This window comes from Ylistrum balloti, unplaced genomic scaffold (genome assembly GCF_031769215.1).
Source record: "Ylistrum balloti isolate Yb309-2 unplaced genomic scaffold, AGI_CSIRO_Ybal_v1 Utg370418, whole genome shotgun sequence".
Taxonomy (NCBI): Eukaryota; Metazoa; Mollusca; class Bivalvia; order Pectinida; family Pectinidae; genus Ylistrum; species Ylistrum balloti.
Genome location: NW_026782283.1, coordinates 556,656 through 628,744, shown reverse-complemented (window position 1 = coordinate 628,744; position 72,089 = coordinate 556,656). Strand labels below are relative to the sequence as shown.

Sequence of the window (72,089 nt, the reverse complement as noted above, 5' to 3'; positions counted from 1 at the left end):
GTGGTATTTGAATATTCAGTTGTCGCGTTCAGTAATCTACAGCGGGTCGAGGAGGCGTCAAACAGGAAGCTGTCACTCTCTCCGTGTCTGTAACACTTTAATCCACATTCTGTTTGGTTTGGTGCATCCATGTCCATGAGCACAGTAAAAATGTCGCCGCTTGATCCCAACTTTCTTTCCCATTGGAGGCATGTGCCTGTAATGTTAGGTCGGTCAATTAGATACATAGAAATAATTTTAAAAAACAAATGATGCGTTTTAATTTTAGACGTAGTACTTCTCATAGTAAGAAATGAAGAAACTGGAACTGTTTTCACGTCCATTTGGAAGTCACAATTTGAATAAATATGTTTTAAAATAAATGATAAGCTGCATGATCTATAAAACAATTTTTGGATTTTAGAGTTTGAATCGGTAATGAACGAATACGAGTGTTTGGTTTCCATACAACGCAGTTACATGCTTTAAGAGATACTAATGAAACAGAATTCAATAATCTTTTGTCATTTTACAATCAGCAGCAAAAACGGCATCTTAATATAGAACAATGGATTATTAAAGATACTGACATTCAGAAACTTCTATATACATAGCAAATCTTTTTTTTTTCAAAGTCCTATTGATCTTGTTTTTCAATCTTCTCTTTCAATGAGACATAACATGTGATGAATTTCAGGAGCCTTCATTTGACTTCATATTTCTACTCAGTACTTATTTAAGGCGTCCAAGCTATATGCTATTAGTCCCAAAATTGCATATACCTCCTGTTTTATGTAGCATGGTTCGTTTATCAGGACTACTTTTCATGAATGGAATCTTCAATCCATTAACGCATGTTCTACTCCCAATCAGTCTCAACAGACTTTAATATAACCACCTATCACTCAAGTTATTTAATTACTGCCCAATGGTTTTTCTGCATGTAGCCATCGGAGGATATCCGCATTCCAGCACTGTACATGTTCATTTGGAAATTGAGTGAAGTGAAATAGTCCTTCCAATAATAAATTAAATTATTTAATTGATACATCTGTTGATGTTTTTTATTAATCCTCATTATTACCTCATGTCCAAAGCGACCCAACAGGGAAAATAGAGTAAATTCTCCTTCTGTAGGAGCCATCATTTTGTAAAGAGGAATCAGCTTTCTAAACAGCAGATCTCTGTTTTGCTAAGCATGAAGTGCGGGCCCAATAGTGAAAATGGTTCTTTAAAACCCTGAAGCTACGCGCATCACTGTGTTAATAATTCGGGTTTCCTTTCAACCAGAATATAACCTAAGCGATTCAAAGATTAAATAATTCGGTTGTCGTGCGTAGTGTTGAAAAACACGCGTTTGAATAGCACCTCTTTTAATACAAATTTAGAACAAGATAAAAGAAAAAAACCAGCCAAATAATGAGGAAACCTACATCCTATAGCTGTTTCGTCCTTCATGGACGCGTCAGTGATACTTTATCCTATAGCTGTTTCGTCTTTCGTGGACGCGTCAATGATACTTTATCCTATAGCTGTTTCGTTCTTCATGAATGTGTCAGTGATACTTTATCCTAAAACTATTTTATCCTTCATGAATGTGTCATTGATACTTTATCCTATAGCTGTTTCGTCCTTCATGGACGCGTCAGGGATACTTCATCCTATAGCTGTTTCGTCCTTCATGGACGCGTCAGTGTTACTTGATCCTACAACTGTTTTGTCCTTCATGAATGTGTCAGTGATACTTTATCCTATAGCTGTTTCGTCCTTCATGGCCGCTCAGGGATACTTCATCCTATAGCTGTTTCGTCCTTCATGGCCGCGTCAGGAATACTTCATCCTATAGCTGTTTCGTCCTTCATGAATGCGTCAGTGATACTTCATCCTATAGCTGTTTCGTCCTTCATGGACGCGTCAGGGATACTTCATCCTATAGCTGTTTCGTCCTTCATAAATGCGTCATTGATACTTTATCCTATAGCTGTTTCGTCCTTCATGGACGCGTCAGGGATACTTCATCCTATAGCTGTTTCGTCCTTCATGGACGCGTCAGTGATACTTTATCCTACAACTGTTTTGTCCTTCATGAATGTGTCAGTGATACTTTATCCTATAGCTGTTTCATCCTTCATGGCCGCGTCAGGGATACTTCATCCTATAGCTGTTTTGTCCTTCATGGCCGCGTCAGGGATACTTCATCCTATAGCTGTTTCGTCCTTTATGAATGCGTCAGTGATACTTCATCCTATAGCTGTTTCGTCCTTCATGAATGCGTCAGTGATACTTCATCCTATAGCTGTTTCGTCCTTCATGGACGCGTCAGGGATACTTCATCCTATAGCTGTTTCGTCCTTCATGAATGCGTCAGTGATACGTCATCCTATAGCTGTTTCGTGCTTCATGGACGCGTCAGTAATACTTCATCCTACAGCTGTTTCGTCCTTCATGGACGCGTCAGTGATACTTCATCCTACAGCTGTTTCGTCTTTCATGGACGCGTCAGTGATACTTTATCCTATAGTTGTTTTGTCCTTCTTGGACTTGTAAATGATGCTGAGGAATCGTAAAATATCAGAATCCAGTTTGGCTGGCCTAATATTTCGAGAAATTTCGTTATTTTCCTGTCAGCATCTGATAACTTCGAAAGCCCTTCAAGTACACGTGTATATCTAAGGTGAATTCTATCGTTAAGGAACGAATTTAGTCATTGTTTTATTGTAGTATGGTCCGGTTGTCGTTAGTCGTGGATTCAGAATGTTTCATAACATTCATTTTTGTCGAAAAAACATTCCAGAATTTTATAATAAAAATCACGTTGTTATATGTTAAAACAATAAAGAATATTTACATAGGGGCCTACACTTGCGTGGAAATACATACAGCATACTATATCTAATTGGAACACAAATCATTTAGCAAATAGCGTGAACAAAGGATCAGAAAACATATTTGAAACAATACCTGTTTGACTTGGACATCCTAGTACTTCCAGCATCATTGAGTTTCGCATATGCCCAGAAACGGAAATCACCCGGATGTACTTGGCAACAACGTTTCATTTCATTGAATTCGTTACGACTGTGTCTTGGTCGACATTTGCAGGAAAAACTTTTATAGATGTTAACAGAATTATAGTCATATATTATGATATGAGATTGATATTTTGATGAACTCCTCCGCTAGTTTTATAGTCTTGGCTGTGACTCTCTCTGGATATGTTCTTGAAGCACTTTAAAGAAACATTCGTTTGTAATAAAAATCTGTATAATATGTTAAGAAACAAACTCCTAGAAATGCAGTATCGAAGCTCATTTCAAAACGGGTGTGTTTATAGCTCCTGTCGAATTCTATATTTTCATTTAACTTCGATTCTTCATTATTAAAAACGATCTTACATGGATATCACATTTAGCGGCTCTATGTTGTCCGTATGATTTATAGTGATTTAAGATTTTATGATATAGGAAAAAAAACTTTCATGTGACTGATTTCATGAAACAGCGAAATCTGGCGGTGGTCAAGACACATTTCAAGCGCTCTTGGTGCCTTGATTTGTGGACGTCAGAAAGAAAGATATCAACAACAACTAACGCCGAAAGTGCGGACATAAACTGGTAACAGAACATTATTGGCCAGTTATCGGTATGCTTTTCACATTGATGTTTTTTAAATATATGTAGAACCATGATGCCATAGTAGTTCAAGTAGATTTGTATCTAACATTTAAGGAACGTTTCACTACTATATAACATGACATGAAATAGATGTCTTTTTTTGATGTGCCGGATGATAAATATGTTCGACTCTTAATGGTAATGCGCTGCTGATGGTAGTTTGCCGTACAGTTGTATAACAGCTATTAAATATTCGATCTGTAGTGATATAATTTGTATAGATATAATTTTGCACTTATTTATGACTGCAATATCTGCACTTACCAAAGTAGCCTATTTTGTTTGCCGTAGTCCGAACTATTGTCTACAAGAATTAGGGTAACAGGAGGGTTACATTTCTTCTCTAGGTATCCCCCCAACCCTGTCCTCATTTAAATATATACCAGTATGCATGTCTTCCAATACATTTCTGCTCTGATATAACAGTATATGTAAAATTCCATACAACTCTATAACCCTAAAGGGAAGAAAATTTGAAGGACAACCACCGAGAGCATTATTAATTATATCGTGCAATTATATAGCAAGAACATGCCTTTCAGAGCAAATTGTGAAACTATCATTAAGAACAAACCAATCGGCAACTGCTTGAACACTATGAAATACAAACCAATTTATAAAATGATCTATTACTGTTTCTTTGCAGAAAATAAAAAAATATTACCACAACTTGAACTTCTGTACACTATTCAATATGAAAACATTTGATAAGTTTCAGTCACTTATACCGTTATATCTAAGTGGAAAAGTTCGTAGTACATAATTTAAAGCACTGTGTGTATTGTTAAGCACGTTAAGAACATGGTTGAGGTGGTTTAATTAGAGTTACCTTTACTTGACCAGTGGTGGAGTCTAGTATGGAATTCCAGGTGATTCCGTCCATACTGATATTGACCTTGTATGAAGTCATCCATTGACTGTAGTCTCCACGTCCACGAGTCTGTATTGCCTTCACAGCTGAAAGAGCCTTAAAGTGCACCTGTGTGGTAAAACAAAGAGCTACAATTCATATAGTATAATAGTTATGTATGTTTTAATAAGTGAAAATAATCTTTAAGTACTATATCTCAATGTCATTGAAAAACCATAGACAATCTGGTCTCCAGTTGATCTATTTACACAAATGATGTTCGCGTTATCGAATCATCCTCTTCAGCGATATAGCATGTACTTATAGTAAATGGTGGCATTGATTATCATTATTAATTTACAATTTTTTCTTCTTATCCTATGTGTCGTGTCTTGACCCAAACATTACAGTAGTGGACGGGCGCTGACTATCCACACATCACACATCATGGCGGTACCAACAACAACCCTTTATAACTCCGCTGGACGGGACTAGTTTCAGGAGCCGGAGAGGGAAATTCCGGATTTACATTACATAGTAAAATACATCACACTTTGCGCTAAAGGCTACTGTTGAATTATTAAAATTTAATCGCGTCATATTATACTGAACAACAACAAACATGTTGTTAACTTCCAAGATACCGAACGTAAAATAAGGCGTAGTAGACTCCGTCAAGGAAGAGTTTTTATTCGACCTTCATCAGGTGAGTACTCCGGTGGGAAAAAAAATGGTGAATATAATAGTCTTTTTGTCTAACGTTTCTTTTGATATACAGTTGACTGTAAGAGTAACATTTTTGTTCATTTGCCCATAACATTTCATCACATCGACGGAATATAAACATCTGATTTAATTTGTTTTAGTGATACCTGAACATAGTGACCGTTTCCAAGAATTTCAGGACACCACCCTCCGGCACTGCTGAATCTTACTTTTATTATTGGGCAATCAGGATGACTAGATGACGCCGTGATGGCATCATCATCAACACCGTAAGATCCAGTCACCAAGTTAAAATCACAGGAACCATACACTGTGGAATAGAGCAAAAATGTTAACTAAGATTATATTTGTTATAGAAATCAAACTACTTTGATTAATTATGTGTATATAGCGATAGTGCATTTATCGAGAAATAATTAACCACACAATCATGCCACAAATTATCTGTGACAAATATGTGAACATAATCCTAATCCAGACTCAAAATCGATCAGACTCGAGCAAAATCACAGGAAATATTTACACAGAGAAACCTGAAAAGTACATGAATAAAACCAGGTGTTCCAGAAGAGTAAGCATTTTCCGCTTTATCGACAAAGCCCGCCATGTTAATCTTTCTAAATCCAAATAAGTAATGTCCAATTCTCATATGAGAACAAGATATGCATCAACGAAACCAACAGGCAGATTAACGAGCACCAAACATGAATACCTTTAAATTGCACAAAGAAAAGGAATATTTCTTAATGAGATTACTGTAATGACCTTAAGTCGTCCTTTTTATTTTCACCCACCTGCATCTTTTGAACGTAAGCCATGATATCGCAAACAGACTCTTGTATATTGTATCAGCTGCGACATTTAAACAGGGGATACTGGAAGTTCTTTTCCAGAAATGAAAACATGTCTTTTCTGCAGGCACAATAACATACTTGCCATGTAAATCTTGAAATGTGGATTAAACATCAGGATCGAAGAACACTGGCTTGTGTTTAAGCTACAAATTCGTCAAAGAAAGATAGGCCGAATGGATTTGACTCATCAGAAAGTGAATCCAAAGAAGGATGTTCTCATTCCCTCCATTCTTTGGCATAGTTTTCAGCGGAACCCGCTGTGTTTAGGAGTCGTCATGTAATTTAACATTTTGGATCATGCTTAAATTTTCTGTTACTTAGTGCCAAGATGCCTCATTACGAAGTACTAGATTAATCTTTTGTATTGTTAACAAGTAAAATGTTCATATGTAGATTCAGCCGATTGATATATAGGTTACATAAAGTCTGTTTTCTTTCCTTTAAAATGCAATGTTCGTAACAGGGTTGGTAACATCTTCCAATGGACTATTTTATGCTGAGTTAATTGAAGAAATTTTCAGAACAGGTCACAATGAATTTATCACGTATCTCGGATTCATTTTTAGATGGAAGACACCGACAGCCAACAGAACAAAATGCTGCACATAGTCTCCTTTTCAAGAACACTAATCATTTTGTACTCGATGTTCTATAATTATCAGATAAATGCAAATCATAAAATTTATTGAAATATACAGGAACTGCACTTCCTCATCTAGATTTTGATTTTTCTTTCGGTCATTCTGGATTTTAACTAAGTTGCCTCCTAGGCTTCAAACATATTGCTACTTCAAAATGTCATTTACGAGAAATTGATCGAGGAAATAGATATCTGGACAAGATGGAAATGTTAAAAATAAAGGGAAATGACTAATTTCTAAATTGTGAAATCACAATGCTATTTGGTGAAACGCAGATTGAAGTAATGTATAATTTTTCATAGAAATTGGTGAAAAAACTGAGGTTAGGGTTCTCTATTAGAACTAAAATTAATAAAAAGCAACAAGGGGCAATGACTCTTGCAAATACACTGGAATTAAACTGCTATTTAAGTTTGATTATTATTATCACATTCTGAAAGACACGTCGACACATAAAAGGGCATTAAGACCGTCAACCGCTGAAAGATAGCGATCCAAAAGGAAATAGCATCAAAGAACTAAAAGGTGAAAGACAAATGCTAAAAATCTTAAATGGTTATATTATCACAAAAAAAATAAATGGTTAGTCATATTCTATAATATAGACAATTATCTTTCAGATAACCTAGAATTTTATAAAGCTGTAGTGCTTGTATGGAATGTGTGGAAGTTAGCGATATATTTGTGTCAGTACATTTCGATTGCATGCTTAGCACAGTATTTTTTTCAGAAATATATAACATTAATTCAGGTATACTGAGTTTCTAAATAGGTTAAGAGTTTCATATTGTGGTATTGCAACAAAATGACACAATAAGAGTAAAGAGATTATTACAAAGCACTGCGAAATTCACATAGCAAGGAACCATCACAAAAAAGTATCAATTATAGTCCCGTCTTGTCAATATCATTATATCACACATTTATGTTTACAACATGGGTACTTTCTCATTGTTTATGTTAAGATATATAATCAGTCTTCAGAGTATTAGTTTTTAGGAGTATTGTGTCAACGAATCATTTGGCGTCAGATTGATGTGCCTTCAGAATGCAAGGCCTTCGGTATGTAAGAGTGTCACCACATGGACCTAAAATGTATATATATCAACATAATATCTTATGATGAATTGAGAAACAGAAAAATAGAATGTTTAAAAACAAATCTCAATCTAACAAATGGGTAAGCGATGACGATAACAACTGTTATTCCAGTGTTTAACATTTCTATGTTGGTTTTGTACGAGAAAACAACAAAATAACTGAGATCTACATCTAGCAACGTGCATATCATAATGGGCGTTTAACAAATACAACAGCTGTGTCAGTATTATCTTTCTATCGTGGATATAGTGATGAATATCAAATCATTGAATAAGATTTACACAGATCAAAGTCGCGAGATAATAATTTACCTCCACATACAGACAGCACGTGTAGAATACCCAGAAATAGCACCACACATGCCATCATCCTTTTACGATTTCAGATGGAAACCAAATTTCTGCTCTTCGTACGGAGATAACGACTGGCATCCATCCTACTAATGGAGTTTTGTCCCACAAGACAATGAAAAATGATCAATGTTGACTGGTTTTGTCTTTAAACAAGACAGTATCCGGTCTATTCGCAGGTCAACCATATATGTCTTGCTGACGTCGTTTCATTACTACCTTCTCATTACATGCGTGCCAAAAGGCGACAGAGATAAATATAAGAACATTCGTCAAAATCAATTATTGTTTTGCATTATAATATTTATGTAGCTGTGGATATAGATTACATTGCATGTTATACTTACTCGTTTACTTATTTCAGTGCTTATAGACATAATGAAAAAAAATATACAAAAGTCTCACAAAAGAATAGGACTTTTTAATACAAATCTGGAGTTCGATACAGTATATCTAATTACTGGATAAAATTACATCATACAACTGTTTCGTCATTCTAAAACTTGTCCGTGATGCTTATGACCTAAATTTTGGAACAAATGAGGGGACTAAAATCTAGGCAAGGTGTGCAGTAGCCCTATAATTAGTGAAACTTCGTAATTTTCATATCTCAGATAATTTTAGAGCATCGTCAAGAACGTATATTCCGAACATTGCCACGAATAAGTGACTTGACGTTGGTTGTACTGACGAATCATTTTATATAATATTAACACTAACCACGAAACATATCAAACACATCTACACCTACTATACTTGCCTGATGCTCATATTCAAGCTAGTCGACCGACAGGAAAGGAGTCTGTCCATTTAGAAATAAGTTCCTACAATTTCTTTGTTAATTTGATGGCCCAGAAACGATTGCTGAAACTGAAGTGGAAATTTGGACTCTTGGAGTCTACAGCTGTATGATGGAATTTTGTCAACATTGTTATTACACTGCAAGATCACCTGATTTGCAGAAAATGATCGAAAAAGGAACGTTTTTCAGAATTTCCAGATATTTTTAGCGTCAAAGATGTATCCAATATGAAAGTAATATATCCCAGGGATTCTTAATGATGACGGGACGAATCTTGATTTCTTGCTGTTGCCATGATACGTCGTGTTTCTTGCATTTTTACATAATTATTTACTCTGGACGGCTTCTGTGTATCTGATGCCCAGTTTAATATACAGTCAGATGCACAGGGGCCTGTAAGAACGTTTATGGGGGATGTGGGTTTGTTTAATTTACTATCACAGTGAACTGTAAAAATGTTTCGGGGATGAAGGTTTGTTTGGTATACTATCACAGGGGCTTGTAACAACGTTTATTGAGGGATAAGGGCTTGAATGGTATACTACCACCGGGACCTGTAAAAATGTTACTAGGAGATGATCGCTGGCATGGTATACTATGACATGGGATGTCTGTTATCCATTGAAAACACCGTTAGTATTAGCACGCTTATGTATGTATTGTAGATTCCTAACACTAATATGTAGAATAGTATTATTATCATTTAGAATAGTTTGCAATTTTATGAACATTTGATGCAATATGAGAGCTTTGGAGGACTAATTGTTTTGAAGGCCAGCTCGCAACATAATCAAATTGAATAATCAATGACACGAATTATTATTGAATATTAAGGTAATACAGAAGAATTTGTTATGTTGTGTAAGGCATTAAATTATCATACTAATGTATGGTGGCTTTACTGTGGAAAGTAGTTTTATAATCAGAAAAAGTCCTTTCTGTAAAATATAAACACACACTTGCTTGAACCAATCAGTAATGACAGCAACACATTTGTGAAACCGTGTGCTTGTCTTATTCATTGCCACACATGAAGGATTCCTTTGAGAGTTTTCACTTGAAGATAGAAAATCAAGGACTGGTGCCACATGGTTTATCTGAATCGGTTGTCAATATACATCCCAACAGTGTACTTAAAATGTCACATACGCATAAAGCGAAATTAGCTTCTAATATGTTTTAATAGATTTATTGTTTAGCTGTGCTATATCTCACTCTAAGTTATAAAAACAGTGCTTTTCACTTGTGTGTCATTTGTACAATCTTTTCCACTTGTGTGTCATTTGTACAATCTTTTCCATGCAGGTAATTCATAAAAGCCCAGCGAAATGTTGTGGTATTTAGTCACCAAACAACAGGGACATTCGCATGTAAACACTAATGGAGAGGCGGGAACAATACCACAAAGCAATGACTCAACTCTTTAAATCCTCTTACAAAAGCTATATGAACCTGAAATTGTAGCCATTTAGTGGCAAATAACATTGATTATGTTCCATAATTTATTTCTACTTTAATGTAGAACAAACACACTCCCAATTGATTTTGAAACTTGTACATCAACAGAATACATTGTCCATTATTTGGCTTGTTACCTAGCACATTGTGATGGTGTAGATCTGACCAGTCGTATTTCCACTGACAATGAGGCCATTTGCTACGTTTTAACTTATTTAACATAGAAAAAGCGAATGGATTTTTTTTCAAATTGATTTTTTCAGAAAAAACGATATCATTCGGAACATCGGCGTCCTGGTCGTAACTGAAAATGGGATTAGGATGTATATATTTTCACTTTACGTTCAGCCAACGAAAACGATATTAAGTATTTTATACAAATTTGTTTAACATTTTCCGTATTAATATTTCTTTTCACAGGTAACGCCTTACCATTTTCATGTTTTGTAATAATATACCCATTAAAGATTTTTAGCATTTGTCTTAAGCGTTTCAGTGCGTGCGATGCTATTTCCTTTTGGATCGCAGTGTGTTTCACCTGCTGATGGCCCTTGTGACCTTTTATGTGTTGTCGGCCATTAAGATTGCATTTATAAGAATCGTGTTATTTTATTGCAATATCATAATATAAAGCTCCCAGTTTATCTAGAAACTCAGTAGACCTGAATTAACATTATTTTTTAATCATATTCAATGTCGACGCTAAGCATGCAATCAAAAGGGACTTACACAAATATATCGCTAACTTCAACTCATTCCATACATGCTGTGTTCAGATTTATAAAATTCTAGGTTATTTGAAAGATGTTGGTCTATATAACAGAACACAACTTATCAGTTTAATTTTTTTGGTGATAATATAACCATTTAAGATTTTTAGCATTTGTCTTTAACCTTTTAGTACGCTTGATGTTATATCGTTTTGGATCGCTGTGTCATTCAACGGCTGGTGGCCTTAATGGCCTTTTATGTGTTGACGGGCCGTTCAGACTTTAATAATACAAATATTCACATAATATACTGAGAGCCTGACAATCTCAATATACATATGTAACTTTCAGGATTATTTCAGAGTAGCCATGCTGGCTTATAGTTCAAATATCGAATATTAGACACAATCGATATCATTTCTATCATATCTGTTTCTGTTTTTACAACGTACTCATCTGTCAATAATATCAACGCATAATACGTACTTGAGGGATCGATATCCAAGAGTTGTCTCCCTTCCACCATATAAATTGTTCTTACTGTGAAAGCAACGTAGTGAAAAGATATTCTATTCATATATCAAATCAAAACCAATAAAGCGAAACGATATGAAACATTTACTATCATAAACGTTAGAAAGGTTACACATGCTTGTGATATTTGTGAATATTTCTATTCATTTAATACTGGCTCTTGTGCTTTGCATGGTAAATTACATTAATGACGAAGACATCATTGAAATCTGATTCCTCAATCAAGCAGACGATAATCAGAAACCAAGGCCTGTTCGTAGACAGCAAAAATCACTTACTGAACTTAATATGAACATGCTAGTTAACTAATATGGATAAAAATAACAAAAATATGTCTGCACATATATCATATTGTCCAATCTTTATTTGTTTAAACACTGACATATGAATACTTGTACATTGTATGTTATATTTATGTCGCTTCTTCTTTTTCGTAATTTCGATAAAAACATTTTTATTCTTCGGGAAAAAAATAAAAGAAGCTGAAAGATACACATAAGTGTCTTACTTAAATACCCCCACGTTCATCCCTCGTCTGGGATTGACATTTAAATCATTTGTTTGTTAACTTCGGTAAATATTCCTGTAAGAAATTCTGGAATTTTTGTTGTATCTTATTTTGTGTCCTCATACCAAGCGGTATTTATAGCTTGATCGCATTGAATTATAATTTTTATGTGAATAAAACTGCCAATGATCAATGATGAGATGAAACTTATATTTGTTGTTTATAAAGTTTTTCACTCGTTCATACTAAGGTCACGTGATCACGATTTACCCCATTACCGAGTATACCATAATACATTTGGATATAGGTACGTTTTGTAATTTATAGTTTAGATAAAATAGCAGCCGTAATTGATTTTAAAAAAATAGTAATTGAAAAGTTCAATTCACCATCCTTTAAATAATCATATTTTTAAAAAACAAACAAAACTTTTTGTCATTACATAATTTCCAACTGATTAATCTCTGTCAGGTGAATTCATTTATTTCCACATTTACTGATAAATATGATAAATGGAATAGTTTATCTCCATGTAAAAGTAACTTATATGTCTACATTTATTATGTTAAATGGTTTCAACATGCCCGAGTAAACATTTTCCAATATTTTATTTAAACATGTCTAATCTAACGGTATGGTTTGAACATACTCCAGGTAAACTCTTTTCACATCTTGTTTAAACATGTTTAATCTAACGGTATGGTTTGAAAATACTCCAGGTAAACTCTTTTCACATCTTGTTTAAACATGTTTAGTCTAATGGTATGGTTTGAACATACGTCAGGTAAACTCTTTACACATCCTGTTTAAACATGGCCAATCAGACGGTTTTACTATACCCCAGGTAAACTCTTTACACATCCTGTTTAAACATGGCCAATCGGACGGTTTTACTATACCCCAGGTAAACTCTTTACACATCTTGTTTAAACATGGCCAATCAGATGGTTTTACTATACCCCAGGTAAACTCTTTACACATCTTGTTTAAACATGGCCAATCGGACGGTTTTACTATACCCCAGGTAAACTCTTTACACATCTTGTTTTAACATGGCTAATCAGACGGTTTTACTATACCCCAGGCAAACTCTTTACACATCTTGTTAAAACATGGCCAATCGGACGGTTTTACTATACCCCAGGCAAACTCTTTACACATCTTGTTTAAACATGGCCAATCGGACGGTTTTACTATACCCCAGGTAAACTCTTTACACATCCTGTTTAAACATGGCCAATCGGACGGTTTTACTATACCCCAGGTAAACTCTTTACACATCTTGTTTAAACATGGCTAATCAGACGGTTTTACTATACCCCAGGTAAACTCTTTACACATCTTGTTTAAACATGGCTAATCAGACGGTTTTACTATACCCCAGGTAAACTCTTTACACATCCTGTTTAAACATGGCCAATCGGACGGTTTTACTATACCCCAGGTAAACTCTTTACACATCTTGTTTAAACATGGCTAATCAGACGGTTTTACTATACCCCAGGTAAACTCTTTACACATCTTGTTTAAACATGGCCAATCGGACGGTTTTACTATACCCCAGGTAAACTCTTTACACATCTTGTTTAAACATGGCCAATCGGACGGTTTTACTATACCCCAGGTAAACTCTTTACACATCCTGTTTAAACATGGCCAATCAGATGGTTTTACTATACCCCAGGTAAACTCTTTACACATCCTGTTTAAACATGGCTAATCAGACGGTTTTACTATACCCCAGGTAAACTCTTTACACATCTTGTTTAAACATGGCTGATCAGACGGTTTTACTATACCCCAGGTAAACTCTTTACACATCTTGTTTTAACATGGCCAATCGGACGGTTTTACTATACCCCAGGTAAACTCTTTACACATCTTGTTTAAACATGGCTAATCAGACGGTTTTACTATACCCCAGGTAAACGTTTCCCATATAGTATTGATAATTATAATTTCACCATAACTTGTTTAAACATATTAAATCTAACGGGTTTAACATAATCCTGGTGATAATTTTCCATATTTTTTTTTTTTTTTTTTTTGTTCTTCTTGTTTTGCTTTTTGTTTTCTTTAATTTTGTTCCGCTTTTTTTCAAGGACGAATATAACTTTTTGTAGGTCATACTTTTATATTCGACCATGACATAGATCGATAATCTAGTTCAATGCGTCCTATTTGAAAGGTTTCCCATGAACATAGCGACCGAATAATTTCCTGCCAGGATTGGCATGATTGCCATGGCGACAGGTGACAACAGTTACCTGATAACGCTGATTGCATGGATAATAAAACCTTCAGGGGCTGACAGTCTGAAGGTGTGGTCAATTATTAAGTTTGACGTTTTTAATCACGTGCCCGGACACTGGTCAGTTTGGGCGACATTTTACGATGACACTTGAGTAACGAAGTGACCGTTGGGTTGAGTGGTCATTTCAATACCGTTATAAATTTTCGGTTTATGATTGCCTCTCAGACTAACCACTTATAGATGTTCCTGTACTGTCTAGTGGTCAGTTTAAATTTGAGTATATGAAGCATGTAATATGCTGAATCTGATAACACATTAAATTAGGTGTCAAGATGTCGGAGGTTATGGTTGCGAGCAACTCATTTCCGTCAGGTCAAAATCTTATTTAAACAATTATGGTATCAAAGCATAAAAATTGTCCTGTAAAGGCGAGCAGAGACCATCCAAAGAAGAAATATATTTCTTTTATTTTCCTTTGTATTGGATTTGATAAAATATATACAGTCGACCTTTCTATATCACTATATTAGAACGAAAATGAACGTGCGTAAGAATTTGTACAAGTAAATATACAGTCAAACCTTGTTGTCTCAAACTCAGCGAGACCAATGGAGACTTCGAGTTAACCGTGTATTCGATTTAAGTGAGATCGAATATTTTATGAAAAGTGTGGCAGGGACCGACGGAATACTTCGAATTTAACGAGTCTTCGAGTCATACAAGTTCGAGATGACGAAGTTCGACTTATTTAATTTTTGAAATGGTCATCGTTTCAGTGGATACATAAGATGTTCATGTGATCATGTTTGATGTTTCTAACGCATCTTTTTACTTTTATTCAAACTACATCCTGATTGATAAACGCAGTTCTGTTGACAAATGTATTATGTTATTTTTCCAACACATACAAATGGCGTAATAATTCGTTAAAATCTGTTCGCTTTGTGAGAATAGTTTCTCAAAATCTTAAAAATGTGAATAGCAATTAAAAATTATTGACTTGTAATGAAGAAGGAACAAATTGAAATAGAGTTTATTAATAAGTATGATGTTGTTGTGCTAATGTTTATATCAAATGCACTATGTTGCTATTATTTTATTTTTCTCTTGATGGCATTAACTTTCGATTAATTTGAGGAAAACGATACATAGTATCATCACAGTATGAACCTGAAACACTGCTTTTAGTATCAACATAATTGTAATGTTTTGTAATCTTAGTTTTGTTAAGTTCCACATACTCATTTTCTTGCACATGTATGTAGAATATTGTACAAAATTCACTTTTCAATTGCTTCAGATTTCCCAATTGCATGATCGTAAGTGCTGGCCTAATTCTAGTATCTATTCTATTCACTCCCTCCTTAAGTTGTTTGTCCAAACTTCTCACTTGGCACTGGATCACTTTTGCCGTTCAGATGGTTCGTTCTTACCCCAAGCCGAGACAAACCCGAAAGCCTATAAGAACTGAGCACTTCCTCTTCTCCGTGCAACGTGCATCTTAATGAGTTGGCAATAAGGATGTTTACCCTGTTGTTAGTGTAATGTAATCGGTTGGTAGGTCATGACTCTTTATCCAGCTTATGACAGGCACAAATACTAATTTTGTTCTCGGATACAAATACCCAATCTGATATCAGAGTTAAAATTTTTTTTCAATGAACTGATGGAATTTAAGACATAATTCAAGTAGACATCACCTTCTATGTTTGTTTAAAGAGTTGTATCGAGCAAAGACATTGCTTGAGCATAAAAACGGTTTCATGAGTACGAGCTGAGGCGTTCCGGAATAGCAAATTTAAATATGAGTCTATCCGAGTAAATTAAGTCTCGTTCCAACAAATGTTGTGTTAAATCAAAATCTACAAATGTCACAAATCGGTGGCAAGTTTTGATATAAAACCGGAGTAGGTTGTCGGATTATGACTATGTTATCATGTTGACTTTTTTTCTTGGTTTATTTTTTCTAAGATATGTATAAATGTCATAACTGATCGGAAGTAGGACATAATTCAATCCAAATAAATTGCAATGCAAGATCTTACCTTTTTACGTTTTTATGATATATGGATTTAAATCTTTTTAAATTTGAAAGGGACACAAAATATGTCGTTTTGTAGGACTTCACGCTACGAACTACATTTTTTGACGGAGTAGTTGACGTAGTGATTAGGTTAATAACGTCAACGATTTTCCGTTGCTATGGTACTTCTTTTGGGAATAAACTTAGAAGTCTTCGGCAAATTTGCATTAATTCTGAACACAACTCAGATTTGAAATACGTAAATTCTGCCTGGGTGGATCACTTTCCTAGATTTGTATATTTCAATTTTAAATATTCAGTTGTTTTTTTTACCATCGTCAATGGATCTTTGCAGTTAATACATAGAACACATCGTCTCGCATACCATCGACTTGCATAAGTAGGCCACAATATCAGGACAGTTTTGTAAACCTGTTACCAACGGGACGTTTCCCATGGGAAGGAATTTTGGGTATTGTTTTCCTTAATTCAAATCATTCTTTTCAGATTTCCATCCGTAAGTGAAGATAGCTGGTATCGTCGTTGAAATCAGAATGCATTTTTAATCTTGATTCAGCCAAAGGTTTTGTAATTGAAGAATGTTCTATCCTCCCTTTATAACTCGAAGACCGCATTTAACTCGAAGCATTTCGTCGGCCCCTGCCTATCTTTACACAAAATATTCACTTAAACTGAATATTCGTTTATTTCGAAGTTTTCCCGTCCATGTCAAGCCGAGCTTCCGTTTCAAGGACTTTTATTTCAACAAAGGTGTTTTTTCCAAAACGAACAACCGACCCAAGAACTGACAACTTAAAATTTGTAGAACTAAAGTGTTAAAAGAATGTAAATTTTAATTGTTACACAAAAAATGCTTCTTAAACACAAAGGCATAACATACAATAATAAAGAAAAGACCGCCATGTCAACAGCATCTTTATTCAAAAGAGTTAAAGTTATGAGATTCTATTGTCGGCATCAGCCAGGTAAAATGTCAAAACAAACAAATATGATGAGGTGATAATTGTTTGAACAGATGGGTTGGAAGCGTAACAGTTGCCCTCGTTTCATAACACCATCGTCATGACTTTCGATTAAAACGAATTTCGGCAGCCAATTAGTATCTTAAGGAAAACGGTATCCAAGGGAAATCAAGGCATTTACCAAAATCTAGCTAACGAAATATTTCAGTATTATTTTTAGAAAAATATTCTTTTAGTGTGATGCAGTCTCGATTTGATTGTGTTTACATGAAATATGCACGATACAATTTATTCATGTAAAGAGTGACAAAAATTATTGTTATTATCTACTCAGTGGTAACGTTATATTATATACCATGTGTTATTTATTGTCTTTGCTTCTGACATAATCTGAACCAAATACTACCATATTGTATTACCACATGTGATATTGGATAAGATTGACTGGTTAGGTTAGGTTATATTACACAAATCCGTGATCCATTTTTGTTCAGTATTATATCTAATTTTCAGATCATTCTTATTAATGCTGATATCTTTTTAAAGAAAGGTTCCATGTTTCCGAGATTCAAGGACTCAATCTTGCATATTTCTTAAGTAATCATTTCTAATTAGTGTCTACAAATTGTCCCGGGTTTTACAATTAATTGTGGCCCTTATGTCCCTCCCATGCGAACAAGAAGGCGGGGTACATACTGTATGAGTGTAAACGGCGCCGACTGACCTGACAGGCCCCACAATATACTCTGGGTTTTCAGATAACTTGTTGGAAACGTTAGTGACCAGGCTAGTTTACTGACTTCTAGATCTGAATTAAGTACGGAGAGCCAAAATATAATACTAATTAAGACCTCACGGCAACCTTTGTAATCAAGGGTCATTGTTCTTATGTTATCCCGAAACCGTGGTGTCAAATTAGTATTGTGTTTCTTTCTTAATGGGTGAGAATTATTTTTATCTGTAGGTCAACACAACGCTTAACATTATCACGTGAGTAATGGCGACAATGCCTAACCTAAATGATATCAGTCGTTATCATGCCTATTTTTTCTCCTAGTTTCTTTTAGAGAACATTGTAATGATACCATTTTAAAACATAAGACAACTAAAAAGTAGGAAAGTTGTTGTAATTTCGAAGAAAATGGCGCGTTTTTATGGATCCAATGTCTGAAAGACAGTTTGGGTAGTCAATCCATACCTAAAAGCGTGAATCATTGGGGTTAGAACAAAGGATATCAGATCGAGCGACTGCCTTGCTGTTTCTGACCTGTTACATTCACGCTAAATACACGATGACGTCCTGCATCAATCTCAATACAATAAAGATAGGGTACCAAATCTCTCTCTTTCTGGTAAGATACACGACAGTTTGATACCCTCTATATTTAAGCTGGTTCGTTTCACACCCTTAAGTCTAATAGGTAGCTTTGGGTTTTTCTTATTCGACAAATTTGAATCTTTGAGCTTTATCGAATTATCAAGGATGGTCCGGATATGTCAAAACATTCGCCTTCGATATTGATATTCATTTATCACTAACAAGATTGATAATGAATTCCTGTTTTTGCGTTCCTTTTGCCTGAGCTTATACAAGGTTTAAGTTTCATATTGTGTCAATTTAAGTTTCAACTTTTTCTTCTTTGTCACAGATTTTCGTTTTTTTTTTTTTTTTTTTTTTTTTTTTTGTTTTTTTTTGTTTTTTTACAAGTTCGAAGTGTGACTGCTGTCATCATTTTTATCTTTATTAAACTTGTGCAAAATGAATATCACAAAGCTATTAAGTTATAAGTATGAACATCATGAGTCAATCTGTCTTTTCTTTTATTTATTCTTTTTCCTAAAATTAAATCTGAACATAATGTTGTTTTCCATTATTTTGTTTTTGCTTATTTTTTGTTTTGGTGGTAGATTCATCTGCTTGTTTTAGAGGGTTCTATATATGATGTATTTTTTATTCTGCTTTAGTCTAGGTTTCTTACTTTGATCTTTGTATTTCAAAATTAAATTTGTTTCACAGACAATCAATATCCAAAAGTGGTTAACCACGCATGCCTGTAGCTTTTGAGAATGTGAGAATTTTAACGTTTACACTACCGGGGAACGAGTGAGGTTTTCCTTGTAACCTGACTGACATATTAATTAATTTGGACTAAATACAGGAAGGAAGTGGTCTGGTGAACGAATGTGATCTTCATTTCCGGTAGCATCACTGCAAGATCCGTTTTAAGTGATTGGATGGACAATTAGTTCCAAATTAACTTGCACTGTAACAGAAATGATTGGGACGTACATTTGCAGGTTGAGATAGAATTTTTTTTGTACCTTTTATCACATTTATCTCTGAAACAAGCGAACACATTGGAACAAAGCTTAAATATACGTTATTGTCGTACACTTTAAGGAACTTTGTTCGTATGTGTTTCATGCAGTCAAAAGGTTTGCTTGTACAATTCATTACCTATATGATACCAATGTTATGAACACTTATTGTATGAAAACTGAGACCGAACATTGGTATGCAAGTAGACACTTGTTTCTCAGTCTTATTCGTTTACTACCAATCCAATTAACGTTTCGGTTTTTGTTGTTTTTTTCAGTGCACTCTTAAACAATATCTGTAATTCACTAAATCTCCAACATCTTTGTTCGTAAGTGATGATTTTATTGGAAAATCATGCTGAACGCTTAATAAACCAACGAACCAGACGCTCAAACACGAATATATATATATATATATGTATATACTGCAAAGATGTATTGAATAAAAAAAAATATATGCGTTTTTAACGTAATCCATGGCCCATACTAAGCTTTTCGCTATCAATGTTCTTCATAAGCTATGTCAGTCTTAATCCTTTACTATCAATATTATTTAAAAACTATCTTAATCCTATTCCCCGGCCATGAATGATATTCACGAGTCTCTTAATCTCAATCTTATTACTTCACTATCAATGTTATGTACAAGCTTCAATGTTATTTGTAATCTTATTGTCTCTCGAAAATAAATTACCTCTGAAAAGGCATACTTTTGGGAACATGTAACAAAGGTATTTGTTATCTATAAAATGCCAAAGGTGTCTTGCTAATTTTGTGGTGTGTGAACATTTTCTACGTATGGCAACAGCAATGTTATAACAGTTCAGTATACAAGACTCCCACGTGCACGAAAGATTCTAATTATGTTTCCTTAAATTCCATGGCACCCTGTGCACGTGGACATGTACGTGTGTTTGTTTAGTATAGATTCAATGAAGATAGGCTACGGCTCTTTGCATATCGAAACAAGAGAACTGACATTAATTGGGCATTCAGTAAATTTTCCCATCGAAATACATTTATTTGTCTGAGGTGCAATATCTGAAGAGGAGATATATATTATTTATCCTAAAACCGTGAGCATTGTCTAACGTTTACTTTTAGATAGGAAGCCAGCGATACTTCATAATACGGATGTTGTACACATTATCAAAATATATTGCAATGATGCAATAGAGCATTCCTTTTTTTCCCATATTTGAGTTTCTTTGACGCTAGCTATGTCCGTGAGAAAAATGTTAAAATATTCATCACATTTTTTATTTTTTTGACATCTGGTGTAAGAAGTCGTTTATACAATCAAGAGTTTTAAAAACATTTAGATACATTTATAGGTAAGACAAACTGAAGGACAAAACCCAGGTTATATTTATTGAATTTTGATTAATAAATCCTTACGGACAAGTATAAACACCTATTGTGACGTCATACAAATCTTTCGATCACGTTTGGTTATTCATGGCGAAAGAAAAAATATATTGTGCTTTGAACGACCTAGCTTTAAGGGTTCTAACGAACTCGAATGATATTGGTAATACATTAAACTGATGTGTTCCGCATAGTATGAAACAAAATTTCTTGATGGCCGTAACTTTTGGTCTCTGATAAATGGAATTTACTTCAAATAGCACACTGTTCCTGATAAATAAACTCTAATCCCTTTCAATTCCATATTTTCGTTCCTGTAATTCCCCGGGAAAGATCTAAAGTGAATCATATGTTTAAAGATTAAAGTCATAATTCAAAACATTTAAACGACTTAGATTTGTCACAACAGGAGGGACGCTTGTCAATAGCCTCCAACCCCCATCAATAACTCACTAACTAGCTGTATGAACGGACGGTGTTGTTTTGGTATGAGTAAGGAGTTAGGATCAGAAGTCGGTGTGTCCATACTCCGGACAGCCACAGCTGGAGGTCAATCTAGGTAATGCATGACCCGTAGTTATCAAAATATTTATCAAAATAATTGGACACACTCCGTCTTTGAAGCTATAAGCCTCAGCTATGTAAATAACATTCTTTCAAATACATATATTAAACCGGTTAGACACACATGGCAATTCATAGCCATATGAATGGTCTTCATTCTGACATTGACGTACCCGATTAAGGTGATAGAACAAGTAAATCAACAAAATGAAGTATCTTTTATAAGCTTCCGAAGAAAAATAGATATAATGCTCTTTATAACATTTTCGCTTAAAAGCAATAAATTTGCAGTTACAGGCAAAATTGTCTTCCTCGCTCGTTCCTGAAAAATACATTCATGTATTGACCATTCCGCTAAGATTTGTAAGAAATGATATTCTGAATTTATTTAATAAATTAATAATAAATTAAAATTGATTAATAAATATTTATTTCTTTTTTTACTTGACAAGATCAATACATTGGATTTTAATCTACTATAACAACACGATATCTCTCTTTATATCGCCCAACATCTGCTAAATGAGGATTTATTTTTCATGTGGGAATTAGCATATTTATCGTTGTAAGTGAAATCCATCATTTAGGTGACCCTTAAATTAACTGAAATCTGGATCATCACATATTTTCTCTTCATTAAGAACTTTTTTCTTCTGCATGCTTCAGTGTCGTCACTTGGCAAAACCTTGCCTTGGGTGCTCTCGTTTGTATTGTTGTTGATCTTCCGCCCTCACTAGGAACTACAGGTTGTCTATCGCATTGTCTATCGTTTTGTCAAGATTAATCTACCCCCGAATCTTGTCATGTGAGGCTCTAGCAAACTTCGTAAAGTGAATCTTCAATAAATTTTGTCAAGTGTATTTTACGTAGTTTTACGTGGTTCGCCTGCAGTCTTCGTCAAGTGTATTTCCATCAAACATTTTCAAGTGTATCGCCATCTAATTTTTGTCTCATGTATCCATTAAACGACCCTTGTCTTGTCATTGAATGTTGTCACGTGTATCTCCATCAAACGTGTGTTTAAATCAATTGTTGTTTATTTTACCCCTCTCTACTTTCGTCACGATTTGATTTTAGGCGTGAATTACAATGCAAAAACATGTTCCCAGTGCGTTTGTTTCTTTTCCTTGTTTATTTTCATAATTATCTATTTTTGTGTATCTGAACTGAACATTTTCTGGCATATTTAGATTTTCCTACTAGGTTACAAACTTAGCATCAATAACAGGTTCTAGAAAGACAATACACCTGAATACGTATGGTAGTGTTAGATTCTACTCTATTTACTCTCATCATGTCTTTATATTGAAAGATGCTTTTAACTTGTATGTCATTTTGTACGACCTATGTATAACAATTGAAAAGCAACTTGTGCATTTAATAGCAACTTAATAAAACAACAATTAACATCACACATCACTAATGCTGATGCTATATAATACTCATTCAAAATAAAGTTGTAGTATAATATGGCTCAAAATGTATTCAGAATGAGTTTATACTGCTATTAATTTGAGTATAGTGAAAAAATGTTATCTTTGTTTTCTTTAATAATGTCTGCAAATTGGACTTAATGTATTTTAATTACATTTTCGTTATTCTGATCTTTTTTCATTATTTTGCATCAAATCAAAATCTAAAAGATACTTAGATAAAGAAACATTTACGAAGTAAAACAACCGATAAACAAAATAAACAAACTTGTATGAAATTACCACCCAGTTTTGTTAAGACCACCTGTCGTCTCGAAAATCACCCAGTAATATATAAAGTGGCTTTCACTTGGGAAAATTCTAGTTTTATTTGACGTCTAGCTAGCATCAGTTATTACAAACTGCTTGTTTTCCCATGTATATTTTTTGTAACTCTGCAACAAATATCCATAACCCCTATACCGAATTCTCGAACAAGTCTAGAAAATGTCCGGACGAGTCCTTCACGGCAATAGAAGGTAAGGCAGGTTGTTGAATCCCTGTAATGCAACCCCAGACACATTTCCGATGTAGCTGGCGTAGCAAGGATGAAATAATGCAGATGCTCATCCACATATAATCCCTGATTAGCCGTCCATTCAGTCATATAATGGGGACTTGTGGTTTCAAGAGATCGTATAAAAACCTACTAGCACAATTAAATTTACAAATTTAAGCCAATAAAATACGAATCTGGCAGATGTGTTGTGTGTTCTAAATTTAGATAGTTAAACATACCATTCTTTAAAGCAGATACAGGTCATTGCATTTTATTTAATCGTTTCGTTTTATTTCCGAAAACACGTTTTGTATCTACTCTTTTAAAATGCTCTTTTAACTGCTACTAAGAAAAATAAAAATGGCAGTAACATGTAAACAAAATCCAAAATCCACGTTGTCACTTCTCTTATTTCCCTGTTTAATAATTTACTTTTGCAAGATTCGTTAATTGAAAAAAAAAATATTTTGAAATAATGCCTCGGAGAAAAAAATCCGCAACAACGTTGAGTAATGGAGCAGAATTCCTTTCTAACAAGTGTAGACAATTTTCATTTCTTCAACTAAAATAAATATCGGACATGCTCCATTTAATTAATTTTGATTTCTACTACAACATATCAAAGGAAATTGTTTTTTTATCACATTGGAATCGCTGAACCGTAAAAGCGGCTAATTTATATTACTTATGAAGCATTGGATAAGTAGTTTGTTTGTTTGTTTATTCAGGGGTTTTTTTGTGGGGTGGGGGGGTTCCTCTCTCAGAAAAAAACAGTTCAAAAATAAATTCGTGTTGGTGCACCCTATTTATCAAATGATTTGGCAGAAAGGCTTTGACGATAGAAGGAAGATCACTTTAGCGATGTGAGACATTTTCTTTTTATTTGCATTTTAATTACACAAATACACAAAGAAAAATCAATGGATGAAAAGGATAATTTTATGTGAGGGGGAGATGGTATTTTAAAAAAAAAAAACGTCATTCGCCCCTTCCTTATGAAGTATTCAGAGCATTGATCACAGATTCACTTTGATACATTTTGTTGTGCAAATTCCTGAAAAAAAAAATTTCCAGGTGAAACAAGCGAAGCATTGAAGACAGAAGACAGAAACGTATAGTGGGTAAGAATATAGAAGGTGGTCTATGGTAACGAGTACCTCGGTTCAATGGAAACAGGGTTTACCTTACAAGACTGGTAACACCATCAGCAAACACAGATGGCTGGGGCATACCTTAAACTGCATCTTGAGTTACAGCGCCTCAACCTCTGCATTTACCAAGGTATTGTTAGCTTTAAATGCTGTACAGTGATTTTTTCACAACCGCAGCATGATAAAGTATGAGAATCTTAATTTATTTCCATTTAAAATCTAGTGTTTTACTAATATTCATGAGATCTGTGCTGTGTAATGATATTCTTGAATCAAACTTTGATCAAATATATCAAGTTTATCAAGTTAACATTTGTTTTAGCTTGTGTGTTTTCGATACATCAGTGCATTACATCACTGTTTTAAAATCGCGTTACAAGCGATTATCTGATACGTTAAACTAAAAAATAAATATTGCAACTAAAATTTCCTCTTTTTGACATATACAACGTTCTGAAAAGCTGTAAATGACGACATTACACCATGAAAATTGTATCACGATATTTAATTATTTCATGAAGAGTGTTTTTACACAAATTCGTCGTTATTATCAGTTTCAAAAATATATTTTACTGTTCTTTGAAATATCATTATTCGCACAGAAAGAATGTGTATTAAACGTTATATGCTGCTGCAAAGTTCCAAATTTGCTTATGCAGAGAAATTAATCTGAAATATAGTATTACTTTCATGTATACATGGATAACATTTTTAAAAAGAGACGTTATCGTATATATCTCAATACAATAAAGATTGAACAAATGCATATTATATTCACCAGCCTACAACATTTAATCCTACACTGTTACGAATAACCATGTATCTTCGGAAACCAGCTCTGTAGTTAATACAACTAAGTCTTCAAAAAAATCAAGAAAATACCACCATGGCCACATAATCAGAATTCAAACTCAAATTCTATAAAACTAGGGCAAAATATGAACAAAAAGATAGATTTATTCGGAGAGTCCTGACAAAGTACAATGCAAATAATGTGTTCTGGAAGAGTAAGCGTCTTCTACTTCATTGACGGCATCCGCCATGTAAACCTTGGTCAATCCAATATTTCGTTTTCAATTAATAGATAAGAGTTACACAACATCTCTAAAAAATACTGTTTTATGTAATAGCATTTATATGTGGATAAAACATAAAAATGATATATCGATATGCCAAGGACTGAGTAAGTGATCCGATATGCAGCATTCAAATTTACATTGACAATCTAATTTTGTCCTCTGTTTTCATCTGTTTATATCCTAGAAACATATTGAAGAAACCACAAACATATAGTATCTGAAGAAATTCGTCGAACTCGAGAGCAATTAGGCTATGGGAATCATCGGATACAAATATTTACCTTGGTAATCTTTCAAATAAATAAATACGATCGAATGCTTTGATAAATTGACAATTCTGCTTCATTGCTGATTTGCAGAAACCAAATACATGTCAAATTTCAATAGTTTATTGTTCCCAAGGAGTAATTACAACAAACTACGAAGAAGCATCATCCACATCTGGACATACTGATGGTCTCCATAAATGGTTTCGTGACGGTTTCCGTGTGTTTACCAAAATTGTTCTAAGGACGAATTTGACACTGAGGTCGCGGAAATGACGATTGGTTCCTTGATTTAATTTCTTCAGTCTATTTTCGTAGTTTTATTCCTTACTCAGGTATAGAAAGTAACTATACCAGACAATTTTTAAAAGCACAGAATTTCGAGAGATGCAAGTTGATGAAGATAATGTCGTAATAACGATAACATTACGAAATATTAAATAGTTCATTGTCTTGTGCGATTCAAAGTCGGACGTGTGTGATGCTCATTGGTATGACTAGTTGTTCCGTTGTTGTTTTTCTAGTTCTCATTCGGCAAAGTGGCATAATTACATTTGTATTTGTATCAATATTTTATCGATTATCGTCGATGTGACAAAAGACGCTTGATTTCCGGAACACTTGGTCTTATAATCCTTGAACTTTTTCAGGAGTTTCCTCGCAAAACTTCTTTTGTTCGTATTTACATTTTTCATTTAATTGTGATTTGAATGAAGATATATATTGATGGCGGTATTTTCTCTGTTGATTTATCGTAATTTAAACATTACATGTATAGGTATTATGAGTGACCAGGACATTGACCTTTGTGATATACCACTGTAAGGTATTCTCATAGAAATGTAAATGCGTATGGTGATTGAATAATTAAGTAAAACGGCGGGAAAAAATGGGTGTACAAAATTTTCTTGCAAACGTTTAGTAAATTTATTTCACAATATCACTTATAACGTAAAACATTTAGTGTTGTGAACTATAAATACCTGAGTATGCACATGTGTTTAGGTTGTTTATAGGGCATGAACGAAAATATCTTGGAATAATTTCAGTCTGATCAATTTTAGATTTATTCCAAAAATGAATGAAAATGCGGTATAAAATTTCTATAATATAAAATTCACACAGCAAAAAGGGAGAGCAAGATATACGCGAATTGCATCTTTTTTTTTTTTTTTTTTTTTTTGTAAAAAAATATACATTAAATGCCGAAATCACAAATTAAAGCCCAAGAAAATCGGATGAGAAAGGAGCCGAAAAAGCAGCATCAAAATTGTTTCATTCTTTGTAGTAAACATATTAAGTTAATTGCACACTTAGGGAAGAGTCCCATAAAGTGTTTGTCGAGGGGTCAAACAATATAAAAACAAGTACGTCTCATTATCCCAGTATCCAGTTTCATTGTTAGAAGGAGGATGGACGTTTTCGTGTGCAAAGCAGGTAACTGGTCAATTAGATGTAATCAGATGTTTTGTTACGTTGTGTAGTAAGACTCCCGCTTTGTTTGCATTAGCTTGTATCGACGTTTGTATAGTCAGTATTATCATATTCTGTAGAATCAGCTGGTCTTGAATAAATTTAGGAATGTGTGTAAATATGATGCATTGTGTAATTTTAATATTTCAATAACATGCTCAGCAAAGTTGGAAATATGCGAAATGTGTTTAAAAAGAACTCTAAATATAAAAAGTGTTTATCGTCTGTGTGTCAAGCTTACAATTACTCTCCAAAAAACGAATTCAAAGTTACAAATTGTCCAATTAATTTTAACGTAAGAAAAGGGCTCTTAAGAAATAGACGTAATAATTTGATCATGTTCATTCAAATAGGAGATAGAGATACTGCTTGCTCTTTATCCCCGACATTTCACACATCCATAAAAAATGTAATTATGAATGAAGTATCCCCTGGTTTAGTAAAAGTGCTTCCCACAGTTAATACATATACCAGTATTATAGTACATATTCTCTGTTTGCATGTTTAACTTTGTGATTTTTTTTACGTTACTTATTTGTCATTTACCGTAACGATACAGCTTACTTTGCATATGCATGCATAACGTATAATTAATTACATATCTATGCATTACACAGAAATGATTTTAGTCTTGACTATGCATTGCCTGACATGTACACACAGGTCTCTACTGGTACACATGTATTTTTCTTATATCACTTAGAAGAGTTTTATTCAAATTAATACCTACACAGTATTTAACAAAGCACCAGTTCACCCATATGGATACCTTATTGTTCAATAATCAGAATCCCTGTAGCAATTTTGTTCCAAAATGTATACTACAATACAAGAAATACTGTAAATTTATCACTTTTCGTGAGGGATTTATTTTCACTGGTACCCGTAATCAACGAATAAGCCCAAGTAGATGCGCTGTACTACAGTTATTCACGAAATCAAGTGTTAATGATATAGTGTGGTTTTGAAATTCTACGAATAGAGGGTGATATGAAGGTATATGACTTTACAGTACCACCGTGCCAACAAACATTAAGATAAACATTAATTCGATTTAACTAGAGCAAAATATAGACAAACATATATGAATATGTATATAAAGATAGTGAAAGCATGATTCAGATCGCTTCCAAGTAACACATTTAATTTCATGGCATATTTTAATCATATTTCATTATTGCGTTGTAAGAGCTGAAGACATTTGAACACTAAACAAAATTAATCGAATGTGATCCTTCAGGACATACGGAATTCAACACCAATAGAAAACGACCAAGAATTCAATAAATATATTTTCCAAACATGTTAATAAAGATTTAATAGAAGGAACAAATTTGTTGACACATCATATTTTGGAGAATAAAACATCGAAACAGTCACACAATGCAACATTTCCAGCTGATATTACAATATTTCTTATTGTTTATTGTACTTTTTTTGTAAACAATCCTATGTATCGTTTATAGTGATTGGTTGTTGTACATGAGAAAGTCGAATGTTTGATGACGTTCCTGTTCTTGTGTGGGCCAGATGGACTATATCTGTGATGGCAGAATACATACTAAACTTGCACAAAATGATGTATTTCTTACTGTCGCTGATATTGGAGATTCGAGTAAGAATTATTTATAAGTGTGAGGTCGCCGTTGGAATTTAACATTGTAGACAGGTTACATATGTATACATAACCATAAATTGGCATATATTTTCTTTAATATATACACTGCGAATATATGATACTTTTACATTGGTAGATTACACGTCGGCAATTCCTTTTCTCTACAGAGAAAAGGTGCAGATTTCTGTCTCCTATGCAAATGATACAGCGGTAATACTTTTGCTGTTTGTATATATGGTATGGTAGAAAACTGGCATCAAATATTTAAAATAAATCTTTTTCAGTTTTGTTTGTTTTCAAGCGTGAAGTGATAAAACTTTAATCGTTGATTACTTCAAATGTATATATTTCTACAGCCATACCATAAAAGCGTTTAAGGTATGACTGTTCAATACAAGGTTTGTACCAATTTTCCCGATGTTTATGGACTTTTACTATCAGAAATAGCTTGATGATCAAAGGACGATTTTAACGATGAAAAGACCATGGATGTAATATTGTGTTAGATGTCTGGTCAGTGTGCATTTAGAGCACTCATCATCAGAAAAGAATATCTTGTTTTATTATCAGTTGACAATTTTTTTTCACGTCAATGGTTTACGATATTTTCAGAATTGTAAAGTGTCATCCTTCCTTTAATTGAATATAATTTGATTTTGCTTTGAACGTAATCATGCCATATTCTCTCAAGATATCAAAAATGTGTGTTCCACTGTGATGTTCCAGGCGAGGATCACATTCAGTGACGAAATGGATGATACATACATTCCCGAACGTAAATAAATGATGTAACGGCTTATAACATACCAAAATGTAAAATGTTAATATATTATTACTATCAATCTTGTTTATAACGGATAACACCATTGTTGATGGTTGTTAGTGTTTCAATCTCGACTTAACCGCACAACTGATTTGCCGCCGTTGTATACGTGGTATATTATTTATCTATTAAATCATGTTTCATGCATGATTTGGCGAGTATTGATTCTCTCCATTGGAAAAAAATGTAACAACCTTGGACCTCCCTATGTAAAAGGAACACGAAAGAATATCATTTTGTCGTGAAATATTATATTTCCTTATAACAAATAACCTTGTCATTAAAAATCCTATTCATCATGCGGGAATTACATGTTTATTATATCGAATCCAGAATTCTGTAACACGTTTAATTATATGGAATATTGGCTCAGTTCAGAATATACATATATACGTAACATTCTTTTTCAATTATCCTATATCAAAAATTATGACTTTCCTCAGTCGCGTTCTTTTAAGCGTCAACAATCTATAACCCAATTAACACTGACGAATCCAAAAAGGACGAACCATTTAACTAATTTTTGACTCCATTGTATCTAATTCTTTTTATGTGGTATTTACTTGTGTTTTTTGTTACTACATTATTGATAAGATATAGTATTGTCAATCAAAATGGTCTATATGAATCCACTTTTTCTGGAGAAAATGTTTCGAAATATTCTTAAACCCCTGGCCCCACATATATAAAACATCTCAACTTGAGATTTCCTCAAGTCGAGATTTTCCTCAGCTGATATCTCCTCAAAAACGGCTTGTATAAAATTTTCTCAATGAACAGGAGGAAGACATCGGCTAGGATGTCCTGAAATTCCTTGAGGAATTTTCATACAAGATATTTTCAAGGAGATATTAGCTGAGGAAAATCTGGGCTTGAGGAAATCTTAAGTTGAGATGTTTTATACAAGTGGGGCCAGGTCTATTATCATCCTGTCACTGTACTGTTATATCCTGCCTTGCACATAAACGTCAAAATTGGTCATAGAATTATCGACCAATATTTGCATTGCAGGTGTTGTCAATGAAGTAGAAGACGCTTACCTTTCGGAATATCTGTTAATATTCACTTCGTACTTTTTGGGACCAATTCGAATAAATTATTCCCTGTTATGTATTTGTCCCGTTCCACCATTTTTAGAATATTTTTTTCGATTTCGTTAACTTGTTTTCTTGTTACTTTTGTTCATGGTCGTTCCTTTGTTTACATTTTACCTTCATTTCATCGTCAACAAAGGTCTTGACTCATAACTCATAGATTTACCTTCTGGTATTATTACTCATTATCGACTGTTTCACTAATAACAAATTGAAAACATACGCAAATTATTCACAACAAACACACAATATACATTTCCATTAATTTTATTTTCATGACTTAATTTACATATTCATGATTGTCTATATCAACCCTATTTCTTGAAACGATATCTGGATTTACTCATGTTTATAACATATTCACACATTATGAATATGTATGGTGCATAAAACTTGAGTTTAAAAAACACATTGTCAAAGATTATTGTACAAACGTATATAACGCTTACATGGAAAATTATCCAATTTGGCAAGAAACTATATTTTTTGGCAAGTGTTATTCATTTGTAAAATTCATGTTGTATTAATATCATTTATAAAAACAATTTTCAATAAAATATTTTTAAATTTAAAGTTGTTTTGCTATGATTACCAAATTTGGATTAATACAAACCTGTTTAAAGTCTCTTACAAATGTAACTGAATATTATAAAATATTACGTCATTAAAATATAAAAATCTATAATACACTTCACACAGTGATAAGGTTATGGCACTAATTCACAGTTATAAAAATAAATATCATACGCGCTTCCATTCATCATCATTTACAAAGCATTCTTTTTCACTTTACCCATAAATAGTCATCTACTTACCGAACATCGTTGTAAATATATATAAGGCCTAACAACTCCTAGTTTCGGAGCTAAACACACAAGACTTAAATGGAGAATTTTCAGATAAAACATAAGTACATAAGTCCTAAAATATATATTGATATTTATACAGCTGTATCAGTGCCAAATATCCCGGCTGTTGGTGCTTTCAACCATATAATTTGGTCAGTTGACGGGTCGTGAAATACAAAGGAATTTAAAGACATTGAACCAAATCGTGTGATTTGGTTGAGCTTTCTGTAGTTACTTGACCAAATCTGTTTCTGAGTAATTCCATTACTTTTTAAAGTTAACAGTGTGAAATATTAGTAGATGGATTAAGAAAACCTTTGCCTTTTTATACTTGTAATATCAAACATGACCGATAATTTCAGGAAAAAATGCAAATTGACAGAACAAAATGAAACGTTTAAGTCATAACTTGCTATCAAAAAATTCCTGAATTACAAACGACCGACACGACATTCTTCGCGGTAACACCACAATTATGTTCCCTAAAGAAGTTACCTATCTTATGATTTTAAAACGAGATGATCTCTAAACTAAATCATAAGTGAAATTGAAATATCTCCCAACTAAAATGTAAATGTTATCAAGATTATGTCTAAGCTAAATTGTAAATTGTATCGAGAAAAGTGATTTCCTTAGTTTTACCTTCTTATCAAAAGATCCTTTTAATGTAACCGACTGCAGAGAAATTACAACGGAGGTAATATGTGAACGATTATGTTTTGATGCTGACAATTGGCAACACATAGTTATATGAATAACAATTGTGACGACAAATTTGTGGAAACGATTAAACTTCGAAGTCTATTTAGAGTGGAAACCCACATAATAAAACTGATATTACGGCACCATGCTCCACAGGCAAACCACCCAACACTTCAAATTAGTAACAAAGGTAGGACAATGCATTATGAATTTTATAAATATATTCTCATTGCAATATATTACTCATTGAATGAAGGCGTGACGAATTTACTGACAGTGGCAATTGTTATGATATGTTTCTGGACGATAGTATAAGTATCAACTGTATCTAATTACTCATAATTTTAATAATCATATATTTTTCATCTTATATAATCATTGAAATATATATGCATATATATATATATAGGTATGAATCACAGGTTTATACCATATAAAACATTCGATATTTACACACAAAGTTATCTACAAACAACTCTTCTTAAACTCTCAAACCAATTAACACTTGTTAACGCGTAAGATTTCACTTTCTTAGCCCTTGAACACTTATAGAATTAGCCAACAACATCATTTCATTTAATACTGGTCCATGTTAACCATGTCTACCTTGACATTTAAATTCTTAAGGAAGGGAACACAACTGAAACAAGCATTTGGTAACATTCAATGTACTTCATGAAACAAAGAACTGAACACAAAATATAATGAGTCGTAGTTTCGTATTTCCTGAGGTAGAGCTGTGGTTAATACTGCAGACCACGTTTCGTATGGAAAGTTTGATGAGCAAGATATATCAACACTTGCGTGCGTTCATGATAGTTCGGTATTCATCATTTTGAATCTCGACGTGATTTGATTTGAGTATATACTGAACCACTATTTGAGTATGGAGTTTTAATTGTTGGACTAAAGATTGAGGATGTTGTTGCGAGACTTGCTAAATACAGGAATCACGTGTTCGACATGTCTACCTCCAAAATTTATCTCGTGATTCCATTCAAACCAGCACTCGTTCTTCCCATCGCTCTTCAAAACATTTCCGCCGTGTCCGTCACATCTCAATCCTATACACTCTAACGTACAAATGAAATTAAGCGCTGAGTCAATTTTTGAAAATCAATTAGCACCAACTGCAACAGTACTTAAACTGGAATTGTCCGAGTGAGGAATGCCACCAACAGACACGTGACCACCGTGTCCATGGAGATCTGACTCCATCTTAACCGGAACTGCCTTGGGTGGTGACGGTGAGGAATAATGCGTAACTGCGGCTAGGTTAACGGGACTAGATAGAGAAGAATGTTCTGAGCCAACAGCTGTGAGCGGTGTTACACCGGAAGTAGGTCCAAGAAGGGCGGTGACATTAGTTCCGTTCATCGAGGGAGTGCCATTTCCACTTCCGGTCACATGTCCACCTTGACCAGAAGACACATTATTGTTGTTAATGGGAGAATGGGCAGGTTTTATATCTGCAATTTCAAGAACAAGAACAAAACATTAATTATTTTCAAGTATCAACATCAGTAAAGATAATAAAAGCATAATCGAAATAATACTAGGCTTTTTAAATTAACTTTAAGCTATTTAATAACTTGCTAGGAACACTACAACATATAGATAAGCTAATAAAAGATAAATATGAATGTCCAGTGGTAAACAATGCACAACGTCACTAAAGTAAAAAATATTAGAACATTGTTATCACAGCCATTTTTTTTTTTTTTTTTTTTTTTGTAATATCGACTTTTTCTCTTAATTTTGTTGAAATAATGAAAATTCCCTGTATACTGCGTTTCTAAGCAACAAAATAATGTCTTAGTTTGCTTTGCCTTCGTCAATTATTTTCGTTTTTTAAACAAAATTTATTTTCCTTGGCCCAACTGTGTCATTGTAATATATTTCGTGAAAACGTAGTTACTTTTTCTCGATTCAGCTGTGATAATATCGTGTCACTCCATACAAATTCTGTCTTGGATTTCAAATACTTCAATTTCTATCCGTTATATTGAGTAAAAGAAATTACGAATTAGATTTCAATGGGTTCACTCGCCGGGATATTCTTATCCTAAAAACATTTATGTATTCTGAGGGGAGTTTTAATTGGCTGCACTAAGGACTCCAGATAAGAATTATTATCCAACAAGACTCGTATTGTTCACGATTGCAGCCATGTGGCAAGAAAGTTTGAAAGCTAACATTTGTCTTTTGATAATTTATAAAATTATATTTACCATTTGGTAAAGAATGCCGCTGGCTTCACTTGCTCATATCGTTTTAATGTGTCAAAAATTCGATAGGTTTAATAACTTATCTTATAAAATATTTCTGCTGATTGCCTCATTTAGATTTCTAGTTATTTTGACATCCTATCAGATTCCATCATACAGGGACGAGAGTGTGAATCATCTGCATGTTTTGGTTACAATAGCAAAATATAATGTATTATTCTGGCATCTTGGTATCAAGTAAACAGAGAAAAAAAGGAGTAGTAAGCATATATCATCTTTCTTAAAAGAGGTAAAAAATATGACTTTCAAAGAAATAAAAAATATATAAATTAAATTTAATACAATAAAGGTTTGTATGAATTCATTATAAATATCAAATTATATACGTAATAAATAGTCATAAAGTCACTTGATAATGAATATTCATAAAGTCACTTGATAATGAATATTCATAAAGTCACTTGATAATGAATATTCATAAAGTCACTTGATAATAAATATTCATAAAGTCACTTAATAATGAATAGTCAAAAATGCACTTGATAATGAACATCCATAAAGTCACATAAGATTGCAGAATATGATTTAAGAACATCTTTGCGTATACTAAATCACTTCTTACTTACAAAAAAACATTAAGAAAATACCAACATAGCAACGTAATCATAATTCAAATCCAATAAAACTAAGGCAAAAGACAAAACCCGACATGTTAACCTTGGTCAATCCAAGTAAGTAATGTCACGTTCTCAAATGAAAAAAATATATACAACAACGGAACCAACAGGCAAACTAACTAGCATCAAATACGCCCCGTTTAATAGCACACTAAGTAATAGAATATTTCTCAATGATATCATTATGCCGACCATAACTTGTGATAATGGGAATCGGCCCTTGAATATCGAATCAACTGTGACATGTTAATACCATAGGTTGAAGATAACAGTGATATTGCTATCCATAAATGGGAAAAATTCAAGGTTATTGCTTGTCCTAAAACGTATACCAATCAATTAAACGATTCCTATCTTAAATTAAAAACGTCTCGTGACACATGGTCAGCTGGCGGTTTGACCTATGCAATGTAGCCCATCCCTGTTTGATCAGCTGATATCAACAAATATAGCATATTAGCTACAAGCGCCAGTGGTAAGATACAGAGAGACCAAATACAAAATGTTTAACCACTTCACCCAGCAGGACTAGAAACAAGACACATATTGGAGTTTATAGTGTCCCGGCATGCTGTCGAAACCTAACGAGCCAATTTATGGTAGAATACGATGTCGTGAAACCGGAAGTAGTTAATTTCAAAGTCTAGGTCCTTGTTGGAAAGCATTTTCAGTCTTATCTCCCCTTATCATAATATTGTTCTTCTCGAAATCTAATCTGTCTGATGAGTATCTCTGAGAGATTCAGTGGGTGTTACCTGCAGCTGAACAAATGATAACTGCCGCAGTTTAAACTAGATAACCCTACCCTACTTTCAAAAAAAAATGTACGCAAATAAAAACAAGCCCATTATCTCCCTACAAATCAACCAATTTATATATCTGGAGCACTTTTTCAAATAAGAAAGAAATATTTTGAAAAGAGACTAAATTTAAGCTGGCTAAGCATTTTTATTGGTAGAATTATTAATTAAAACGTCATAATGTTTTTTTTTTTTTTTTATGTGCGTCGCATCAACAGTGACTAGAGAATACTAAACAGTCACAAATCCTATGATAAACTGAAATTTTACGAAACCTGATCCAAAATTGGCAAAATTAAGATGAACAAGAAAAATAGAGCCATGTGTTCCTCTAGATTATACTATTTTGGCGACTGGCACTACGAACTCGTCGAATGACTGGCGATATTCGGAGAAGACAGGTAAGAAAACATAACTCACCGTTTTGTTCGGACTTTGGGGCCGATTTATTCTTGGATAGACTTTTTGGTTTTCTTTTTCTCGTTTGAATACCGTCCTTCTTCATAGCCAGTGGCCGATTCACCTGGAAATTTAGAAAATAACTTGTTTTTACCATTTACTTCACAAAACATTCGCTGTATCATTTGTATTCATTTGTATGGTAGTCATGTGACGTGAAGGGGTGATAGCGATACGCCAATTTCTATCTACCAAGAAAACGTTGCTATAACATAAGTGCATGAGAATGAGATTTATATAGCTAATCCTGAAACTGTTGATTCAGGGAGACAAAATATAGCACGTTTCAAGGATGCAAATTAATCAACACTACCGGAAAAAACCGTGACTCTCTCGCATCAGTTAATAAATCATACAGAAGTTCTTCAATAAACTCAACATTATCAACCTGTGATTTTAAAACAAATTTATCTATAATATTGCTTTAACAAATGATTCTTATTGATTTCATATAAAAAAAAAAGGTCTTAAGAAAATCCTTACCCCGTGTAGTTTGTAGTACAGCCCACAGGCGTTACAAACGGGCTCTCCTTCGTTGTTACGACGCCAGAGGGTAGTTGTCGTTGTGTGACAGTTAGCGCATGACAACCCAACACGTCGAGAAGCGGACTAAAATAATAAAAAAATGATCGTATTATTTCAAAACTTGAAAAAATATTATATTGGAAGAAGATAAGAATAAAATCTTAAAATACACCATACTTTTTCATCTAGTTTATCCTGAGTTAGATTTTTAAATTCAAACATAATATTTCAATTGTGTTAAGAAAATAACAACAACAATTATACAGCTGTGTGCATAATTTTTTAACTCCTACAGACTTAATTTAATGTCGTAGATTTGAATTAGACAGTTTAGTCTGTGAGTTTGCACCAAGTAAACTATATCCACTTACAGTTTGCAACACAGTTCCCGGACGCAACTCGAGTGTGCATATTCAGTTTTAACAATCGACGATACAAATTTAAGAGGTCTCTTTATAAGATAAGATTTTTTAAATTTCATTTTAGTAATAAAATCAAAATAATAATTATGGTTGACCGAAGTTTATCCCTGTTCATTACACTTCATCAGCCGTAGAGGAGATTATCTTACAAAAACAAAAATCCAAATCACGTGATAAGATTTATCAGAGATCTCTTTCGAATCCACTTCAGATTTATCATTTAATCACAAGGACCACCTCCGAAACCTTCCGGTACTTGTTTGGGTAAATACTTCGATGTTATCGGCATTTATCGTTATAGAGTGACGTCGTTATATTAAGATATTTGTAAATGGTGTAAACTAAAAAAAAAAAAAAGAAAAAAAAACGACGCTGGTGTCGTGGATCCGGATTTTACTCCAGCTGGTTGGAAAAGTAATAGTTTACACAAATAGATAAGATACACATAGTATTAACCTAGACGAAGAACGCCTTAAACATATCAGGCTGGAAAAGATTGCCAGTTAAATGTAGCACGAATTTCAAAAGCTATTGCAGTTTCGTCATAAATTTCCTTATCTGATCAACTAAATTGCGATTCAATTTTCTTTTCCAGTGCTTCATGTATTTAAAATGTAGATTTTAACCTTGTTTAAAAAATACTTCAATTATCTCCGAACGTAACGCGTAGCTTACATAATGTGTACGTATTTGTATAAATTGTGAAATGTCGCTGTTACCCTTTACCGATAACAATCTGTTTTTAGTGGCACGATGGAAATCTGCAGATCAAATTGCAATTTTTGACATTAAGAAAATACAAGCTCTCACCGTCATCTTCATAATATGACGTTGGCAAATACAGATATAATTACCGATAAAAACAAATATTTAAAATGAACAATGAGTGTTTTCATAAAACGGAGAAATTTTCACATAATTTCTATGTTTTTATCATAATAATTAATCTTTAAATAAATGCCAACATACTTATGTCTTCTAAACCTACCGGTTTTTGCTTTATTTTTCAAGGGCGTAGACGACACACGCTATGTTTGGACATGCGCAGTACGGTCTTAACGGTCTTATGTCAATAGTTTGTGTACTGTAACAACTCCTGGCATGCGAAATATTGTTTAAATTTTATTTTTTCTCAGCCACCCTCGAGGCTGGTGAACCTCCCGGTAACGTTATGTACAAATCCATGTTAGAAGTCGCACGGTATATCAAGCTAGATTTAACGCTTCACACAGAATTACCAATAGTCGCTTAAATTGTAATAGTTTTATGATTACTGCTGATTTTTCTACTTCAGTATGGAACACTAATTATCCTAAAACTGAGTGCAGAATATTTCTGCACTTTTACAGACATTTGGTTCAGAAATATACAACTGATATAGAAACACGGGAAGCTGAATTACTCGGTCATCAATTTAACTTTTGTAGACTGGTTTTGGTATTTCATTACAATACAAACAATAATAAACGTGAAATATATATAGACAACAAGTCCGGTCGATATTGTTTTAGCTTTAAATAAAACAAGGTATAGACCTCATCTAAAACCTATAATTGTATTTTAGTATTTGGTGTTTAAAATATATTAATGTAAACATGACCGATTGATAAAAAGCAATCAAATATCTCTGCCTTCATATTGGATATGTGCACATGCAACCGTGACACATGTCCACTACGATCCCGATTATCACTTACGAAACAGATAAAACATGTTTTCATGTCTCGAGATCAAAAGATGCTTAGGACAGCTATTTATGAATTAGGAAGCAAGAGCTTTTTCGCCATTAAAGAGAGGCATGAAAGAAACACAAGCTTGTTTCCTGTCGAAGCAAACTCTAACAGAAATGCATGATAGACCACGAAACAGATTCATCAGCTCTCTTCTCTCATTACTCATCCTCCGTATCCTTCTGCATGCGCTCAGTGCGACCAATCAGAATCAAGATAACAGATGGGTTAAGAGTAATGATGACAGCGCTCGTGAGGTACCCGACGGGGTAATGTGTTTGTGTTTTCCCGCCGTTTAAAAGCAACAGAAATATTTTGATGATCGCAAGGTCGAGATATCATTATATTTACATTAACTCATCCATTCAAACCTACCCCTGGCCTCAAAATATGAAGAGATTTTGCACGCACTCCTACATAAACTTATCAGTATTTGTTTATTTTCAAAGGATACAAGCGTCTGTAAATAAGTTAGCATAATGTTTGCTAAATATTTACAGGAAAAGTCTGTAATCAATCATTTTAATTTTTTTGACCCGTCATCGTTAAAATCAGATATTGTCATCGTATTTGTTCACACTTCCTTAGAAATAACATCTCTTCGCCATAGCAAAGGTTTGATAAATACAATAATACATCTGGTACGAGATAAAGACTGTTAAGTATACAATCTCATCTAGAATGAAGGATAAATATTTTCTTTTGATGTCTCTTTGTTCAGCTAGCTTTTAGTTGTTAATGATATATCATAAGGCATGCAGAAAGAAAGAAACAAAAAAGGAAGAAAAAAGAAAGACAGAAAGAAAGAAAGACGGAAAGAAAGAAAGAAAGAATTAGTTAAGGGGTTACTTTAGAGCGGTTGTCCATGGGACGAAAGAAACTAATTCTAGATAAAGTTTATATAAAACATATGAGGAAACTAAGCAGCAGAAACAAAAACATTAATGCATTGTAAATGAACGGTAAGGGAAATAAAAAGGAAAACGTGAAAATAAATCAAACGTACTCTAGATTTTCCTATCGCTTTGGGTCCCGTTGTCCACGCCCCAAAAGCCTGCAGAGAAGGATCCGGGGTTTGGTATTGGGGACCCGAGGGATACGTCTCGCCAAAATCCCCCTAAAATGTAGGCAAAATTTCAAAAATTAAAGTTTTGTTTCCTTTTGAAACACGAACAATTTCCACATAGAAACTAAATCACAAATATGTCCAAATGATATAATATACCGCGACGTCAGTTTCAGTCCCTTTCATTGTTTTCTGTGATACTGAAGTCCCCATATGAAATCCTAACATAGTCTTATGTCTGAGAAAACTATCAAATCCATATCTGGTTTTCGATTTGAGTTCCCTAATTTTTTGGCCCAAACATCAAATGCAAACATGTTTTTGTTTTTGTGAAAACGAACAAACATGTTACAAAGAAAGCAGATTTGAAATGTTTCAAAGATTCAGACTAACCAATCGCCTCTGGGGCTTTATGAGGGGACGATTTATTCCATTCATCTTGTGGTAGAGTCCACATGCGTTACATAAATAGTGCCCGGTCCCGTCCCGTCGCCATAACGGTGTAGATATTGCTCCGCAGTTGACGCATTCCCGCCCTTCCAAATCCGCAAAATAGTCCTGGTTATCTGGTTGGGATATGAGAAGAAAAAATATAATTGTATAAAATTCTATTTTATACTTACATAAGATAATGAGGAATATTCTGGGGTGTACATCATTCCGGTCAGCGCTTTCGTAGGATCTATATAGAGAAATAACAGTTTGTCACAAAAGGTCAAGCGCATGCAAAATTAGAAAAAAATAAGGTTAAATACACAAAGTTATGAATTTACAAACATTTACTAAAAAGAAATTTCTTAATATTTGATACAACTTAAAAATGCAAATAGCTCTAGATTGTAAATATACGCTGTATAGTAAAGTACCAGATAACACTATCGAGTGGCAAGTTTGAATAGGACAATCACCAGCACCTCATTCATGCAAAATAAATTAAGATAGCTTAATAGTAAACAATTAGCACAGGGCTGAGGATTTCCACAACACCATGAACTCTCTAAGTATCAAATTAATCATTATTATGCCACGTTTCATTTGATGAAACATTCAATTATTCTAATTTCAATCTAGTATTTGTTTATTACAACGACGATGACATGCACCATAAATGGACAAGTTAAACACAATTCCTCAAAGAAACTTGGGTAATCAACATTACTAAGCAAAAACATTCAGCCGGAAATAGTTTTGTTACTATAAAAAGAGGGACAATTCCGGAATGTGCAGGTTATCAAACAATAATCTTGTTTTACATCCTATGGGGAATTGAGCTTTTACCGTGTCACAATATTTTTTCTACATGAACTTTTTAATGTTAACTTTCATTTTGTTGAACTGGATCCAAAAATATTATTTGCAAGAAATTGTTGTTGACCGGATGTAACGTAATGTTTCAACTGTTGACGTCATTACACTGTTTGAATGTACTTTTATCAACAAACTGTTGAACAGATATTTTGCTGCATGAATATTTCTTTACTACAAAGATTTTCCTTTTAAGAATTTAATGAGCTTGTGTTATTTGCCTATTGGTGTGTTGATAAAAAAACAATATAACCGCATAGCATTTAATGGCGGGTTATTTACGTCAAATAAATAAAATAAATTTTTTATTACGTTCACCTACAGAAAAATATGCGTGTTTTTTATTATCCGTGTCACGTATAAGTAGTGTTTTTTATTATTATCATTATTATCATAATTGTTATTTTTTTACCGAATTTGATGACGTCATATTAGTGAATACCTATTGACTACTATTTTAATCAATCAGTTCTGAAGTTGTCGGTAACGTCATATTAATTATTACTTATTGACCAATCTATTAATCAATCTGAATCTTCTAAGCCAGTATATACATATGATCTCCCTTTTATTCCAGAAATTTGTCGAAACATTGTCCCGCCCCCTCCCGGAGTGTCTCATTACAATGTCACGCCCATTCTGTTGAGACGTTCTCAACATAGTTAAATTTGCGTGAGCAAATATTTCTTCTTCCATAACATGAAAAATTCCGAAAATTTACGAGTGTTTTCACATTTTCCCTTTTGCTTTTTTTATAAAGTATTATACATTATCAGAGACATGAAACATTATACAGTCTGTCTAATGATATAATTAATCCATTAAATACTTTCATAACCCTTGACTCGAGGCGAGGCGGAACCCAATTCATCAGCCGGTTTTTCCAATTAGAATCTCCTTGTGGTCGGAGTGGCGCCGACGTCTCGTGAGACGATAATTTACGAGGTATCACGAGATTTGTTTTCACTCAATGTAAAACATTGGCTTGCTCTACAATAAAATTAGGTTAACTCTATCATTAGCGCGTGACAGCTAAACTTTTGTCATGTACATATGGTCCTTTTCATTTGGTCTTCTGGTTTTATTGGATAGTACAACTTCTCGCGTACAAACATGTTAACCACGAAATTAAACTGCAACATGAAGATATTTTTTAACAAAGAATTATGCTCATTGTTCAACGGGTAAACGGGATATCTGTCGTTTAAATGATACGTTTGAGAAACATTGACATTAGCATTTGCATGTGTTTATCATAAATGTTCGCTTTTATCGCTGATATATGATATAAAAGCATCCATGACGGTTTCGATTCGATTGTCGGCTGATACTAATAATATCCGGCAATATCTTTTTTTTTTTCATGTTCTCGTGACATCAAAATTGACGAATGACGTCATTGTTGTTTGCAATTTGATGTTATAACTGGGAATGGATTTACTCTCCACAGCTTCTGTCTATTAATAGGAATTATAGATATTAATTAAACAATACGGTCTATTAAGAACTTTAATCCTTTTTAAATGGTATAAGGAGAAAATATATCAACTTGTTAAGATATTTAACATGAACCGGGCTGACTTATCCGCAACTTGGTAAGGGTTATTCTGGGACAGGAAATCTCGTCTTGCGGTTTCAGTTATTACGTATGTATAATTACAGAACAAATTGTTTTCCGACAGTACACAAAGACTTCTTTGTTACGAAAGTGAATTATTTAGTTTTTATAACCTTCCTTATCTTTAACACTTAAGAGTTCCGTGAGCGGAACATTAATGTGAAAATCCTGGTACAGCACCTGTTTTAGTATAGCACTGCCTCATTTCGTTATGATTTATTTAAGACTAAATTAGACATCCGGATTTTGTATATTAAACATCATTTATTCTCATTTTTTACCATTTCCTTTCTCAAAAATAAACAGATGTTTGAAAAACCAGCACGCTTGGATAAACCTCTTTTTTTCTGAGTAACAATATCAATATAAATGAGAGTTCCAACCTAATTATGAATGAATTGGCGTAATTCATTACATATTGATTAATATGTCTCCATTAATTAATTAATTAATTATGAATTTCTTTAATTTATTATCTGTTTATTCGGTGTTCATTTTCTCTTAATATTTAAAATATATTTGAATAGATTTTCAACAAATGAATGAAACTCTGTATTTTACGAAAAAACATTTAATATATCACCATCCTTAATATCTTTATACATTTAACTTAAACCCCTTTTTTATTCGTTTCTTTTATCTTTATTGTTTCTTTGATTCTTATCATGTGACTTGAAACAAACCTTTTGGTGACGTCCTGACAGTTTTGACATTTGTAAACAGGATCTGAATATCAAGGATTGTCTCCAAAATTATCTGTTTACATTTCAACAATACTGTGATTGCAAAGGCGATAAGCACGGCAGACTTAAATCCGGGTTAGTTTTAAGCGTTTATAATAATACAAAGCGATATCAAAATATTGAGTTAGACCGAGTGAGAAAATATTGTAACGAGCTGTAAATGTGATTAAAATTACGCAGTCGTAATTCATTTCTGAAATTACACAAAACCATTTTTTATTTGAAACTTCTCAACAATTAAAACGTAAACAATAACCACATGATTTTTTTTCCTTTAGTTATTATAAGGAAAATAAAAAGCAAAGTTCATAACAAGTGCGGTCAGTTTTATTTGTAAATCTAACTTCCATTCGGAACACAGAAATATTTTCTCCGGAGTCACAGAGTGTACAACATCACTATAAAATAACTTTAAACCAAACCTTTAGTTGAACGATCAGATTAAATTTTGAAATTTTCCAACCTTTCTCTAATCATCTAGTACCATCTTAGGTTAAAACATATAAACTCTGGGGAATTCTATCTCCCTCACATGTGGTGATGATAGCGATAAAAGATACTACATCTTGCACAATTGGACTAAAATTTATATTTTTGTAGCAAAATAGTTTTCTGAAATATTTAGATTCTTGGTATGGGGGCTGGAGTTTTGAGTGTCATCTTTCTGACTGTTGGGAGAGATAGGCGGGAACCTTGTGGTGTGTCTAGGGGGCGCTGCTGAGATTACCGATAATTATCTAACCTCCGGTAACATTCGCGGTACACGCCGATCCGGAAAGATTTATAATCCGAAGGCGAAAAAAAAATGAAGATTATCAGATACACAAATCTGTAGGATCTTGTAAATGAACTTGGTCTGTTGATACCATTTTTAAGTTATGTTTTAAAGAAATATTTCTAGACACATCATTTTAAATATTGCGATTATGTAAATGATTGATGACTCCAATGAGGTTGAATATTTCGGTTTGAGAACCTCGAAAAAAATCATAACTTACGCCGTGATCAAATTACAAAAAAATGTATACGGTTTACTCTTACTGTCGAACCAGAGGAAATATATATATAAGTTTTAATATTCAGTAATGAAATGTATATATAAAACATCAATTAGATTATGATACAATGTATTTATGTCAGATATTCTATCTTAAAGGGCGTATGTGGTTGGAGTTTGTGTGTGTGGTGTTGTATTATCATTGATGATATCCGACGCTTTTTTACTATCTATTCCTACCAAACGTATTTCTTATTTTTTTTTTTAGTGGGGGGGGGTGTGATATTATCTATAATTAATCTAATTCAAGCTTAACCAACTACTTAATCCTTGTGCTCTTAAAAGGTAGATTGTAATAATGTGTAACATACATCTTAGAACTGTTTTTCGTTACTACGATGACCGTTTATCACACCAGAAACACAAATCCAAGATTCGCCCTTCACCTTTAGATCTTGTAACGATGTTTAAACAAAACAGTTAAAACGTTGACTACTGGAATCGACCGCGGAACATTGGATAAATTCAAGCTGAACAACAGTATTATCGTTCGTCGTCAGATTTAAGCTAAAATCACGATTGTTTATCGCAATTTACATCTACTTCCTCGAACGACTAGTCATCTGATTGTTTCTTACAATATAAAAAATATTTCGAATATTTTCTACATATAGGACAGGTATAATGACAAAGAGGAAATGCAAAGTTAGGCATAGAACGATAAACAACACTATTACACAGCGCAAAATACATGGCATCGCTTGAAAACGAAATGGTATGGATTTAGAATTGTGTAAAGAAGAATATTTATTCATTGTACATCAACAACGTTAAAGAAGACGAAAACATTCAGAATGGTAGTGGAAAGACTACTTAAAGTTTTGGCTCGTTGTGATCTTCAACATTAAGTACAATGTATTTCACGCATGCAATAAACTGGGATAACATACCGTTACCAAAGTATCACGCGGTTGTCATGGAGTTAATGGCCAGCGTTTTTGTGACACCGACCGGTTGTCAAGATCATCGGTCAAAAACAGATGTTTGGCGCGTGGCATGTTATCAAAACGTTTAAGTGACTTGTAATAGCCGCATTAAAACCCACAAGAACGTTTCGCTTTCAAACTGTGCTTTATAAAAATAGAAACAGTTTTACGTGGCAAAATGGCGATAAAGACATCTCTGTTATATACAATCTTATTTTATGGGATTATTTTCCATCACACATGGTCCTGTTATCAAGAATGAAAATTGTGCTTAATGTATCTGTGCTAATATTCGTGAAAATTACCTGGGTAGGTACAACGAATATACCAGATAGCGATAATTGAATTGTTTAACATTTTGAATTATAAAATCGTATAGCTGTGTGATTATTGCCGGTTGGTAAATAATCTAAAAACCGACAAAATCGCCAGGAGCCAGTGATGATATTAATATATCTGGTAGGTTAAGAGCTGTACAGAAACATTCTACAACTGATATCGGTTTTATCATGAATCTCCCGCGGTCGAGATATGATTCCAAATCTTCATCACGCAAGGGAAAAAAGTGAAGGGGCAGCCCTTTTACATTTTATCAAGATTTAGGATCGCAACTTTTTCTGATATAACTTCGGAGTTTTCCTAGTTGTCGCCGCGTCTCCACTTGACAGCACGCGACTGCGCGTGAGAGCTTATCAGTTGCTATGGTGCTCACGTGCTGTTAGGAATATGAAATTTTAATATGGTTTCTCGCCACGACGTGGAACACAACCGCTCAAACTAACATTTATTCTTTAAATAAAAAGCTAACTTCAGATGTTTCTCCGATAAAACTATATCCGATTTAGTTTTTTGATAACTAAACCAACAAAAATCGGGTTATAAGTCTTATCAGCTAAACATGTCCCACCGAATGACATCGAGATTAAACAGATATTTTCTAAAAGAATTTCCTAAACTGTAAAACCGAAATATTTCTCTGTTTGACATGACAAAAATATTCTAACGTCTTCGTCATAGAATGTGATATACCGTCTTCCGTGATTGATATTTCTCATGTTGGCTTGCTTTCAATATTTTTTCTCTTTAATCTTGAGAAGATCAATCAAACTTTCACTTAAAATGTACAACACATTTAGTGCTACAATCTAGATTTAGATAACTGTGTTACCTTTAATAGCATCAAACATTCTACACAAGAAATAAATTACTGTAAAGTTTGTCATGAACTGGATGTTATTACTTAATATACGTAACTGAATGAAGAATTAACACAGTCACACTAACACATAATCTATTCATAAAAATAATTTCCTCCGAATATCTTTTTTTTCAAATCCGGCATAGTTTCTGGAACAGAGCGTTACCTTCAAAGGTACTTTAGTCCGGATTTTTATCATTTGAATAAGATCGGGAGATCTGTAAGAATAGGTTGTACTATGAAATCATCAGGTTTCAAATTTATGAAGAGTTAGTGATCGTAATATCGATTCCGTGGGATAATAATGAATAACTTATTATAAACAATTACAGCTCTTTAGCTTTTCGTTATGGAATCATGATAAAATCGCTGGAAATATAGGGAACAAACCAGGAAAAATAAAAAATTTTCTGGCGAAAATATAAATGAAAGCAGAAAGATTTTTTCTATAATAGTAATTGATTTGTATGGAAATAGTTGTAAGAATACAAAAAGGCATGAACATGGGTACAAGGTTGATCTCTGTAGACTCCATGTTATATACCCAAATATATAGAAGAGGGTACAAAGTGTATTTATTCATTTATTTAGAGTTTTTGGTGTATGCAGAGAACAATAGTTTTTTTTCCCTTGGCACATGATATCAGCCAACAACTTCCATACCGTGAAATAAAACACAATTTCTACACTTTCAGATAACCCTAGAGTTTCATAAACGTCGTGATTAAACTAGAAAGATAAAGACAAGCTTAGTTTTGGCATGGTTTGGGTATTACTTTACACTAAGGAGCAGCAAAAGATCACCCAACAATCCCAAGTATCATATGTCAAATCCATGGTGATTGGCCAATAGTTTTGACCTTTCTTGACACCAACATTTTCATTGGTCAATAAAAAATGACGTTTTCGAAAAGTACAACACGACTTCCGGTGAAGATGAAACATACAAGGTATCACATTTCATGTGTTGAGATAGGAGTTGTTCTCTTCTCGAAACACAGCTATTACCCTGTAAAATAACTGCGGGGGCTCTATGATTAGAAACTTGTAGAGAAATGTAAAGACAATACTGATATTATACCATACATAATTTCGTTTAAAATAAACAAAAAACAAAAACAAACAAAAATATCAGTGATTATTTTCTTGTTTCAGGATATGGCAAATTTTAACATTTCTTTGCGGTGTCTGTGGGTTTGTTGCCTTTTTTACCACCGTCCATTTATCACTTCCTACCTTCAGGTCTCGTCAATGATATTACCGTGGTTAACTTATTCAAAAAACATTTATTGATGATTTATTAATAGATCACGTGCGCTTGTCCTGTCTACCAAGTTTGTATATTATCATCTCACTCAATCGTATTGGGGATATGGAAGGTCGTTGAAAAAATTTTCATAGCAACACTTGAAACGTAGTAAACCTCTTTACTTGTTATATTCAAATAAGACTTTTAAATACTCAATGATACTCAATTTCGTATTTATCCGAATAACCGTCTTTATTTTGACACATTAATCTGCTCTTTGGCTGCCGTGATGGTTTACAAGTTACGCGCAGGATTTGACAAGTCCTTTACTTCTATACGTCACTATTGTTTCCCACTGTGACCCAGCCATTGATAAATTGTATCAGTCTTTTCCTTTGTTTGCCGATCTTTTGACTTTTGACCATTGGATTAAAAGCGTATCCTAGAGCGGCGCGTTCGACTAAGAGACTGGTATCTCGGAGAGGCGTGTTCGACTTAGTCGCTAGATTAAGCGATGGTTTAACCGTATCTTAAATTTGCTGATAAAAATAAGAAATGTTGATCCACACAGTGTATGTCAAGGTACTTTATTGTTCAATGATTATATTGACAGGCGACGCATAATATCATTGAGCCAAATTTGTGTCTATATTCTGAATATTTGTGAGTGTATGACAATGTACCCATTAGATAAAAGATCTTAAGTAGCCGCGTAATCTATGTTAAAAATTCTTAAAATAGATTGAAGCCTTTTTATTTAAACTTCATAAATGATTCGAATTCCTAAGATATATGAAATTCACATATTTTATTATCAAGATGTTTCTAGAACACGTCAAGAAAAAATTGAAAATTTGAAAATTATCATCTTTTACACAAAAGTCGTCATTCAGTTTATGAGTTTCCCTGTAATTTAACATGTTATCACAATGCGTATAATGAAAGTTTGTTTTGTGAGAAAAGTCGCACAAAGCATAAACTTTCTTAAATAACAAACTATTTTTATGTGTCACAATTACGAGAAAAGATGAAATCTAATATGTTTTAAAGGATCTCATCTGAATTTTAAGACATCAATTTCACGTGAGCTTGAACTCTCAAGAACATTCATGATTTTCTTAAATGCATTGTAAGCTTTTTCATACTCACCAGATAAGAGTAGTATTTATCATTTCTGAAGAGAATAAAGATGAATAGACATATGTCAATGAAATTCTATATTAATTGCAAAATAAACATTGGAATCTTATTGTGAGTGTGAAAAACAATGCAGTTCTTGAGGAAGCTTGCTAGGTTTAAGAATTAGGTTTTCTTAACACAAGACGTTACGTTGTATTACGGTATAGTTTGGTCGGTAAATGTCTACTTCGGAAATGTATATACCTTACTGGTTAAAAATGTCAGAAAACAGACAAAAACTCCCGTCAATAATGTGAGACGTTTTATCTTGTTCCTACAAATGTCATTTATACATGTTTGAGATATTCCAGAAGTCTAAAATATTTAGCAACTTGAGAAGAAACATTGTAATTCAAGTACCGCCATCCACTGCTAACGGCTAAACACGAACCACACTCGACTTTAGAAATGTAGAACGTTCTTTGCGGTGGAAGGAGTATTTGTTTACATGCGTAGGTAAATAAGTATTAATATTTCTAACCAATAAAAGATGTCATGCAAGCTTGGATACAACCCAGAAAGATCATGAGAGGTCAACATCCGAGAAACGTTTGCGGTGACTGGAAAATGTTACTGTGAAACGTCCAACGTGGGAGCGTTCTTTCAACCATGACGTCATCTATTCAATATGGCTGCCGTGAAGGAATTCTAAATGCTTATGTTAGTTAGAACCTAAGCATGAAATAAAACGTGTCGAGTTTCATCTTGTTGAGATAGTTCTCATCAAAAGGCTTGAAGGGAATGTTTTCTTATCTTCTAAACCCTTTTAAAAATTGTCTTGCAATTGAGCGTTTCGCGTAAAATTTGTGACAATGTAGTGACAATGAAATAGTTAACATAGTCAAGTTCTTAAGAATAAAATAAATTTGAAGAGGGTAATTTTCATAAGTGTTCGTCGCTTCTTTGAAAATATAAGCACTCCTCGAACTGTTTTTTATATATAAAACTGCACCCCCGTGCGTTCAACAGAGCATATACCAAAATCATACTGGTATTCTTGAAGCCGGGCTCATCCCTCAGAAGGCCGATTTCAACTCAAAATGACAGACGTAATTTAACGCATGCCATGTTATAAAAATGAAATGTTTATTTGTATGATATTTCACGAAAGATGAAGTGATTCATAATATATCTAAAAGATCAGAAGACTCTTCTCAGATACAATAGGTCAACATTTGATTGAAAGTTAACCTTTCTTTCCAAATCTGTAAATACCATGTTCGCAAACGGAGACAACTGCACAAAAAAAACGGAAACAAATGTTGACTGATCCAAAACACAATAGTTAGAAAACTCTGAAAAAAATCCATATGTATGCATCTTTTAAAGCTCATTTTACCACTGTGGTGCATATATTACACACGTCGATGATGATACGTTCCTGTGTTTCTCCACTATGACGTCATAACTTAACTGCGTCATTGACGTTCAAACAACATTCTAGCGTCACCAATTAAGACTACATATCACATGATGATCTCAGAAAATGTATACAGATTTTTTTTTTTTTTTTTATTCATTAAAACCGAACTTTGTAATGGGTTCAATTTCGGAATATGCATATAGATATGAGGTTAGCATCATAGGCCAAGCGTGAAAAACTGTCATAATTTCACGCTTGCTTGTTAGAAATTGTTTTTACGATATGGGTTCCATAATTTTTTTCGAACGGAAAAAATCCTGAAATTCTTTTCGTTATAACTTATATGAAGAGCTGTATATCTGAGTCATTCTTGTTTATATTAACAAATAATTGTTGACCTTTTCGAAGTAGATCGTAAATAGCGAGTACTTTAACCTACTGTAGAGGTCAAATTACAAAGCCAAGTTCCTGTCGTGGTTTTGCCTAGATTCAACCATGATGCGAAAATGAATCCGCAATTTACAAGTTATTTGTATGGCCTGTAAAACAGCCCAAACAGCCATAAGTTTTCATTTTTCCAAGATAATTTTTCGTCTTCTTAACAATAGTGTCAGCATATCAGATGATGGATACTTTTATAGAATCACACGGTAGTATTGCATCAGTATATAATGTGTGAAAACCTCAAGAACAAGTAATAAGGATTTCAGAATGGGGTTTTGCTATGCCCTTGTGTGGCAGTTAAGTCCGCAGGATTCGCCGTAATCTGAAAGTCACGTCCAAAATCTCTGAATGATAGTATCAGTTCACAGCAGATTTATCCAACATTGAAAATTTACTCTTAAATTGGTTACAGGCTCTCTACGCGTACGTCAGGCTTGTAAAATCGCTTATTCATTCCTATTTCGGCTACAATGGGTCTATTACTGGGTTCGTATTCATGAGAAATTCGATTCACTTGTGCCCTTTGTTAAAATCAAGAAAGTTGTGGAGAGCCTGGGAGGCGATGGCTGAAAATGTTCGACATAGCACGTCACAGGTGTGAGTCGAGCGGATATCTGACCAAAACCAGGGCTTCTAGCGATAAGACCTGGATTTTCTATTTATGAATATTGGATATATACTATACATGTACACTACTCTCCAGAAGGTACAATAAAGAGAAAGATCAAGTAATCCCTTTGTTCAACGGTCACGTGTTCCTTAAGCTCGCGCAAATAAAAATAGTCCCATAAATTACTACGCAATGAAGGTAATCATTAAAGAATGAAGGCTGACGAGGATTGGAATGATATACGGCGTCTCCGCGAATAGAATATAGATCCTCTACAAACATGAGAATTAGATGTGTTTACCAGGTATGAGGGACACTTCCGATTTGTGACGCGAAGAAGTTTGATTTATTTAAACCCGAAAGGTCCGAATGTTTGATGTTATAAAATGGAGAGATTTATGCCATTATATTAATTTCTTCTAACACTGCTCAATTTTGCCACAACGTGATATATAGTAAGCACCGTCGCGTAATTACCTTGTTTGCCTTAAGAATAATCCTTTGAAATATTTCTAAATGTTTACAACATACGGGAATAGATATCGTCAATGCCTTCGTAGTTTCAAATGAGACAATTTTTCATCCCTTGTGTATCAATTCTATATTTCAACTAGAAGCAAATCTTTCCACTTGCGGCGTTTCGTTGGAACAATTTTTTAAAAACATTGTATTGATATCATATATAGTCAGACATATAATTTTAAAGAGCATTCGCAGATTATATGAGCTCTTAGCTAATGATATACCAATTGTGTTCATTTCATACTCAACAATATTTTTATATTTTTTGTATAAGGCTTCGGATGGCGTAGTGGGTAATGATAGTCAAGAATACGCGCATGGGGGAAATTTGATTCTCTGGTTAGTCACCTGACCGATCTTGTAGGATTTCTGTCTATATTTACCCATATACACCCCAACCCCTGTCTGCTAACATCTGGGCCAACAACAGTCATTAATATAAATTAGGAAAATTTCTTCTATCATCGTTTTAAAATGATTAAAATTTATTTCACCATCCTGTTTTATTTGCACAATGATTGCCGCAACGATGTGTGTTTATATATATTTAGAAACCTGCCAAAAATCATAATGACAACTGTTTGTATTGTCAATCGTAAATATTCCAAACATACCCTGAATACGTTTGTGTTCGATAGAAGATCAATCACTTTCACAATTCCTACTTATTCAGCAAATATCATTAGTGGTTACGGCCCCCAGAACGATTCTATAGAAAAGGGGACATTGCCAATGAAAAACGACAATAAAATCATTGATAAACACTCCCATTTACGTCAGAACGACCGGCAACGCATGGAACACTGGGATAGCAAACAAGGGAGACAATTCATAGCGACGTTAATTTCTTTGATGTATGTGACTTACACAAAGATAAATGAGTATACACAGCGACCGGTAGTGTTGTTTACATTGGTATCAAACATTCAGATTTATGAGTTTTCTTTAAGAATAGATTCGACGTCGGTTCTTCGTCAAAAGTGATTTCACCGAGCAACCGTAAAAGCGTACATGCTCCGTACCGTTTAGTTATTTAACAGCAAATCAGCCACATTCCAGCTACAAAATATTGACATTTGACGGTAAATAAAAGAACCCCGTGGTTAAAGGATGACAACCCAAGAATTTCACTCTAATCTATTAGCTTAAGCGGCCCGGACAAACAATAGTCGCTTATGGCATGGAAAATATTGGGAGTGTTCTCAAACATATGATATACCTTCAACATATCGCTATATAGAGAGAGCACACGGTGATTTCTTATTAAAGATTTGTTGTCAAAAAATCGATACTTCATATCAATGAATGGGATTCAACCGTTTAGGTCGTGAAAGGCGTTCTATAGTAAAATAAAAATCCACGATATCTTCCTAGTGTGTGTTATGTTAATTCTAAGTGTATGAGTTATCAGAAAATTGCCGATGACATTGATGATAGCAGAAACCTTTACAATGATAGGGTATTTTGACATACATATTATTAAATGCTTTCAGTTACATGAGAGAGTAGATAGTGACCTCTTCAGGTTGACAGAATACCAAACAAGGAGTAAAAAGTAACCGATAAATTCAAAGTAACCCAACAATAAAACGTTTTAAGGACTGATATGCGAGATAAAGACAAATCTAGAGGGATTCCGAATCAGGCATTAAGTGTTAAGTTTGTGATAACGGCGGGGTTTATCATAGGACGGCTTGAAACATTCAATTTATTACACCGAGTGCTTGTATCCTTGTTCAATTGATAAACTATTGTATTGTATTTAGAATATAAATCCTCTGAAGTAAGCGGTAAGTAAAATTATGTATGTCTTCGTGTGTCTCTAATATTTTTCACACGTATATTTGTGAAGAGTTACTATGCACGCTCTCAAGCACGTGAAACTGTTTTATGATATGCATTTGCAATTTTGTCAAATATTGATGAACAAACCAAACGTTTCAACTCCGTGTAGCTCGGCATTTAAGAAGAATTTCGGTTACCAGTATATGTTTGTTGTGAATTTAAAAATTAATTTTTTTTATTTGTCCTTTATCAAATCAAATTCTGCATAATTCAACGATGTATAGGTAAAATTTAGGTATAAAGGTAAAATTTACTTATGAACCAAATGGTCTTTAATTTCAATCCAAAACATTTAGGCGAGTTAAGTTAAGATAAACTTCATTGATGACACGAAAATAAAACTGAAAGTTCCAACGCGAAAATATTCTAAATTGAATTCATGATCATGTAGATGCTCTTGCAATAAATTTGACGATTACTCCATATTGCATTCAATACTCTCTCTTTTCAACCCAAACCGCATTCGTGTTTACAACCAATTCTCACAGGGATATATTAAATGTTCAACTCAATTATTATGCATTTCATATTGAAGAAAGGTGTTTCCAGTTCCGAGATTCATTTTGCTTTCTGTATACATCGGGAAAGAATTGACATAAATATATTTCTGGAATAATATAATAAAATTATTGACGAGAAAAATATTGTTTTAACTAATTAAAATTCACTAGATTGAAAGCTGTACTGTTATTTTTCGCTGACCCCCAAGAGAGAATTGCTAATTTTCATTTGTCAGCTTCGATCAAGCAAATTATGTGAATCGGTGCAAGTCAAGTACACCTCATTAGTTTGTATAGCAAACTACCCACAAAACTCCGCCCAAAATACCGGAACACAAAATGACACGACAGTCCACATACCCGGACATTTACGACTTGGGTAATTGACAATCACATACGCCGGACGTTTACGACTTGGGTAATTGAGAATCGTAAACGGAGTAGAACGGTGGTTGGGACATTTGTGTTAATTACTCTTGTAAACACGAAGTTAAGTTTATGGTTGTTCGGCATCACAGACATTTTGTGAAAAGCATCGACAGCTTAAACTTTGATCATCAGAAGAGTATTATAATATAACTAAATAACGTCAAATTCCTGATTTCATTGATGACCGGAAATACAATTCTGAAATACGCATTTCTGTGAATATTCTGTATGGGAAATGAATATTTTTTAGTGTTTGTTTTATTCATTTATTATTCAAGCTTAGAAAACATTTGTGGAAACAAGTCTCATGAACTGACATAATTACTACCACAGTCTGCCATCACTAAACCGCCGCATGGCCCAACTAAGCTGGGCTGAATTACGGCAAATTGGTCTGTACATCTTGAGAGTGAGTAAAACTTTCACGAGGGGCTAGTGGTCGAGTGAGCGAATGGGTATTAATTACCAAAATATTTATGTTATTTTAGTGTCAAGTCATTTCTATTTACTATAAAAATATTCAGAAGCCTATTTATGGCAACTGTATGGGCGCATTCGATCCGTGTTCTAACTTATACCGATTCTGTTTGTTTTCCTTATCTTAAACAAATTTCTGTTTTCGTTAAATAAAAACCAACGTATACATCTTATACTTATATTTAAAATAAATTTTGTTTCATTTTTTTATAAATCATTTCGAGGCTAAAATTCATTTAATCCGTAATGTTAAATCATTGAAATAGAATATTTTTTAGAAACAAGATTGTATCAAAGCTTTGTTTCTGTCCATATTCTAAAAGTATATTTCGTTTTTACGTACACTTCCAACATTTCATTTTTAATGCTTATGGTTGATAGTTGATTTGAACGCAAACCACATGTGTGAATTATAGTGTATATATTACACATGAAAAATAGTGTATATATATATCACACGTGAAAGATAGTGTATATATTACAACTAAATCGTCTCTGATAGCTTAAAATATCAACACAAATGTTAAAAACAGTCAACCGTTACTTGTGAAAATACCAATTGCGGTTGTAGAAAAATTCATTTTTTCAGCACATACATCATAAATAGATATTTGATAGGTTTATAATAGTGAGAATCGTTATAATGATTGGAGAATACAGTGTATATATAATATGTCCCCAAAACGCCGCAGTTTCTAACTGTTTTGAAGCAGATGATATACAAATGTTCACGTCAAATACACTCAACATGCAAAGATGAAATATTAAGTTGTTACAACAACTACGTCATTCCATTGTATGTTCTATGAAATCAACAACCAGCATGCCTCACGTCAAATTCCCCTACCCCCAAAAATAAAAAAAGGCTTCAACACAAATAATACAAAAACATCTGAAGTAAATTGGGAAAAAATCTGCCTCCAAAAAAAAAAATTCAAACGGAAAATAGAAATGAAAATGATACATCAAATCCGGAATTATTTCCGCTGGAGTTGTGAGATGTTTTAGAGTGTATAACTGCATTCTTTCAGCAATTCCTACAGGTAGTTCCAGACTTATGTAAGTAATAAGGAGACATTTAAACCGTGTTATTTCCCACTTAGGCACATATGGTAGTGATTTTGTTTTCACACGGTTTTAAATGGTCCCTAATGGTTCCTAGCTATGTTGAGTGATGAGAACCCGTTATAGGGTCTGCAACAGAGCGTCTGGTATATAAACACAGAGAAATGGATATATATATATGATGGAAATTAACTGCGACCTTCTTTCTACCGTGAATTAGAAATTATTCTTTTATGAATGATATACATAAGAAATGAGTTTGCGTAAACAAACGGATTTTGATTTTTTTATATTTCATATTCCAAAAACGAATTTTGAAATTTTTTTTGTTAGTTTTTATAGGGTGTATATTAAATTTAGAAAACTGGTGAGACAAAAAGATATTTTTGAATTTTCCTTTTATGTTATTATTATTGTTATTGTCATTACTTAATTGTGTTCCGTTTCATTTCTGCTGAACAACCATTACTAACTTAGTATGAACAGAGATTGTATTTTTCTTCTCTGAACGGTTAGTATCGTTTTAACAACATAATTTGTAAAACTCATTCAAAATAAAAACTAAATAATCAAAAACGAGACTAAAAATATTATAAAGATAAACCGGAACTTACCGGGTGCGGACCTGCGCAGTCCTTGTTGTAAACTCATGTTGTAATTCCATGCGAACTCAGGGCTCATATAGGGGTAGGGACTGAGCCCGCTGGGTCGGGCAAGAGGTGTGTTGTAGCTAGTATCGGTCCGGGCCGTCGGGGAACTGATGGGTGAGCTCGGGGAAGGTGCAAACGCGAACCTAGGGGACACTGAAGGGTGTGAGTTTGAGGTACTATATGATGCTTCTGGGGGCATGGTCCACATTGCCGGGGATCCGGACGGAGTTGAAACCGACTGTCCGCCTCCATTGCTTACATACTGCATTGGGAGGACTGCACGTGTCGTAGGAACATACACGGGGCTGGCACCCGCAGGGTGCATGAAGCTGTTTGCCCCGGGAGACTCATGGTAGGTAGGGGCAGTCGCGCCCGATGGAAGGGACATGGAGTGCATAGCGCTGTTCTGAAACATACTGTCGGGAGAAAGTTTCGGGTTCGACTCTGGTGTGGATGCGGTCAGATGATGTGGCTCTGAGGCACGACCTCTGACCTCAGATGGAGAATGCTGGTTTGGTAAAGGTCTGTCCAAATGATTAAAGAAAACTTCGACGTCCTCACAAGGCAGAAGTGGACTATTTTCTTGGAAATTCAGCATACCACGAGAAGAAGCGCTTTGTGCTTCCAGCGAGCTGCTGCCGGAACCGTTTGGGGGCGCTCTGGAATGGGTTCCGTTGTAAATCTTCCTGTCGTCAAAGCGTTGTTCTTTAGTACGATTGAAATGATTTTCCGAATTAAGCCAGAGGAGTTCCGAATGTGCCATTAAACTCCATTCGGTACGCTACTCATTAAAACAATACTACACAGTAAATTGACTAAACGACAGCGATAGACGGTGACGGCGCTCCAAACTGACTAATGATGACACCTGGTGTTGAAAGAGTCAAGCAATCGAACGCCAGAAGATGTGTTTAGTTGTTTTGTAGAATCTGGTACAGGAACTCAATCTGAAAGTTATACAAAATATAAATTAATACAAACACTTCTCTGTCGTAAAATTTCAGTTAGTAATTATGACGTCACTTCCTGAGGAAATGCATGTAACAAATTTTCTAAATGCAAATTTTCATTTCAGCCTTACATTCCAACTTGACATAAAAGCTCATTCATCCAATCAAGAAAGCTGATCACCACACAAGAAAAGTTGTTGTTCTTGGTTGTTCGGTTTTAATTTAGAGAAACAAAGATATTATTAAAATGACATCAAACAGTTTTAATAGTAAAACTGCATGATTCATATCCTTCCGATCGACTATTTCCTCCAACGAACCGCGGAGGGCAATGGAATGATAGCACACAATAGAAGATAAGGAAACACAACATGATAATTCCACAATATAGAATGGGCATTTATGGAAGTGTGAACATTTCTTTTAAGTAATAGATTGTGAAATGAATTATTTGAACAAGCTCTACAATATCGTATCATTGATTTGGTATGCTATTTTTATATAAAGAGAGACACAGTGAAAAGTTACTCCTTAAAAGAAATGTAATCATTTTATTCCAATTATCGCAATCAGCAACTTAAAGATAATCACTTGAAAGTAAATTATCATGAAAATTCTAAGTAGTGAAAGAAAATCGTGGCAGACTGAAAAAGGAAAATTGTTTCTTTATATCAAATGAAAACCACAATTTGCTTTTTATGCATATTCACATCGTGATTCGGTAGATTTACAGAAACATTCTTTCCTACTAACACTAAGATAAAAATATATGGCTTTAGTGACTATATACTCTTCTGCATTTATGGTGGTATGAACGCATCGAAATATAGAAAATGAAGAAAAATCCCAATTAGTGCTTTATTGAAAAGCCGATAGATGATGGTCTCACATATTTTAGTCGTTTAGATGTTCAGAATTATTTGTACAGGAGAAGGAAAAACAAACCATGATCAGTATTTTTTTTAACTAGAAACCGTACAAAATATACCAGAATTAAGATTGTGAAAGGAAGTACAGGGAAGGTCTAGAAACCTACATTGTATGTAATAATGGTATATTCTTTGTTCTTGTTTTAGAACATGTTCGAATTCTAAATTAGTTTCGCACAAGTCTGTACTGGTTTGTGTACTTCTTTGAATAAAAATAAGCACACGACATGGATCGGTACAGTTCGTCGTTATACGAACGGCAGCAAACGCACGTACACCTGCACGTGCGATAGATGTTACTAACTCTGATGTGCCTTAGAGTGCAACAGTTCGTTTCAGAAAAAACACGTAATGAATTAATTCAATAAAATTGTGATTACTGAAACAGCCGTCTGGAAGCTCGCGGTAATTCTACATCCTTTCATTCCGTACACTTGAGCCTAAAACTACATCCGTCCACGGCGGTTGCTGAAATGTCATTTGTAAAAATTGGTCTGCATCACAAAGCAAAAAAAAATGGTTCCAGATCATTATTGAATTTAAATATTCGTCATTTACTTTAATTATAAAATCATTCTTTGTTGAGAATATTCATCATCCAGAATTTTAAGTTAGTGGTGTCCTTTAACAGGTACATTTTCTCCTATTTGGAACGCTATCAAACGTAGTAAGTTATATGAATAGACATCTCTCCTAGGTTGAAGATAAATGAGAGCCTATTATATTTCATATTTTTATCGTTTAATGTTATCACGGGACAGACGCTTACATGTAAATATTACGTAAAATTATATATATAAAAAGATGACCGTTTCGAATCAGACCGTTATATACATTTAAGGTAATCTATTTGATACGTACAATTTGATTATGATAAAGATATCTGATATTATTAAGCTAAGATGAAATGTGTCTTCGTACCCATTGTCATCAAGGTCCTTACATCTCTTCATGTGTCGTTACTCACGTGGCATCAGTTAGAAAGCGATAAGAGCGGAAGACAAAGAAAATATGTTTTTACAAAACAAACCAAGAAATATATATCAACATAACTAATAATAACAATTGAAACCAATACCTTCTTTCCTAATTGTGACCTGCGTGAATACTTCGCTCCTTCTCGGGGCTTTATCGCGTTTAACCGTGTCTGCACGAGATATGAGATATCTTGTGACTTGCGTATCAGCACCACACCAGCTGTATCAGTTTATGACAATACCGATGCCGATTAAAGTACAATACCTCTACCTACATTGAATATATAAATATACAGAATTATTATCTAGAATACATAGATAGTTATGTTGACAATGGTGGCCATCGCAATCAGCTGTCTTTTATCTGGATAACTGCGTGTTGCACGAGCGGTGTATTATAGATGTCGTACTGATAAAATTAAAAAAAGTTCAAATTTTGTATCTGGAATCCTAAAATCGATTTCATAGAATGTATTTTATTATTACAATATGTTTATAGATAAATATCTGTTACAAATATTCGTTTCTGATGTTTGGGACAATTCATTGTAGTTATACGTCAAAGCATTATGGATAGAGAAACTGTATGTTACAATTAGTTGTATCGAATCCATTTGTAATATTTTGCAAGAAGCAAACTAAACTGCATTTTCGATAATACAAAAATTACATATTACTTACTATTGTTACACCTAAAAGGATGATTAAATTAAGTCTGACAAAAACTCATATCATTAAAATATTTTCAGTAAATATTACAATATTTTATAATACCTGAGTATCATTTTACAACATTTTGATATATTACACTATTTCATCAATTTATAATATCTGTTAAAGACATATCGGTACGTGTCAATTTCTTACACATACTGACTAATTTGATATGCTAAATTTAAATTAGTGTAATATAAGCAGTAACTGGAGCTCTGTAGGACGTTATTGTTGATAATTTTCTGGTGTTCGGAGAGGATGTGAACGAACAAATTGTTTAAACAATAGGCATAAGATGTTAAATGATACATAGAAATATCAATGACTAGAAAACATCGTACCTAAACAGCAGACATGTAAAATGCCTGTCTTCGCAAAATTACGAGAATTTACACCATACATGTTTTTAATCACTTTTACGACAAAATGCTCCATGAAAATGCAGGCACACAATAAATATTCACGTATTGTTCAATAAAGATTAAGTTAAAAAATTTTGATATAAAAGTCTTTTTACGTTCCTGAAGATTGTCGCTGCTATATTAAGTGTATTATCTTCCTTACATAAATAAATAGCTTGTAAAATTATTTTGATTAAAAACGGATTTTTTTTCTGTGATGATATTACATTTCAATACCAAAAAAATAATAAAAACGAAAAGAATTTAAATATCACATGTACTTTCATGTAAACAAAATGTTTTTGTAAAAATAATTTATGTATGTAATCTTACCAGAATTCAATATCCAAGTCCCTCCACACTGTTTAGGTTAATAAACACACTCACAACTTTACACGACGTGTTACATATAAATGGTTTGCTACAAATGGCACCTACCAATCCCTGCCCTCTTGGTGTCTACAGGACCACTGTTTGAAGTTACCGACGTAATTTCTAAGAAAACATCTGCATTAGCATAAACTACCTTATCCGACTATTTGAGAAGATAATACGATTTTGGGCTTCTAAGCCTCAAAATCTAGATGTGGGTTTATAGTAAAAACAAAAAGTCGGGTAGGTCAGGAAGCCAGGTAATTACACAGGTAAATCTACCTACCTGCTTGTGAACTCAATCGGACTTAGTCACTAAGGAGGGGTCAAGTTTTAAAGGGTAGGGTCAAGTGTTTTTATGAGGTAATAGCTTGATTTGAGTTCGAAATATTCAATGGAATTGTTAACTCCACTGAATCATATTATATACAGGCATTTGTTTAGAAATATACATGTAAAATTCGTTATCATATACGTTAATCTGCATTTTTTTCTTAATTCGAGATACCATTATTAACAGGATTTTACAAAATCGTTTTCCTCACACCGTCATCTAGCTTTATTATATGTTAAGTGGACGAATATAAATAGGAAAACTATAAAAATGACAATGTACGATATTCACGGTATTTGGAAGACGGATACGACTTAAGATGTCAAAGTTTTCAATGTGTTGTTATATTATTGTCATCATAAACTTTATTATTGAATATAAAAGTATATTTAGGTCGACCGTCGGAAATCACGGCCATAATGCATCCAGGTAATTTATGTTTATACCTGGTAAATTGTAATTAACAGGTGTGCTATATAAAAGAGTGTTATTTGTGTTAAATGAAAGCAGACAGAACTTTAATAAAAAAAATTAAAACTAACTATTTCTTGTATCATTTGAAAGGCTTGTTTCAATCACATGTACAAACAAAACTCTTGACCCTACAATACATCACTGGTTAAATTTGTAGCCCACCCATAATATAATCTCAGGTACGCACAGGTGAAACAAAGGAATTCAGAATTATATATACGTGCAAAAACGCGACAAACAGTGATACAAGAAGCTTGATTACAGTTTATATAAGTAATTGATCCCATTTTCGAGAAATTATTGGAACAGACTGGTAAGTATAAAAGTATACAGGTGTTGATATCGGCTTACCTGTTCATATCCAATCAACGCACATTCTAATATCCCAAAACGACTTATCCTGGGTGAAATCCGGAAACATCGGAACACTTCAAACAAATAGTAACCCAAACTTTGTATATTCCAGGATACAACCCACATTCCAGCGAAATCATTTTAGGGGTTAATGTTCAAATATGATATAATACGGCCAAGCGAAATAACGAAAATTTAAAATATTATTTTAGTGGGATAAAAAGTTGTAAAATATTTTTTTTTAAATAAATATCTTTTTTAAAGCTGGAATGTCGTTGTTGGCGATCAGAATGAAAATGAAGTAATTTTGTAGAGCGAGTTTAGCTTATACCGATAATAAAATAGGCGATTAGATTAGTTGAATGCTGAAGACTTGTGGTATCAATTCCTAACTAGAACGCTATCTCTTGGACACAACTCTCATTACCAATTACTATCTGCAGATAAAACCAACCTACCCTTAGGTCTCCAATCCGTCTCCCTCTCGGTCCCGCTATCCGAGTTGTATATTATAGTCAACTTTTTTATCACTTATCAGGAAAAGCTGGGTCAGTTCCACCAAGGCAAATTTCTCCACTATCCTCCGAGTATACGTACACACTGATACGGACCGGTCGCGTTTTCTCATTTAGACAAGGCCCTCGAGTGGCTAAACCCCCCTCTCTACAGGCAGCGAGCCTCTGATAACAGAAGTGGGCGGAGCTTATTTCGTAAGACGTGTTTGTTTCAAAATACAGGAATCAATTTTACAAGCAAACTCGTGGTAAAGAGTTTACAAACTTGTATATACCAATAAAAAAATCTCAGAAGGCATTAAGGCCTTTCTCTACAAGTACTGATAAAAGTTAAAACCCGAAATTAAACTTTTTAATATGATATTCCTTAATGGTCCTTATCGAAATCTCGGTAATAGTCAAGGCTCTACATGAAAACACCTCCTATAAGTTTCTTCACTTACGGAGAATTATCCATGTATGAGTTGGCCTCGAGATCAGGATCTGTGAAAACAGACCTACACTTTACCGTGCATCTGTTTATATGTCGTTACTTTTACAGTATAGAAGCATTGAAAAAAAACGCTGAATCCAAAAGAAATTCTAATTAACCTCTTTCACGAGTGCACGAGCGCACGAGAGCACACGCATGTTCATTTCTTTGAAATTGAAAGTCTTATCTCCTTACTTAGATAAAGATAGAGCGTGGAAGAATTTGAATTTATCCACATTTTCAGAGAAGAACAAACAAAAAAGACAAAGAAATATTTTATATAAATATCGAGAAAGAGTTGGACCGTCAGTCGACAATGCTTTTCATAAAAAAAAATAACAGAACGATGAAAAAAACGTGAAGTGACAAATTGCTGAATAAGTATTATAATGGGTAACATTTGCAATGTAAAGCAATGAAATATTTTATGTGCAAAGCCTAATACAATTATTACTGTAAAGTGGTCTGTAAAACTCATTCGATAAAAAAAATCATCTTCAAAAAAACGATATCAGCATGCTCAAAAAAGCGGAACTTGGACTCTAAGATTTTGAATATATTTAATACATCGTGTGCATGCACATCGAATAATTGATGTATCGTGTTGATAAATACTATAATATTGATGATAAAATTATGATAATAAATCGCTTCTTTCAATCTCGACTTCATCAGCTAAATTAAGTACTTTTGTTTTACGAGACGCAATGGTAAGAAGCAGAAATTACGGATTTTACATTATATCGAGAACTTTCCTATAGTCACTCTGCGGAGATCAGGGATTACTTTTCATGTGTTTTAACTAATCGGGATTCAATGAATTTCTAAAAATGCTCGAGTTTTAATAGAGAGACAATGCAAGACAAACAAAAATTATGGAAATCAGAATTACTGTTATACATACAGACATTCGGAATAACGAACTTCCGGAGAAATGGTATATTTTTTTAAAACACCATGAACGATGGTGACCGAAAAAATACAGTCACTTTCAAGCGTAATTATACTGAAATGTCATAATTTGGGACTTTGTGCGTGTCACATCATGTTAATTATACTAATCCCATATTATGACGTCATAATGATGACGATTTCACGACATTGTTTAAAAATTTCAATATATGATAAATCACGATACAGCAGCATGGTAAGGTAGAATGAGTTTTTCCCCTCACAGTTGGCTATATGTGTATGAATGCTGATAAACAGTTATTTTATCTGGGATTTCCCGGATAACAAATCTCCCACACTTTACATATCTTACGCGTAGGAAAAGCAATCACTCTCGTTTACAGTCGTATTCACAATATTCATAATTACTTTGTAGACAGCTGAAAATTCTATAATCCAAAAATTGCACTTTTAAGTAACAAGCGGCAAAAAATTGTAAGATTGGCCTTGACCTAGGTAAGTGTGACCTTGAACTTACAGTAGTGTCACTGAAGTTTCCTTTTATTCTTCTCGTTCGGATAGTCGGATTCATGTCAAGTAAAATCTGGGCGAATGAAGTTAAGAAGTTCACGTTTTAATCCATTTCGGGAAAGGGGGCGGGGTAAAAATCCATCAGTTTAAGGACGAAGTCTCCACATGTGAATAATTCGAAAAGCAGAAGTTCCGATCTAATGAGGTTTTGTGTAATTCAACTTCTATTTACGCTGCAACACTTCTCTAAAACCCAATGGTTTACCTTTCGGTACACAAACCTGTGGAGAAGGTATTATACGGAACCTTAAGTTTTCAAGATAGCCACATTTATAAACCGCATTATCTCTATATTCTAAAACTCAGTTTAATCATTATCCATTTTCTGTTGAGGTCTGAGTTATCTCAACTATTTGAAATCGATATTTTCGAAGCATAATAGAAAATTGTATATTCAAGTGAAATAAAAAGCATTTTTCTATTTAAACTCATTTTTAATCAATCACAGAATATGCAGGTAAAGTACTGCTCTGCCACGTAACGACAAATCTTGTTGATATTTTGAAAATATAGCCTTCAAAACGGGAAGAAATTATCGTTTCAAGAGTCTGAAATTTGGCCAGGTCAAACTTAATTCCATTATTAGAATGTCATGCATATTGTTTAAAATTCTTCAATTTTGCATTATTTGGAGGATTAGGTCTTAGATGTGAAACAATTGTACATGTACCTATATATTATAAGATATGATATATTATAGTACTATAATCGTGACATAACAAATTAATTTAAAATTATTATGCACATTTCTTAAGTCCTCTTTGGAATTCCCATTGTAAAGCAGTTTCAGTTTAAGAAAGTTAATCTAGGTATATTGACAACGAGATTAAATGTCAGTAATTATAATTTATCAAAGTGAAAATAGCACATGATTTTCACATTTTTAAATACAATCCTGTTACTTTTGTTTTTACAAATAAAAAAGAACTTTACATAGTTCACGTGAAATGTAAAAATTATATTTAGTTCGCGGAAATGCACGTGACTGAATGATGAAAAGTCACTCAAAATTTTACTTTTGTCAATTGAAAATATTATGTTGATCAATTCGTGGTCTGCAGTCCCTCATTTTTCTTTCCCGGTGGTCATCTCCGCCATATAGTGGATCTTGTCTAATATACGACCGCGCACCTGTTCCATATGAGTATCACTTAATGCTCACGAGGAGACTAGCCCTCATAAAATCTTCAAATTTTACTCACCAGTCCAAAAATGGAAAGTATTGTCAGCTTGTCATAAAATAATATAAATGGAAATAATAAATTTATATCTTTCAAAAAAATTGAAAGACAAAACTTTCGTTTTCCACAACTTTTTTTCGCAAAAATTCAAATAAATAATCCTGATAAAATTAGGATATTAAAAAAATGACATCAAAATTATATAAAATTATTTTCAGAGTAAAAATGACAAAATTCAAATAATATTTTCAATCTTTACTCCTATGTTTCCCTACAGGACCTCACAAGTCTAAGGGTCAATAGGGATCCCTGACTCCACTCGAGGAAATACAGCCAGGTAGAGCAGTAACTTATCTGATTTTGTGGAGGCCGAATCTGATGTCTATCTCTTGTTGAATATCAAATACTCTAACACTTTATCGCTTTATCATAAAACAACGGTATTTACATTACAGAGCCATGGTCTGTGGTGTCGATCCATAGTTTTTTTTTCGGATGGGGCGAGGAGGGATGTGTTGTTATTTCTTGATATTATTACTATTATTATTATTATTATGTTCGAATTTTTTCTCTTTCTATCTTATATATATATATATAGTATTTTTTTCAGATTTCTGTTGCTTGTTCCAATATAGTTGTTGCTACTTATACAACAAAATCTACAGACGTCGGTCACTGATTCAAACTAACATTTCACTTTGATATGCAAAGTGATAGATACAATTATATTGTCTTTCAATGAAGTACACGTGATGGTAAAGCCGGATTGAAGTTAAAGCCCTTGTAGATACGTGAAAAATTAATATACATACACATATGGATATATGTATCTGTGTGTATATAGAATTACGTCTGTATAAACAAGGTGAGAATTTTTGTAACATTGAGAAAACACTTGTCTAGTTTCCTTATTCAAGTGGATATGGAAATACAATATGTGCATAAAAATACAAGGAGAGTGTGATATATATCAGTATTACTTTCAATTTATCATAACATTTTAAACAAAGAATCTATTTCTAAACGTCAACACAAAGCATGCTAAAATTCGGTTCGCATATATACATCCGGAATGAAATTACACCATACGGCACAGAAACTGTTAATCCGGAAAATTTAATACAAAATGTAATTCGAAACTGAGAGCATATCACGGGGAAACACTTAAAACAAAAGAGTTCCTGTTTCGGGATGTTGTATTGTAAATAGCGTTTAATGTTTAGAAAAAATAAGTTCTCTTTCGTTCCGTTTTAATTCTAATTACTATTGTTTATATATTTCATTTGTGTTTATAACCTAATGAACCCAGCATAGCGTTTGGATGGCGGGAGGGGGTTTGGGGGATGAGTGTAGATAGGTAAGAGTTGATGAAGACAAGTAGATATATACATGTATATCATAGATGTGCAATGTATTTTAAAAAAAAAACACTTGATTGCAAGATAGTGTAAAATATATGAGGGCTAAATATGCTTAGAAATGCCTAATTTCAGAATCGGTCGTATTCATTGCAAATTTAGACGAGTCTTTCAGAAATAAATAAGATATTAACGAATAAAGCATGCAAGACAAAAATAAATGTTATGAAAAGGATTTTGTTTTATGATAAAATAATTTTAGATTTCCCATTAAAATCAATCAACCGTGATGTGTTACCTGTATAAAAATATATTAATTTTGTATGTAAAAATAATTATTCATTATAACAGTGTAAACTGTAAACAATATACAAAGTTATACACTACACAAAACAGACAAATACTTAAAATATTCCGAACAAAACTTTAATAAAAAAAAAATCTACATTTTTGAGAAAAAATGGATTTTTCAAGTTTTACATCGAAACAATGAATAACTGGATTGATGCACAGATTAACATACACATAAAAGGCAAGGGCCAGTTCAGTCATTGATTATAATCTTATAACCACATAATGTAATTTCAAGACAAGTGTAAAAACTTAATGAAGACATCAATATACTACCTCGATTTTTTTAACAGACAGTTTAGCCCGTTTGCCCATCAGTTCACACACATAATATGTACTGTACCCTAATTTGCTTGCTTTCTGAAAGTGCACATTAGGTATGTTACATATTTAGGTCTACACTCAGTTCAAGAGACTATTTCTTATTAATGGAAAGCAATATATATATATGGTTTCCGGAATTTTTGGGCCACAAAATCTGTAACGTGAACATTTAAAACTCTGTAATAATTCTTTCCTCAGTTCTAACGGGGGTTTCTGCATCGAGTCATTCGTTTTACTTACAAAAGAGTCTCATCAAAATCAAATTTTGTAGATCATTATATCTGTTTTATATTGCATCTTATAAAATTGTTGCCTTTGCCTGTAGGTAATTGTAAAAAATAATATACTCGTACACAGGGACCTGTGAGAGAGTCGGGTGAAATGGACCTATCTTGGTAGGTATCAGAATCGTGATCAAGTTTGGATAGAATAATACTTCTCCTATATCCCGATCGATAATTAAAGAAAAACTGAAATGAATTCTCAGTCTTTAGAGATAATATAAAGATACATTGCGTAATTTTAATATCGATATACGCTTTTTAGCTTAGATAATCCTAGATTTTCATGATACCCATCTTAACCAATCCGGGTTCATTACATTGTGAATATTATCCACCATATTTATCGGTCTGACGTCGCGACTATGAAAGGAGTAGGTAGTAAGCCTGAGCTAGTAAGGCCGTGTCATCTAGATTAAGGGGCCAACGACACGTGGTCGGTTGTTAGGGAACGAGGAAACCCCTTTTTCGGTAAATGTGTATACTACAATCAATGCTAGGGCCAATTTTTTGACCACAATGTAATTCCGGACAACCCGTCAAGCGGTTCAACGTTTTACAACATACTTAATTTATGACTCAACATACTTTTGTTTTAGGTTGCTAGGTAACGACATAACAATCACAATATAATGTCTCAACGTTAATTTGACGTGCTTATCACGTGTGTTAATTAATCACTAATTGCAATTTAAACATTTATCTTCGTATGCTAATTAAGGGTCATACCGTATATATGGAGCTACTTAATTACTTTAATTACGTTCAAAACTTCAAACGAAATTGGTGTAAATGAGGTACCTTTGATTAAGCTAAACCATGCACGTGTGAGCCGTATTCCTCGCCCACATATTTTGAGATTTCCCAGGAAGCCTTGTTTATCATGTAGATAATCTATAGTTTTGAAAAATAGTTCACGCTGAAAAGTTAAATTTAACAAGGAAAAATAATTTTGAAATAAAAAGCCAATTCATGCATTATTCTTGCGAATTTCAAAAATCATTTCTAAATGATATATGGATTTATTAAGACACAATAAAGAAGTTTTAGTTATTAGTTTAAAAAGATGGAATTTATCTTCATAATTATATATACTTAATCGTACACTAATACACGTACTTGTAATTAATCAAGCATTGAACTGCTTTCAGTTGGCATTCATGGGATATAAATGCCAACTGGATTAGGGAAAATCGAATGAAGCGCTTAATGGTGAATTTATAATTATCCAGATTGAACATTTAGCCCATGAATGCATCCAGTGCATATATTGACCGTTATCAATCTTCATTTAAAAAAAAACTTCAGTTTTCGTATTTCAATTGTAGTATTCATACGCTGTTGGCAGTTCATGAGCGGATAATACACAGTCGTTAATGGTTACATCATAACAATGACATACGTGATTATTTAGAACAATATGATAACGTATCACACTTTGACAATTTTAATGGGAAGGTGAAAATGGAATTTATTAAATGTTCTCTGAATTGTATCTAATTGAAAAATCACAATAGGATTTGGTTTTAATTATTATCATTTTTACTTCATTAGTCAATGAAAACCAAAATTTAACGAAACTGGAGATCAGTGTCCTAATTCACTTGTAGTGCCCTGGTTTAGCATTAAACAAAATTCACATTCGTTATAGAATCACGCATGATTGAATAAAGTTATTTTTAAAATGCTTAACAGAATTCGAGAGAAAATGGTTAAAATGTAGAAAATTCAAATATCGTGTTTGAAAAAAAAATCATAGAACAATTTGAAGACAGAAAAAATGTGTTAAAGAACATTAAGATACACATCCTCGCCTACTCGTGCGGTTGGTCCAAACTGAAGATGGATTCATCATTCTGTGTTATCACGTTTTAGTTAGAAGTTTTGGAGCATTTCAGCGCTCTGTTAGCGTGTAAATTTACAAGGCAAAGGAATGCAAACTTGTCACGCGCTGATGCACGTCCGCTATGAAGCTGAAATAGATACATACCAAACTCTACAAGAGAGATTTCACACAAGCTCTTTCGTCGTGACAGGAGGAGGAAATTTTATTCTAAAACTCAAGGGTTAGTTGATGAGCCCACTACATACAATATGCATACACGGGTACTGTTGGGATAATAGAGACAAGTGTCAAACTCCGATCAGGGTTCAAATCTCGTTTGTTTGGTGCTAAAGTCTCGAGTACTGTATATATCGCGATGGTATCTGTGTAATTTTGTGAAGAGCCAATTAAACTGAAGTGAGAACGTCTTCATGATCGCCGTAACGAACCAAAGCACACGTGATCTAATGCTGAGATACCGTTTTTTAATTCCAGAAGGACTCGAGCATATGGACTTGGTGTCTTTAGTTGACAAAAAGAAAATATGAATACAAATATTTAAACATTCTTTCACATATTTAAAAACTAATCATTAATATTTATAAAATATTCAGATTGTATGACAGAAATTTGCCAAAAAAATTGACGGAAAGAAAAAAAATGTTTATCTTAATATCAACGTTTATCGTGAGATTTTGTCACCTCTTCGAGATCGTATCTAAATTTTCGATTTCCGAATAGATTATAGCAAAATGTAGAATGTCTCAGTATCATCATCATCATCATCATCATCATCATCATCATCATCATCATCATCATCATCATCATCATCATCGCCATCATCATCATCATCATCATCATCATCATCATCATCATCATCATCATCATCATCATCATCATCATCATCATCATCATCATCATCATCATCATCATCATCATCATCGTCATCATCATCATCATCATCATCATCATCATCATCATCATC

At 33.6% G+C, this 72,089-nt stretch overlaps 1 protein-coding gene across 1 annotated transcript; it reads right to left on the bottom strand.

The window, feature by feature from the left end:
- Positions 1-33,823: 33,823 nt before the first annotated feature.
- LOC132554620 (transcription factor GATA-4-like) lies at positions 33,824-58,686 on the bottom strand. The gene is made up of 6 exons (XM_060218941.1): positions 57,775-58,686; positions 41,024-41,196; positions 40,571-40,681; positions 37,371-37,496; positions 36,849-36,951; positions 33,824-34,192 (listed from the first exon to the last, which is right to left on the bottom strand). Exons 1-6 carry the CDS (start codon positions 58,571-58,573, stop codon positions 33,840-33,842), a joined length of 1,665 nt encoding a protein of 554 aa, XP_060074924.1. The 5' UTR covers positions 58,574-58,686; the 3' UTR covers positions 33,824-33,839.
- Positions 58,687-72,089: the final 13,403 nt, after the last annotated feature.

Excerpts from the sequence above, each read along its gene's own strand:
- LOC132554620 (XM_060218941.1), bottom strand. The coding sequence starts at position 58,573 with ATGGCACATTCGGAACTCCTCTGGCTTAATTCGGAAAATCATTTCAAT. Across the intron at positions 36,952-37,370 it reads TGTACTACAAACTACACGGG|GTGAATCGGCCACTGGCTAT; the intron begins GTAAGGATTTTC and ends CTAAATTTCCAG. Across the intron at positions 34,193-36,848 it reads CCCAAAGTCCGAACAAAACG|ATATAAAACCTGCCCATTCT; the intron begins GTGAGTTATGTT and ends TTGAAATTGCAG.